The sequence below is a fragment of the Sprattus sprattus genome (assembly GCF_963457725.1).
Source record: "Sprattus sprattus genome assembly, chromosome: 5".
In the NCBI taxonomy this organism is placed as follows: domain Eukaryota; kingdom Metazoa; phylum Chordata; class Actinopteri; order Clupeiformes; family Clupeidae; genus Sprattus; species Sprattus sprattus.
In genome coordinates, this window is record NC_137924.1 from 23,493,502 (window position 1) to 23,565,590 (window position 72,089).

At 41.4% G+C, this 72,089-nt stretch overlaps 1 protein-coding gene across 1 annotated transcript; it reads left to right on the forward strand.

Annotated features, from left to right (window-relative positions):
- Positions 1-3,864: 3,864 nt before the first annotated feature.
- On the forward strand, positions 3,865-52,278 carry cntnap5a (contactin associated protein family member 5a; the record flags this gene model as incomplete). The annotated part of the gene is made up of 23 exons (XM_080839717.1): positions 3,865-3,916; positions 5,741-5,934; positions 17,220-17,367; positions 19,761-19,964; positions 24,720-24,904; positions 25,085-25,228; positions 27,929-28,196; positions 29,608-29,751; positions 30,669-30,840; positions 35,628-35,734; positions 36,396-36,515; positions 38,199-38,399; positions 40,178-40,334; positions 40,615-40,742; positions 41,172-41,342; positions 41,745-41,963; positions 42,656-42,895; positions 45,024-45,242; positions 47,015-47,148; positions 49,854-49,938; positions 50,898-51,098; positions 51,621-51,695; positions 52,073-52,278. Exons 2-23 carry the CDS (start codon positions 5,809-5,811, stop codon positions 52,276-52,278), a joined length of 3,654 nt encoding a protein of 1,217 aa, XP_080695843.1. The 5' UTR covers positions 3,865-3,916; positions 5,741-5,808.
- Between the last annotated feature and the right edge of the window lie 19,811 nt (positions 52,279-72,089).

Here is a 72,089-nt window from a genome sequence, read left to right on the forward strand (position 1 = left end):
ACCGAGAACAATTAAAACGAGAGAGCAGCTTAGAAGTTCGACCTCTTCTCAACGCCTCTCAGTTGTACTGTGTAACAGTGAAAGGCAGACCGTGTGTGCCTTTTCCAACACACAATATATCAATTCAAGCACTTTCAAATGACCCATGTCTATTTATATCTATTTTCTTTTCTAAAATCCACAAACTTTCAAGGATTTCAAGGACCCGTGGGAACCCTGTATAAACAGTACAGTCTGCACAGCTGTCAGGCTGTATTAATGTCCCCATTCGGAGTCACAATTGGTGCTTTTCTCCTCAGCTGCCTTTGCATCCATCCTGCAGAATCACTGTTAATGATAGCATCTCTTTGTGACTCGTTGGCCATTGCCTTATCACTAATCGCTTTTTTTGGGGGCAGATCAGCCAGGGAAGGGACTTACAAGGCATTAAAATGGAAATCAGTTTGATGGCACATATCACTGGGTGGCCAGGGCTGACTGCAGGTCCCCACATGGGAATATTGATATTCGATCACCCTGCTGTATACCCTCTCCGTGTTTCAAGGCTGTTGGCTCCTATATAATGTGATGCCATGTTAATTGTGGCTAATGGATTTAATAAAGCGGTTTCCAGCTAGCACATTGCTGAGAGGTCACATAAACCATATGCTAGCGTGTGTGTCTCAGGGGACCACCCCAGAAAGCGTTAAGCCTTGCGGCAGCACACTGCGATTGTCTACAGAACTTCCTAGGGATTTTGGCAGTTTTGCTGTTGTGTATTAGCCTTTGACATTTAAATTACCACAACTGTGTGTGTGTGTGTGTGTGTGTGTGTGTGTGTGTGTGTGTGTGTGTGTGTGTGTGTGTGTTTGACATTCTTTCACTGTTTTGGTGAGCACAAAGTAAAAACCTTGATTTTGCACAGAATAACTTGTTGACACACAAGGGTAACATACTTTTGAACTCTGTAAACATACTCACTGTCATCAGTCAATTCCTTTCAGATATGTATTAATGTTTATAGATTTAGTAACTGGAATAAGTCAAACCACCCACTGAGCGTTAACCCTGATTACCACACCATCCATTTCTGCTTTTCGTTTTGGGCTGTTTCCATGGAGATAACCTCAAACTCTGCCATTGTTGGCCTAGAAACCTGTTTTCTTTCTTCTTTATTTCTTATTTAAGATACAGTCAAGCTCTTTTAAGTATTTAGTGTTCATACAGCACCCTTGCTAGGCCTGAATAGAAACGTGCTAATTTTTGACTTTCTTCAAACTAAATCTCTGCATCCCAGTGCGGGATCTTTAGTGTGTCTAATGTGTAAGAGTACAGAGGGAGAATTCAGCTGTATGCAGGTATCATTGATATATTCAAATAGCATGAAGTACAGCATGTAGTATCAAGAAATTAGATGATGTGTACGCTCCATCCATGAGAATATTGTGGAAAAAGTTGGATAGAATAACATAACTACAGGATCTTCAAAACAGGTGTGTGGTCTGCAGCTTAGCCATTTTTTTCTTGATTCATAAATATACATATTATAATATAAATACACGTATATATACTAAATATACTGATGATATATACTGTATATACTGTATATATCTTTCAACCATTTCAAATGTTCCCTACAAATTCATATCCATGAAAAAGCCAGTTAGACCACAGTTAGACTCCCACTGATACGCCCATCACCAGTAACAACTTTATAACCTAGCAAATGCAAAAGAGGCCATGGCCTTGTACATCTGTACATCTGTACTACGGATATAGGGACCTTGACACTTTGGAGGAATTCAACTGCGGCTGGAGATGCTTGACTGTACACAGTTTGTTTGACATGTTTAAAGATGAAGCAGGCTTTGAAGACATTTTGCTTCTACAATTTCCCCCTTCTTTTACGTAGAAGACATTTGATTTTCCATTCCTCTGGATAACACTGGTATTATTAGCATGTAGATTATCTCCTTCTGCTCCTTCATTTCCATGTTGTCAGTGGCAGAAAGTGAAAACTACCAGCTTCATCGTCGCCGTAATGGCTTTGCTCTCACACTGAGCGAGGCAGTTGCTAGTTTTTCTTCCCTACTGTCTTTTGTCCTTGACTCACTCCCACTCATCCTCGTACCGAGACACAGGCTGTGGATTGTTTAATAAGACCATTATGCTGATGGTTTTGACACTAGATGTGTTCAGAGTAAGCTGTTGTTAAAAAAGGATAATTGCCTGCCCAATCAGCTTAATGTTAGCATTATAAAGCATCCGATTCTCCAAGGACCAAACTGCAGCTGTCTATGTTTTTGAGTTCACCTTTCTCCCACAGTCGTGTCCTAGCCTGTCCTGAATTTACAATGAATCGACAACTCAACGTATACACACATAATGTATATAGTGCAAATATTCACCGTCAGCTGTGGGTGAACTTCAGAAGAATGAGTGATAACATCCAGTGTTAAGGGTCAGGGTATGAGTAGGTTGTTTGATACTCAGGTGCTCACCTGAGGGGATCCCTGTGGATCCCTGTCTGGCCCTGAGAGAGAGTAGTGGGACGGGCTTGCAGGTGAGAGTTCACTAGCAGGTCAGGGACTACCCAGCAGGGGGAGGGGAGAGTGTCTGCAATGGAGTAGTGAGATCTGGACGTCTCCAGAGAGAGAGAGAGAGATAAAAAGGGGAGGGTATGATTTAATAAGCAGACACGGATGGTTGAGAGAGAAAGAGTGTGTGTGTGTGTGTGTGTGTGTGTGCGCGTGTGTGCGCGTGCGTGTATAAGAGAGAGAGAAAGAGTCTGAGGGAAGGGGCAAGTTAGCTGAAACGTCAAGATTCAAAGAGATGAATAAATGTATGCATAACATTATAAAATAATGTGGAGCTCTTGGGGGTAAAATTGCAAATAAGGAAAAAAGCAGATGAGGCAATGGCGTACGCATGAACTTTCAACTGAACAGTCTTCTATTGACAAGCAATGTCACAGACACAATTCTTTAGATTTGAGCAACATTCCCTTTTGTCCTCTCCTTTGTTGTTTTGTTTTTCTTCTGTTGTCTTTGTTACCCATGATAAAAGGAGATATTATCAATCTATAATTACCCTATTAAAAGAATAAACAATTGAAATGGCAACTAAGGATAGTAGAGAGGTTTACAGAGGCTAGCAACCATTTCTGGTCCTTGATTTAAACATGAAAGCTTTAATGTTCTTATGTTATTTTTGCCTGAACTTAAGATGACTTAGTCCCAACAAAGAGAGATTAAAGTGAATGTTTTATTCCCCTCGGACCCGCATGAATCCCTTAAAAGGCAACAGCGTTTGTTATCGGTCACCTGGAGGCTTTGCCATTGCTTTATCAACCCCCAAAATATGTGCTTGTGTGTGTTAACTTCACTCCCTATCTTGTCTTCTTTAATTGTGATTTGCATAACAGCTGGTTATTGGAAATGTATCACTATAAAACTCATGGTGTTACAGCAGGTGCTTCAAAACAACTCTGCATGTTTTTTACATGTTTTAAGTAGTATCACGTCAGTGTTCTGTTTCAGAGCTTGTCCTTATGTATAATCACCTGATCTCATCATGATCATTTATTAAAGCAGCTGCCACGATCCATTAAAAGCAGTTCAGTCATTAGTCTGAAAGTGCTATTCCATGCGACTATTTTGTATGACGTGTGTGACATGGTTTACAGACTAGCCAGATGTAATTCATAAAACTCAATCATAAATCTATATTAGCATTGGATGTCTATTACTGTTCAGATAGTTTTCTCTTGGAGGCATTTTCTCTTGGTGCTTATGCTTTCTAATGCAGTGTGTTTCTCCTTCTCTAGACAGTTGTGACGTCCCATTGTTGTCCGCACTGCCACTGGCCTCTTTCGAGGGCTCATCACATGCATTTGACAGTCAAGCTCCACACTTTGCCACACTCAAAAGAAAAGATGGTGAGTATGACTCTGCACCAGGAGAGCACACATGCTTTTAGAATCGCTGGTGCCTTCTGACATTTTTATGGTTCGTAATAAGGCTCAGCATCTTACGTGTCCCTAATTTGAGACTGTAGCCAGAGAACATGGATCATTTGCAGCACAATAGCTCTCCGAGGTACATAGATCCTGACGACATGTTCCCCATTCATGGGTCTCTCGGATATTCCTTTACCATAACATTCAAAGTATATGACACTCCAAATCATTTTGCAATAAAAGATGTCCTTCATTCAATTTGTAGTTTAGGATTGTAGTTAAGGTTACTGTCAGGTTGGTGTAATGGGAGTTAAAAGCCAGTGCCTGGGCTTTATGTTAAAGTGGTGCTATTGGTCTGGCTTTATTGGTTTCTTGATTTAGAATGCATAGAAACCACATGCAGTAGGATGTATTCAATATCTCCCAATATGCTCAAAGTGCTCAAAGTGCACATAGTCTATAGGCCTGTACTACTTTAAACAGGCTACGGTATACATTAGAAATATAATACCTAAGGGAATAAATCAGCCCTTTCTATGCGGATACACAGATATACATTATGTATCCCATAATTAAAGCATAAAGGATGAAAGCAGATAGGATGTTAGCTTCTGAAACCATACATGAGCAGTCATGGCACTGGATGGATTTATGTGGTGTAAACAATGTTCTACCGTACCAAAAATACCCATCCATACTGCATCTATTTACATACATGTATATGTATTAGCTGGAATGTGTAAGCCTACGGAAGCAACCTAAATCATGTCACGGACGCATATGTCTCTATTCGAATGGGTTGTTATTCAACTGGTAATCACTCAGGGCTGCACACAGCTCCATGGTCACATATTGGAAATTACAACCGTGTGCATCAACTCTAGTCAAGGAACGAGGCGATCAACAGACACGATGGGAAAACTCCCCTGACTGAGGGGCGTCTGTCTCCATTATGACCTCCACGGCTTAAATGTTCACGCCATCCTGGTGTGATTTCCAGCCACGACCAGCTCTCCGCTGCGCCGGGCGGTAATGAACGGAACAATCCTGTTCCCAGAGGACGCGGCTCCATAAACGGCACTTCCTCCCCTGGCCGTGGCTTGCTGCATTGATATTCCGCCATTGTCGCCTCCAACGGCGCTGTGTCCCAGCCCACAGTGGTTAAGTAATGAACCCTTCTGCCAGAGCCGATCTGTTTCCCTCAGCTCAGTGTGCGCGTAAACCATGGGGGCTGAAAAAAACACATCTTCATGGAGTGCACGTTGGCGCTCCCCGCGGTCTCCTGCTGCTGTCTATAACCCCCCCACCCCCCGTTCAAAAGGAATGGCCGACATGTTAAGTGAGGCCAAGGCGACTCGATTGCAGTGCTTGCCACGCCACAGCTATATACACACAGCAGTGTTTCTCAACGTGGTGTGATACATGGGTGTTTCTCTGCAATGATGCACCTTTGAAGTGTTTATATGTAAATACCTATGTACGTGTAAGGAATGGACCTAGTATGAGATAGGATTTGTATTATCACGGTGCCATAACATAATTTCAACGATTAACACACTTTGCAGAGAAATTTACTTCTATGTGGCCAAATTGCTTTAGCTGACAATGGCTAATTTTTCTCAATGAAAATGGAAAATTCCCTGGTCACATCCTCACATGGGTGTTTGTCTTCTTGGTAATCCTTTGGCCATTCAGACTGTGTTACTATGGTGTGAATGCATACACTCATCAAACACATTTCTCTCTCACATTGGAGAATTCCCTTCAGTGTCCTTCCTAATGCTCTCTCAATGGTGCTTGCAGGAGGAGGTGGCTGGAGCCCTAAGTTGACTGACAGGTACCCGTGGCTGCAGGTGGACCTGCGGGACAGGATGGAGGTGACAGCGGTGGCCACTCAGGGCCGACACGGCAGCTCCGACTGGGTCAGCGGCTACATGCTCCTATTCAGTGACACGGGCCGAGTCTGGAAGCAGTACCGGCAGGAGGACAATGTAGGGGTGAGTTCCTCTGCAGACAGTCCGTCTACCAGAAACATTTTGCTGTTGCACAGCACTATGTATGAGTTTGCCCACTATACATTTTTTCGTATATTGGTATTGTGTATACAATATAATGCATTTCAGCACACTTACATCAGTCGAAAAAGCAAATACTGTACCATATATCATGATTGATTCCAATGTCATTTTGATAATGATATTCAAGCAATATTCAGGTGTACTTGAGGGTGTACTGTGCCTGCTGGTTGAACAAGGTTTGATTCACCATGCCCCTCTCAGATGAGCAGTGACAGCGTGGCCTATTTGAGCAGCGACGTTCGTTTCATCTGGTTACACTGCCTGCGTAGCAGGACTCATGCTGATTATGATCGAAGAGAGTTTGTCTCGTGGCGCTCATTGCCTCATATTGCTGTTGGCAGTTGTTGTATTATTACCACGATGTAAATGTGGTGATAAGCTTTGCAGTTTGAAGTGTGCCCGCTGGGGCAGAGAAATCCCACATGATACTCACATCAGAGGTTATTTTAAGATCACACCCAAGGCCATCCTTGGCCTAAACATAGTATGTGAACAACTCCTTCTTGAATATGGCCAAAATCATTAACCAGGTCATCTAGCGAATAATGAATGCATTGAATTATTAAGGTTGTGATAATTATGACTGCAGTCATTTTTAACCAGTACGGTGTTTTCGCAAGCAGACTGCCATAAAATATGATTTACATACTATTACCACCCATCAGCAGATGTATTTGGAGTTGAAATGCATTCACTTTCCAAGGCCGTTTGGCCCATAGCTGCCGAGAGCAGCTCTAGGAGTACAATCTCACACTACCGACTACACTAGCATGGGCTCCAAAGGGAAGACAATGACATGTCTGAACAAGACATCTGAGTCCTCCATCAGACCAGCACATCTGTGTCTGGGCTCCGTCTCACCCCGGTGCTTGATAAGAGTTGGTTTTAAGCTCCACTTTCATGCTTCTTCTGAGCCACGAACCATGTGGGACCACAGATACTGGAGAACCAAAAGTGCCTTCTTCCTTTCTTTTCAATCTATCTCTTCTTTCTTTTCTTTTCTTTTTCCTCCTTCTCTTCTTCTTCTTGTTCTTCTTCTTCTTCTGGTTCTCCCACCACTCTTTAAATATTCATACTGATGGGTTCATTCTTACTGGCATTTGCCGACAGACATGCCCACACTCATATCCATTCACATTTTTCCCCTAAACCGACCCATACTGCAGGAAATACAAACACACATCGGGGGATAAAGTGGTTTTTCTGAGCCTCAGTATTATTATGGGCATCAGCAAGGGCTTGTGGGATACCTCGGCTGACTGTTACAGAAACCGACTTTCAACTGTGTTTGACCTTGTAATCATTCAGATTACAGACTTGGACAAATACCACCACCCTCCCATGGAAACTGCTGAGATCAGACAATCCAAGAAACACTGAGAGTCATCTCTTACCTTAACCCTCTCAAAATACAAGGATTTTCATCTGCAATTTCTGTCTTTATATTCACTGTTGTCATTGAGGATGCAGTGTCTATGTCTCATGCAGACGCTGTGTCACTGCCAAACCTGAAAACACAGGGTGAAAGTAAGAAGCTGATGTACTGTATGTATGATTTCCTTTACAGTCTTGTCTGAAAAAGACACTGTTTTAATAAATCTACCATTTTAGGAAGATCAACATTCAGGAAACAAAAACGTACAATTGGGTCTGTTGAAATTACTGTTGTTTCTAGGATACAGGTCCTCTACTAACTCTGCAATTAGATACATTTGTGCCATGGCTTGGAAATGCTGAGAGCTATTGCTTTAGTGATTCTGATTATTCTATTCATTAAAGGATGACATTTACCTCGTCATGACAGAACCACTCTATATGCAGCACCAAGGGATTTTGGATACACTGCAATGAGAGGAGTTGTTTTTATACTGTAATGCACCTCTATTTTCATATTTTCAGTAGAACCGTCCCTTTTCTCTGTGCTCAATGAAAAGTCCACAGCCCTGCAGGAGTTTAGGAAAGCTGAGAAAGAGTTGGAGAATTGGAGGGTGAGAGCCTGGCTCATTGAAATGCTCACAGTGATATTGTTTGGATCTCAGGCAACCATGAAAGCCTATGTGTTTCTTTAAGAGAAGGGTTGCATGAAAAATGAAAAAAAAAGAAACTTTGCAAGACTGTACACCCCCACCCCCTAGCACTTAATGTCTTACTTAGCGCCTTCTCGTCTTCTGGACCACCATTTTGTCCTGATGATTTGTTATAATGTGTGTGAAGTGTATTTTCTTGTTTTGCTTTGTAGACCACCATTTTGTGGTATTACCGATTAGTACAAAATGGACTCCGAGTGAAGAGTGTGTCTTAAGCCCTCTCACAGCACTTTTGTTTTTTGCGCCTGGGCCATCTATGGCTCCTTGTGGTGCTTCTGGCTCTCATTATCTTCCGATTGACCACAGAGCCTCTAAATCAGTTTGCGCGCTCCCTCATTTTGCCTGTCTTCCATTACACGGAGGCTTGAGCAGCCCACAGGTAATCGATAAGAAGGCCATTCTCTTTGTTAGATGGGGTTGGCTTAAAGCATGGTCTGTTGCTCCATTTGGATCCCACCCCTGTCTAATTGATGTTGAGTACGTGACTCATTTGACCATAACAGCTGGAACACGAGGAACTGTAATTGGCCGTGGTTATACAGCAGACACAATCCATTTCGTTCTGGCAGCAGAAAGTAGCGCCTCAATTGGAGGAGAGGGGGACTTGGACTGGAGGTGTGGAAATGATGTGAGGTTCCCTGTGGCTTCTCAAGTGGTTGAAAAGAGACGAAACAAAGGGTCCGTGGCGTTTTGTGGGAGGAAGGGTGGGTTTCATCGGAGAAGCTTCTGGTAAAGCAATGATGATTTCACTCCACTTCATTTCCAGAATCTGTGTGGTGTTTGATGTTTTTGTTTATCACACTATTTTAAAAATCATGTGTGTAATATATCCATGACAGGTGTATATATGGCCACATATTATGTATGCATTCTTAATTCATCTTGCAACACCCAGATTTTATATTCTGTTCAAAAGCAATTCTGCTTTTCTTTTACTAGGATGTAAAGGCACCCACTTTTGAAAATATCATGTGGTGTGTTTTGCAATACATCTAATATAACCTGCACACATATTACATGGATGGCCAACCTGCCTGTCTTGTGTAAGCAGCATTTTTATGACATACTGACATATTGGCATATTATAAGTAATGGCATAGTGTTAGTGAGATCAATATCCCCTTTGTATGTCAGGTTGGAGCCTTCATAAATAGTTTTTTTTAATTTCCATGCACTGACCCTAGGCAAAGGACATGACATGTTGGGTGACTGAAGGAATGGTGTGGTTATAAAATTGGGCCTAATTTAAATTTATATCCATAGCTCAGATCACACTAATCTCAGCGATGTATGTTAATAATGTTGATTTTTATTTTGTGTAGCTACATTAGAAGAGGACAACTTATTTATTTATCTATTTATGCGTTTATTTGAAAAGGGACAGTGTATATTGATAAACAATTCCCAGAAAATGTAAAAGCACCAGAATTAGCTTGGTTAGCTAGTTTTCATCCGTTGTCCCTTGGCATGGCATGACAGAGAGATATGGAAATAAAAGAAAGAAATAATAATACAAAATGATATAATTAAAAGAAATAATAAAAAAATTAAAAAAAGGTAAGCAACAGTTTTACAAAACAGTGCAGTTTAAGAAAACAAATTGTAAAAACCAGACAGAGATACAAGGTAAATTCAGAGAATGCAAACCTCCGCCTTGTGACCTTGACCTTTGACCTTGACATCTGAAAATCTAATCAATTATTGCCATTATATTACCCAATCTCCCCACAAAGTTTGATGGAAATCGGTCCATGCGTTTCTGCGTAATCCTGCTAACAAACAAACATACAGAGGCGAAAACATAACCTCCTGGTGGAGGTAACAACAGTGTGACAAAACAGTGCAGTTAAGATAACAAATTGTAAAAACCAGACAGACAAGGTGTTTGACATAAAAAATAAGGTACGGTGTAAGTATTGCAGTGGCCTAATTATGGTTGCAGGTTTGTTTATTTTTTAAGTTAGTTTTTGAACACTAAAATACTGGTGCACTCCCTCACATCAGGGTATTCCAGTAATTAGAGGCGCGTACGGAGAAGACTGTCTGTCCAAACGTACTTTGTCTATACTGTATAACACAGTCTCCCCTGGTGACTTAATGTAGTGTAGTGACTTAATGTAGAGTAAATACTAATATTACCCCATGTAAAATAAATTCTTAACAGAGGAGTTAGATACAAACATAATCACCATTTTAGAGCCTTGTGCTTTACAACGATTTCATTGAGGGGGCCACAGGCATAAAGTACCATTTTAGCCCGTTCAGCTATTTTAAGTGTACAGGTGTAATTTGAAATATTGTGAAGAAGAAGAATTCCCGAATGTCCCCACTGAGCAAGAAAAGAGGAGAGAGAGAGAGGGAGATGGAGTGAGAGCGTGTCACATATCCACATATTTCTGTTTTACAACAGTTGTGGCAAGCCTTGGAGGGATTCTGACTGGTGTAATGATGTGACTATTGAATTGGCTGGCAGTCTATGTTGTACTACATTTGTGTGGATAATGAAATTTACCACTAATGCTCAGTTAAGGGCCAAAGCTAGCATCCGCCATGTCTCTCTCTTTCTCTCTCTCTGTGTGTGTGTGTGTGTGTGTGTGTGTGTGTGTGTGTGTGTGTGTGTGTGTGTGTGTGTGTGTGTGTGTGTGTGTGTGTGTGTGTGTGTGTGTGTGTGTTGAGATCAGCTCTGCAGTCAGCAGTCTGATTGCACGGACTGACCTCAAGGAAGTCAAAGAAGATCCTGGTACTATTATTGTCCACAGTTAAGCTCACCATAAGCATTTTCTCGTGAACATAGAGGAATCACAGCCTTCCATTTTCTTTTTTTTTCTTTTTTGACAGACTGGCAAGAGACCCTATATCTCCAGTTGTAGGGAGCAATTTTGTAGCAGATTGTCAAAAGATACCTCATCACTGATGTGATTGCACATGGGATACTGCAAGTATAGAGCTCTCCCCTCAAGCCTTAGCAACCCATCTAGGTGCGATTGAGCTGCTCCACTTTGCCCCCTCAATCATCAGATAGCGTGCCTTCATATCAGTCAGGCCCTTCCAGCCAGTCAATGCAGCTGATAATGCTGTTTTTTTAGGAGCTCTCTAACACCCAATTCTATCATTCTGACACAGGAGTGATTAAATGTTTATTTTAAATCACTGAATGTGTACTGAGAGTTTTGACATTTGGCTTACGCCTGCAAGTCTTAACAGAGGTTTACGTGTGCTTGACACAAGCCCCAAAACGTGCCTATGCTTATATTTAAGAAGGGATTATGCAATGATATATGACGTGTGCATGGCGGATTGAGTCTTGTAAGGCCCAAAAGAGCATGTTTGTTTTGGGGGGGTTGTTTTGAAATGAAAAGGCATTGCATTCTGTTTTACACATCCACGCAAAAATCATAGCAGATTGAAAACATACAAACAGTCTTATAATATTTTGGATTGGTGATTGAATTTGTAAATAAATAAGACGGATAGCGAGATACTAATCTAAGTCATATTACTCAGTGTACTTCTGGGCTCTTTCCATATAGTTAGGTTATCGTGAAAGAACATGTAGCTCACACAGGTCTTTCATTTTTGCCTGAACATTTTTAAATGTCAAAGGCATAAACAAACTCCTATTCAGCAATGCGCTTTCAGAGCATTTAGATAGAGGGCTGAGATTCCTTCACCTCCTCTTATTTTCCCAAATTTACTTAATGGCCATTAAAGAGTGCCATTTGGTCTGTCTACTTCAAATTGTACAATTATATATACATATATTTTTATATGCCTCCTGCACCTACCCTATAGGCTTGTGCAGAGTGAAGAATATAGGTTGTTTTCATATATATTACCTCAGTAGTTGCAGTTCATATCATTCATCCTGTTACCAAATGATCAAGTGACAAAACCACTTACAGATCAAATATCCATTGTCCACACTTCTTCCCCCTCATGAATGTAAGATATTTACATGAAGTGTTCTGGCGCTATAAATCTCAGTGTATTAATTAAGGCACTGCCACACTTGTTTTCCCCCCATACAGGTAGATCTTTGCATTCATTGTGCTGATGCCAGCAGCCTCTGAAAATTAATTAAGGTGTTGCCAGGTGCCATGTTGGTTCCTCCTGCCAAAAGGTCCAGAGGTATAGCTAATTATTTTAGTTCACACCTTGTATCCCCCCTAAACGGACCCCGCTGGTGGACACCTATGGATAAACTTTTTTTTTTTTTTTCATTATTTCAATCAAGTGTTTTTATTCTGTAGCCCTATAGCTTGCTACAGTGTTCTGTTAGTAAGTGCTGTGTGTCCTGGAATCGTCATGCTGCTGAAACATCTGCTGAGCAGAATTTTGATGCTTTGCCCAAGCTGTCATTCGGAAGAAAAAAAAAACGTTCAGCTTCATATTGAGTTTCTTGACTGCTCCCTCACCACATCCACTCAAACTGAATCAAAGAAATACAGTGTTGGTGTTTCCGTCCGGAATGCACCAAAAAAAAAAAATCAATATATCAATATATAGTGTAAAACCACTAGTGCATTACCATACCATTAGCCTGCCACAAGCAGCACCTTTTCCTGTTTCTAGGAAGTCTTGTTTCTATTTGTCCTGATAACATTTTATCAGAAATCTTTTGTCATAAGACTGGTATAAACTGATGGCATATTTTGATGCCATGACAGTCCATATCCGGTTGTATACAATTTGACAGGTAATTGTCACGACGTCTTTACATAGGTTTCTGCATTTTGGCTCTGTCAAGTCATGAGATATTGACCGTCATGCTGAATTATGACAAGATGTGGCATCAGCCATGACACAGCTCTGACCAGGTTATTACAGTCTTATTTTGGAGGGTCTTTGTGTTCATCATCATAGTGTGCAATCCATTATTTGGGATCTTAGTAAAGGAGAACCTTGAACTTACTTAAGTAAGTGCCTTTATGCAAATATTCCATTCAGGCCTTCAGTATGCTGCAGGATTCCCTTCAACCCTCTGTGCTAATTTGCTGTGGTGAGTGTATGTAGCACAGGGACTGCCTCAATAAGAACATTTGTTTGTGTTAAAACACCTCAAGCCACACTTTCAACATTTGTCATGAAGAAATGGCAAGAGGAACTGATGACAGCATCACAGCGTGTTTGACGGTAGCAGTGCACTCTGTTTGTGTGCTCGTGTTGAAAAGCAGAAGTGAACATAAGGTTGGGCATAAGCTCCAGGCTCTCTTTTGTTGCTCCGCACACCCCCAGCCTCCAACAATAAAACGACAATGTTCCGTGATGAACTCATCACCTGTCACGTCTCCGTTCCCTTTCAGATGTGCGCGCCTGTTTTCTGCTTCATTGAACATTGGTAAATAATACATAGTCTCTGATGGTTGCCAGTGTGCGAGAACACGGCACATCTGAGGCACAAGGGAGGTAGGATGGCGGTGGGGGGGCAGGGGGGTCGGAGCGTTAGCAAAACCCCACGGGAGAGCTCCCCCACCAAGTGTCCCTGCGAACCCGGTCACCGTGGCACCGAGGTACGCTCTATTTTTGACACTCACTCAAGTCTCGCAGGCCCCCAGGAATAAGCACAATCCACATCTTTAAAGGGCGAGTGGAAACTCAGTATCCTCACTGGAACAAATTAAAACAGGGCGGGTTTAGCTACAACTCATCTGTAATATTAACTGCTTTCCATTATGTCAGACAAGAGATCATGGTTAAAGGTGTTGGCCCTATCGTGGGGGGTATGGCAATATCTACACTGAAAAGTAGGGGAAAAAAGGGATTGTCTAATTTACTAAACCACACTACAATTCAATTTCAAATCAGAAAGCACTCTTCAAGTTATCCAACTAAATCATGTAAGATGAGAAAAAAAAGTCAGTTCACAACCAGGAAGGCAAGTGGTCACATGGGGTCTCTGCAGAACCTTGCTGGCACCACTTCCTTGTTAAATATATTACCTTAAGCATTTGCAAGAGGGTTGAAATAATCAAGCTTTGTCATTGGTGTTTCTAAAAGTATTCATATGTATTTGTTAATGTTAGATGTTGTTAAAAACAAGACATGTTTTATGCTTTTGCCTTGAAATGTACCATGCTTAAATCCCACCATGAGAACATCAGATATTGATAAAGCTCAGGATTTAAGTGGTTTCTTTTGTTTCCTAATGTAATGAATGCTTCTGAATATGCTTCTCAGGCACGTCTTATTCAGGGACTTTTCATTATTTTCTATGCAAACCCTGGGCTCAGCATGTGCCTGCTTATCAAGATGCATAATGTTAAAGTTACATGATCTAAAAAAGAAATATTTAGTACCTCTTTCAACTTAATTAAAACAATTTCATCGGAAAAAATCTGTCTGTTTTACACACGGGCATAAATACATTTAGTAAACTGGAAGAGAAATTCTGTGTTGATTTAACACATTTCATTCGTGCGTTACCGATGTCCACATTACAATATCATCATTAACTCATCCACATTTTCTATCATAACATTGAGACAGGAACTCTCACTTTAAAAGGTAAGGAAAGTGCTTTAGGAATAGAAATGTGCCCTGAATGGTGGATTGTTTGTTTGCTTCGATTGGGTTCCTTTGTGACGTTTTCACCCCTGTCGGATCCTCCTTTCCCCCTTGTCCTTGTGCAGAGAGTCTGTGGGGCTTGGTATGCATGTGAGCTCACTCAGGGGTGGGCCGTGCATACGTTCACGCTGATGAAACAGCCCACGGGGAGCAAGGAAACACGTAGCAAAGAGAGGGGTAGGGAAGCACGGAGGAGGAGGGAGAAGGAGGGAGGCGGCCCTAATGAACACGACTGCCACCATTCATCAGTCGATACAGGAATAAAAATAATGAAGTCACAGAGGGGTAGCGGAGATGTTTATGTGGACAGTGTCTAACCTGGGCCCCTCAGATCCAGCGGGAGGTCTCCGGCCCCCTCAGGGCCCGCAGCCTTTCTTGTATTATGCAGCAAACTACGTAATTGGGAGGATGGAGCCCTACTGCCATTATTTTTGCCCCCTCCCCTTTCCGTCACAGAAAAAAAAACAAGTCATTGTGGGACAGGATGTTGTTTCTTCTGGGACTTTAAAATAGACCCTGTTGACGAAGGATGATGCTCTCACATGATGCAATGTGACGAGAGCTATTATCGATTGAGGCGGAAAAAGAAGAATAGAAATGGGTCCACTTTGGAGGCTTTGGGAGGGCCCATGTGAGCAACAGGGACATGGTCTCAGCGCGCAGAGATGCTCCTCTTAATCACACTCAACACATTCATGTCTTGCTCTGCATAAAAGACAATGATGCGGTGTCAGGGAAACAAGAAATTGCAGTTGTCATTAGCTTCCGTTACATTTGTGCAAATGCTTTTCAATATATGTGTGAAAATTTCTATATTTGAGCCTAACTTGATTATTGAAGTGTCCAGGGATTTTGAAATGTTTTCCTAGTTTCATATTATACCTCTTGTTAAGAATTCATATTGTTTTTGTTTCCCATGTTTAACTATTCTATACCATATGACCCACTTGGTAGAAGTATTATGTTAAAGATATCTTCTACAAAAAAGTATGTTAAAGATATCTTCTACAATATCGTAAATGTTGATAACAATACCATGGTTGCCATGCAATAAAACTAAACAAACCTTCCTAGCAAGAACCTTGTCCATATTTTGAGCGCACATAATGTTTTGAAAAAGTGCACTTCAACTATCAATAACAATTTAAACAGACTTACTGAATTCAAAATCACACATATTGCTTTAGCTTGAAGGTTACCACCACAGGCGTTTTGCTCTTCAGGCCCGAAAAGCATCCATGCTCTTGAGACTTGTGATTACTTTTTTGCTTGGTCTACATCAACATTGAGGATTATGTTCCAGGTAGTCACTGGAGATGGCCAACGCATTGTCTACAAGCTCAGCCCACTCAAACATGCCTGTTTTAGCCCCGCGCTTCAGTGTAATCAATAGAAGTCATTTCACAGGGCTTGCAAGCCTCTCTCCCACCATTTTCTCCAAAATATTACGCGCTGAAAATTGCAAATAGCAACATGGCACGTACGAATTATAAGATGGGTGTTCGCCAGTGGCTTGCTGGCTTACAAAGCCAAAACAATTACATTTTTTTGTTTACTTTGTTTAACGGGATCCCTGTGAAGAGATTTCTGTTAGATGTGTTTTTCTCTGAACTCCCCAACCACATCAATACCGTTTATTATTGTTATTATTTTTCTGTGTGTAATACAATAATGTTTCTTCAAGTGGTCAGCAGATAGGACGATACAAACATACCGACACTATGCCTATAAACCCCGTTTGTGAAGTGAAAAGAGTTAAAATTATCAGCCATATAGAGAGGGAGTGAATCAGCCTCGCCTTCTTTTCTCCCGGTTCTCAGTGGTGAGTAAACCAAGACAGACGGATGAGAGGGAGGGTGTGAAAGTTGCGTTGTTTTGTTTGAAAGTTGCATTGTTTTGTTTAAAAGTCGCCGATAACAACTGACAACAATACCACACACAGTGTCTTTTCTCGTTGTCTGCCGAGGACCGCTTTCGTTTGCGTGGAAACAAAGTAGCCATTCTCTCTCCAAACAGCTCCTCACGTCCTCAAGTCCGTCTGACTCACTCCTCGGGCCATGTGTTGTTATGCATTTGCTCTCAAATGCCACTCACATCTCTTCTGTTTACTGAGTCATTACCTAATTACGGTTACATTATTAGGAGAAACTCAGTGAGAGGCTCTGACATTTGAACCTGTTGTGCCCTCCCCCCCACTCCCCCACAACCCCGAACTCTAGCTTAGTGTTTTGTGAATGCATGCATAAAAAATCACCACACTCAATTCACTGTTCCTGTCAATCCCTATCAGTCCAACATATCTACATTGTGGTAAGGGATGTGTGTGTGTACATTTAACAGCATGTTGTCAGCAGCAGTGGAGTCTGTTTGCATTGTACACTGACATGCATGATCGCTGATCGGGACGGGATAGTATTAAATGGAAGCAAAATGCCTGAGGGACTAGAGCCGACCTCAAGGCTTGATGTCGCTCTTGCTGTTTCTTCAGGGTTCTTCTACTCTGACATGTGCTGTGTGTTTCTCCTCTTTTTTCTTCCTGTGTGTTCCCCCCAGAGGTTTGTGGGTAATGTGGATGCAGACGGCGTGGTCCACTACAAGCTCCCACACCCTATCAGGACCCGCTTCCTGCGCTTCATTCCACTGGAGTGGAACTCCAGCGGCTGGGTGGGGCTCCGAGCCGAGGTCTACGGCTGCACCTACAGTGAGTGCATGTGTTTGTGAGATTGGGTGGGGGGGTGGGGGGGCTGGAAGAAGAGGGAAGTACCTTCCAGAAAGGTCAGGCCTGACGGTGCAGGAGAGACTGTGTGATACGGAATATGCCACGTATGGGAGGTTTTTATTCTCCAGGATGAAATAGACACAGAAGGGCTGCCATTTGGGTGTCCTTGGGTTGCTTGCGTATAATCAGAAAGGATCTGTGCTTCTCCAAATGGAATTCTAATAACAGTGTAATGTTGTGAGATTGCATCAGAACACCCAGCAATGTGTTAATGCATAACAATGCAGAAGGAAAGGGCAAAGTAAATTGTTTCTGTCGGTCTTTTAATTCATAACTGCTTATGGTAGGTTTGCGCCCCCAAGAAAATATGACACTAATGATTTCCGCAGTGATACAGGCCAGGTGCTATGTCTAACCATTTATGATTAAAGCAACTGCTGACCGTATGCAATTCCTCTAATAGAGAGGAATGATGACATTACGGCTAGCGCAGGAGTCAGCCTTTTGTCAGGCTGATGCTAAATAAATAAACGTGAGTCACTAATGACGCCTTTGCGAGCACACCAAAGCACGACTAAATGGATCAGTCCAAGACATGCCGCACTGTAAAAGACATTATAATTATCCCTTAGTGAGCACTTTCATAATGCCCAACAGTTCCACAGCATGATCCGGTATTAATGTTGGATGAATGTGTGCTCTGCTAATAAATGCTGCATGAGGAGCGCCTCGGCTCTGTTCGGGGTGGGGAATTAGGAGTGAAATGTGCTCTGCTCCCTCGTATAGCAGCGAATAAAAGAAACCATTATGAATCTGTACTCTCAAGAAGATAGTAACAAGACAAGTGCCCAGATTTATAAATGCTAAGATACAGCTGGACAAGCTATCTACACGGTGTGGTCTTCCTAATAGTATAAACTTTACCCCATTCTACAAACTGGTCGCAGTTCAGTTCAGTGACTTTCGTGATCACAAGTAACAAACTAATCACATTTACGAAACCTGCTCTAATTTAAGTAGTGATTCACACAAGTACTCTCCAAAAGCTTAGGCCCTGCAGATTTACAGCAGGCTGACATTCTTAAATTCTGCTGAATTATTCCAAAAGGATTAAATGCTACATATTCAAATGTTGAAAATGATTCAAAAGGGGAAAGGGTGGGGAAACGTTGCCTTAAAATATTTTAAGGAATGTTTCAACAGAAAAAGAGAGGAAAGATTGAAAACTGGATGGTAAACAGTATTACAGTGGAAGTATATTACTGTAAGTAAGGATAAGTACATCTTGTCTAGAGACTGCGTCTGTGGTTGAATATTCATATTCAGCCTCCAAACTGTCACGTGATGTAGACTTGAACTATGCTTTTTAATGCGAGTTCTCTTTAAAGTGTTTTATTTTGAATTATTTAATTTCCTTTAATAATTTAACAATTGTTTTTCTGTTGTTTTTGTAATTGTATTTGTATTTTTATTGTAGTGAAGTGAACTTGGGTGTGTTATTACTGGTTGCTACACTGTATGTCATAACTTTGAAAACAATCATCCTTGGGCTGCTCATTTATGATGTGTTGGTTTTTTCTGTTTGCATTATGTGTGTGTGTGTGTGTGTGTGTGTGTGTGTGTGTGTGTGTGTGTGTGTGTGTGTGTGTGTGTGTGTGTGTGTGTGTGTGTGTGTGTGTGTTGTGTTTTATGTTTGTGTTCGTGTTTATGTTTGTGTGTATGTTTGTGTCATAGATGACAGGCCCTTAACACATTATATAAATATCCAAGAGAACTCTGGGCACAGTCATGCCTTTGATTTGTTGTAAATGTAAGCAGTGTTTGAACAACTTTCACAAACATGTCAGTTTTCTCCCTCTCCTCTCAAAGCTGAATTCGGCACGAGTTCCTGCAAATCCTCCTCTTGCCAAGTATTGGAATAGCAGGTGCATGTAGGAGATTGCATTATTCATGCAGACAGCCTTACCTTACACAGTACGAATCCCATCAAAATATTATATATTCAGCTTTAAAAAAAAAAAAAAAAAATGTCTCTTAACAGTTCAAGTTTGGGTTAGCCAAAAAACTGAAAGGAGACTCCCAAGTTGGGTAAGCCAAGCCAAGTTGGGTATGACAGTGATAAGAATGATCTTAGCATCACACAGCAGTGAGTTTACATAGGAACATCCAGGACAGACTCTTATTCATAGCAACATACCAGTTAAAGAGAATACAATGAGGGGATATGTGGAGAACCGCTGCACAGTTTACAGATTAGCATTGCATTGCATTGCTATGTACTGACAAGAGATTAACAGCGTCTAGAAGGGAAAAAGTATCTGGGGTGCTCAGTGGGTTCCTTCAGTCAGTGAACATCTTGTCGTTGACCTACACAGAGTCCTACGTGGCAGACTTTGACGGCAGAAGCTCCCTGCTCTACCGGTTCAACCAGAAGTCCATGAGCACGGCCAAAGATGTGATCTCGCTGCGCTTCAAGAGCCGGCAGGCGGAGGGGGTGCTGCTTCACGGGGAGGGCCAGAGGGGCGACTACATCACCCTGGAGCTGCACCGTGGGAAGCTGGCCCTGCACCTCAACCTGGGTGAGACACGTAACCAGTATTGGGAGGGTTACTTTCAAAATGTTATTCCACTACAATTTACAGAATGTTTGTCCTAAAATGGAATGCGTTACGTATTTACAAAAGGTGATTAAGGTGGGTAACATATTCTAAATATTTAGGATTACATCAGCATTGTCTTGCTTTGTAATAACTGTGGATGAAACATTGAGATTGTAAAGCCCACCACCACCACCACTACCACCAACCCCATAACCCCAACAATCCATGACCCCGAATGCAGTAATGTTTTATTATTATCATTATAATTATTATTATTATTATTTGCTATTTTAAACTGGCCTATGGGTAGCCTGACGATGTCATACTCATAATTTTAGTCAGAATATGAGTCTGATACTGACCCATTGGGCTGTGATTATGGGGTGTGTTTCAACGAACCAGGGGGAAAAAATGCATCTTCGCTCAATTGGATACCTAGAACCAATCAGAGCAACCTAGTATGACCATCTGATACATTAAAACTTTAACCTGATCCCGTAGGAAGGAAGGCAAAAACATAAATTTGATCGACAAATGCCTTGATCGCGTTTCTCTGTTCCTCTTTCAAAATGAATGCGCTGTCAATATCTGTTGAGATATGCCTGCTCACGTTACTTATTAGCAGCAAGGCTAGCTAGCTACTATGTGTTTCAATGGATTTTTGGTGTAAGCGTTAGCAATGACCTAACAATAATGGTCTAGAGCGCTTCTGTTAGGACATACAATCCTCGGCAACATTCGTGTCGCATATACACAACTAACCGAGTCAATGTAGACATAAAAAAGTCATGTAGATAGCATAATTCACATAAAATATGTCCCACTAACAGGCTCCCGATACGCCGCCATCTTGGGAGGATTTCGAATCTACCGCTTGATCATCTGTCCATCATCGTATAAAGCCCGCCCTGACAATTTGATTGGTACGGTATAATCTGACCGATGATACTCTCTCCCAACTAGCACAGAGCCAGACCGAACTTCCCAGACCAAACATTTTGTGGGCGGGGTTCGGGCTGGTATCCAGGCTAGCCTATGAGCCCATTAAATATTATTAACATAATTTGTAATAAAGAACCTACAACAGTGCTGTTTTCCCTGCACATCAATTCATTATACAGATAACAAAGCCCAAATAACCTACAGATTTTTTAATTATTGTAATTTTTACCACCTATCAGAAGGGGAAGATACATTTGCTGCATTTTTGTCCAAACACCTAGACCCATGACTGGACTGCAATGTGCTGGCTGGATATATTGGCCTACAACATGATTTTACAATCCCAACACAAAAAAAGATTTTTTTGGTCTATTATAACCTAGGAGAGACAGAGAGCCTGAGAGATGAACCTGAAAAGCTTTTTCACAGTGTAGATCAATCAGACTTTATTTAAAATTATTGGTCAGCAGGAAATGATGCAGTGAATGAAGAGGTCAAGGCACAATTTATATGGTTGCATGGCTTTGTTGCTCAGTATCGCTTGGCACGTGGCACACACTGACTTTGGAAGGAATCTGTCGCTGGAAATACAATTATATTTTAAACAAGACGGGTCATAATTATGAGTCAATGTTCTTTTCCCCTGGTTCTTTGTTTAAATGTGCATCATCAGTTGCTGGCTGTTTCCTTTTAAAGGCTTCCAGACTTGAACATCCAGACAAGTGACCATTGTCAGCACTCTCTAAGCCTTGGCTGGGGCCACCTCGTCTTCTCTCCTGTTGCGCTTGTTCTGAGACGTGTGTAAACCTCTGTGATGTTTTGTTTTTTTATTCTGGACACCTGCTGAATTGCCCTCTGTCTGTGCCATTGACAGAGAGAGTGGAACAAAAATGCTGAAAATTATGTTGGCTTGGCTGCCTCATAACAGAAGTGGGAATCGCTTGATGTCTAGAACCACACAGATGAAATGGACTTTCCATTAATGGAATCGTTGGTAAAAAAAAAAAAAAAAAAAATCTGGATGGCATTTAATGGCAATGGGCAATGGGCAAACAAATTAGTTTAGCTTTGCTTTGAACACCCCATGACTGAACAATAACTCAGGAGGCAGGTATAAAATGCTACAAAGCCAGAGGTTCAGTCTAGGGGGGCGGGGACCTGATGAGTGACAGGAGCACCAAGCATTGACTGTGGTGGTCGCAGGGCTCTGTGGACTGGCTGCTCCCTCATCACGGACCGGTGTGATATTGAGAAACGCTGTCCTATGGGAAATGCTGGAAATCACGAAACCACAAAAATCATTAAAAAGATGTATTTTAGAATGTCTCCTATTGTTTTGGCAAGTAACCGTATAATAAGCGGGATAATGTATAGTCCGGCGGTTATTATTGTAAAATAAATCCCTTCAGGCTGAAACAAGTCCTCTCCTGTTCATCCCGTCGGGACGTATTTTTCGATTATAAGATATAGGGCTGTCATAGGGCAAGTTATCAGGATCAAGCATTGACTTTTTAAGACATGGTTTGATGATAGATGTCTTGAATGATTGTGAAACATATCCTGACATCAGAGGGTTATTTATTATTCAAAGTAAATGGCCACCAATTAGAGGCAGTGTGTTCTTAAAAAAGCAGATTTGTAGGGACAGGGTGTAATAGGCATGTTGAGGATTTTGATGAGGATAACAGGGAGGTAAGTTCTGGAATGTCAACCATTTTCTTTCATGTCTTGGTCTGGTTTCTTTAAGTGCTCGAGCCTTTTCTGTTTTCTTATCACTAGGCCAATAGTATGGTTACCATGATGTGTGAGTGCATTCACATTTAGAGAAAAAAATTAATCAATCATGTTGATCATTTTCAATGATCATGTTGATCATTTTCAATCTCCATATTGATATTGGAATCTCCCTGTATAAGCACTTTATCAGTCTTAACTGCTGAGGTGGATAGGAAATCAGAGAACTCTGATGTCGGTGTAGGGGCCTGGGGTCATGTATAGTGGCACTGCCTGAGTACATTTCCAATCTGGATAAAGATTAAGAAGAACCTCAAAGGAATTAAACTTGAATTTGGGCCTAACAGAGATATATAGGTTAGAGTTGTAGATTGATGCTACTCCACCCCATCGGCCTGTATGGCATATGACAGTTAGAATGGCTTGGGGGAGTTGATTCATTCAAAGCTATATATTCTTCTGGTTTTAACAATGTTTCAGTCAAACACAGTATATCGTATATTTGATTATCAACTATAAATTCATCAATCTGTGGACTTGTTATTCATGTTAGCAATATTAAGGAGACACACTTGAATGTATACTAAATCCAAATGTATAGGTTTTTGTTTGATTGGTATCGTTTTTTATCTTTATCAGATTTTTTCTATGGTTTATTCCCCTGCTGGGGTGATTTGGAATTGATTGGTTAAGCATTCTGGGCTTGGACACCCTGTGTATGTGGCTTTGTGTGGGCAGCTGCGGGGCAAGATCTGTGTGGGATGGTATTTCTGTCTCCTAGACTTAACTCTGGCTCCTCAGAAAACCTGCTACGGTTAAGTGAAGTGTCAGTTTTCTTAAAAACGAGAGCAGCTCCTTTCCGTGAGGGATGACTGCCATCTCTCTCCAAAAGTCCAGGCCTCACCCAAAATGTTTTTCAATTGTCTTTGAAGCCTGTGTTTTTAAATGGACAGCCAACGGTTGAGTCACAATAATAATAATATTCTAAAATTTCGTCACCACAGCTATTGGATATGGGACCAGAACAACAGAGTCTGAGAGAGTGTTGTGTACCCGTAAGCCGAACACTGAGCCGTAACCGGACATCATAGGTGCCAGCGTGGAAAACAATCTTAGCAAGTATCTATGTTTAGCATTAGCCAGAACTTGAAGTTTTAATCAAAATAAAGTGTCTACAAAACGCACTATAAGGTGCTAACTATAGCACCCTTATGGAAAATCATTACCATTAACAGTGTAATACCTTGTGAGTGTGGGCATGTTGGTTTTGCATTACTGGCAGGTACTGGCAGAAGTGCATGTGGATGTTGTGAGAGTCCTACCTAAAACAAGCACCTCTTAAAACATGTGCATGTATAAACATTCATTAGTGTAGCAGCTGGACAAGTTTGAAAGGCTTCCATTTATCTACTCTTTTGTGCATTTCTGATGTGTATCTTCGTTGATGGGGAACCACACACTCGCTTAAGAGCACGTGTTTTAAATGTCGCACTATGACCTAGACTGTTAACTGCACTTGCACTGTTGTTGTGAAGTCACAGTGAAATGAAGAGAGTAAATGCAACATGTAATATTTCATCACAAGCCTGCAGACACTGACCCTTAAAATGAACCCATTCCCATGACAGGCTCCTAGCTAATGACCCTATGTTCAGGCACTCTTCAACCTTCACCCTAAAGAAATCTGGTTAAACTCTACTATCATTTTTTTTGTGTATGGTGTTATGAATGGAACTAGGAGGACACGCAGACCTCTGCTTAGGCCAATCACGCAACGTTAACATAAGTGTATCTACATCTGTGGATCCACCCAGTGATTCAGATCCACTAATGGGTCCCTCCTTGGCCCCATGCTACTCCAAATTTCATGAAAATTGTGTCTGTTGTTCTTGCGTAATCCTGTTTACAGATAAACAAACATATCCTCTGCAATTAGCATGCTTGAAAATCCCCATACAGAAATATGTGTTACTGTTGCAAGAGACTGGTTGTCTTCTCTGACTTGATATCTCTGTCTGTTTCTGCCCCTTTGGCCTTGTGGGCCTCTGGCTCCTCCAGATGACATCAGGGTCAGGACCAGTGGAGCCCGCGAGGCGGTCACTCTCGGCAGCCTGTTGGATGACCAGCACTGGCACTCGGTGCTCATCGAACGCTTCAACAAGCAAGTGAACTTCACACTGGACCGCCACACACAGCACTTCCGCACCAGAGGAGGCGGGGACACGCTAGAAGTGGATTACGAGGTAGATGTCACCTTCTCCCCACCCGTCAATATCTTAGGCTTTAATTTTAAGTCATTAAATAACCGTATTGCCCAACTGAATCTTAAGCCAATTTGAACAAATTAGTTTTAAATATATGTCTGTGTGTTTGCCTTGTTTACTATGCGGTAAGGCATTACCTCGGGTTTTATCTTTTTAAAGCTGAGCTTTGGAGGAATACCACTGCCTGGAAAACCCGGAACATTCCTGAGAAGAAACTTCCATGGCTGCATGGAAAATCTGTACTACAACGGAGTTAACATAATCGATCTGGCCAAGAGACGCAAGCCACAGATGTACAGTGTGGTAAGGTCTCTCCTCACTGCTTTGCTTGCATGCATGTGTGTATGTGTGCACTTGTGTCTGGAATGTTTTGGTATCCAAACACAGACATGTGGTTGTGCTTACTAACTTACCCACTTGCTGGGCAGGGTCAAAACATTAGCCTGGTACCATCCTCATCTCTGCCAAAAAACAAACAAAACAGCCATCACAGTTCAGATTTCCATATTTCATGTTGCTGTGAATATGTATGCTTCTGTATTTTAATGAGGAACACTGCCTCCCAGTCAAGGTCAGCACTGAGATATATTACAGTGGCTAGACCTCCCAGAGATGTCAATGGCATGTGTAATTCCAAATGAAGCCTCTTCATTGATGCGAACTCTGGTGAACATTGGAGTTCAATGCGCTTGAAGCCTGCAGCACCAGAGGCTCAATTGTAATGAACTGCGCTGTTCAGACAGACTCCGTGGTGACCTGACGCCAGTGACGCCAATACCATAATAGCATCCAGGCTGCGGTAGTTTCGGCGCCCGGAGTGGAATGTTAAACTGATAAATTGGCTTGCACCAAAGAGGTGGTCCCAAGGAGATCAACAGTTTTCTATTTCTTTTTTTTTTTTTTACGCTGCAAGTCACAATTACTCTTAATGGTGTTGACTGTCATTGAGAAGGATTTCTCCTGTATAAAAGGTAGGCTAATCTATGGCCTTCCAGGGAGCGTGAATTATTCACATATCCTCCAAGCATAATTGCGACACTGATGTAAGACTGTGCTCTCTCTGTGAGCTTATTTATCTCGGATCAAGGTTCAACGGACAAATTTAGTGGTGTCCTGGGCATTAGCTGTTATAAATTGTTTTCAGGGTTTTGCCTTATCTCTCATTGCGCCCTCTAAGAGATAGTTTACAAAGCAGCAGATGATATTCATTATTGTTATATAGTTCATATATAATTCTAAGTGACAGATTCTAGAAAAAATACTGAAATGACTACCCAGCCAAACACAAAAAAAAATCTATTTGGCAAGTTCATCTGCTGCAGCATGAAACACTGACCACCTCAAAATGGGGTAAATATTTTGGTCCTGATAGCTCAGATACTGAAATTGAACAACATCCCAGACTGTGCACATAAATACCGTCAATAAAGTACACTAAAACCACTTTATACTGCCTCTGGAAGTATGTGGGTTGAGCGTAGGTGAAAATGGAGTCAGCCCAAGTTAAATCACCTATCAATCACAAAGAAACTGCGTTTATCTTGTGTCTGGAAAACAAAGCTGCTAAGACAACTGTTTTCAATCTTTTGGAGAGTGTTTGTCTGTCTCGGTGGTGCTCATTTAAATGGTGCCACTGACTCCTGTTATGGTGTAAATTCTTTCGACTCAGGAGAACTGCACTTAAGCAGTAAGCTGATCTAAATGGTGCAACGTGTGTCCTTACATTATAAAGTCATATGCTAGACACAGGACTTAAAAGAAGTAAATCCTCAAGCCAATATACCAGCCAGTAGCTGTGAGAGCGGTCATTCTTTGTATTGTAAGTTCCCCCAAAGCTCGTCAAATGGCATTATTTTATCAGCACATTCTCAAAAAGACCAGGAGTTATGCATCCCAGTATTTTACCTAACAGCATCATAATAGCATTCTAGCATTTTACCCTATAGCCGCTGCTTTTATGATGAGGCCCTATTAAAAGGACTCATTCCAGATATCATATTTGCATCTCACTGCCTTCAGTGGAAGGACAAAATAAGCAATTTACTCTTCATTATGCCGTGCTACTCGAGTGGGTTCTTAGTCAGGCGGTGAGTCTACTGGGGATTGGTCTCACTGATCCTGTGTCAGTACAACCTTGTGGCCTGGGGATGAATGAGGGGTTGACCCCACGCTGAAGTGACCTTTTCCTCAGAGCGGAGCTCCGGTGCACAGGGGCTGTTGCTCCCCCCTGCTCCCGCTTGTCTCAGTGGAGCTGTGAGTCTGACATTTCCACCAGCCCCCTATGAATCTCAATGGAGATTTAGTCTCCATCCCACTCACTCAGGCCCCTCTCTCTCTCTCTCTCTCTCTCTCTCGCTCTCTCTTTTTCTCTCTCTCTCTTTTTCTCTCTCTCACTCCCTCTCTCTCTTTATCTCTCTCACACTCGATCTCTCTCACATGCACTCTCTCTCTCCCAGTCTCTCTGTCTTTGTATGCATAGCCTCTCTCTCCCCCTCCCTCACACATTTCCCTCAAAACCTCGAACATACACAACCACTTGTAACCTCTCCATCTTGAAACATGAAAAAAATCCTCACATTTTCTGACTCACATTCTCAATGGCTTTTTGGTTTGTCGCTCTCTCACTCTTTGGTCTTTCATTCTCTCACAGTCACAAACATACACTCACACACACATTCCCTCTCTCACTCTCTCTCTCCCCCCCTCTCTCCCTCTCTCCCTCCCTCTGTCTCCATCTGTATTCATAAATAAATGCATCTCTTTTAGTCTCTGATGAGCCTCTAAAAAAAGCTCAACCTTGCGTCCCTGAATCTCTCTCTCTCTCTTTATCTTTCTCTCTCTCTCTCTCTCTCTCTCTCTCTCTCTTTATCTCTCTATCTCTCTATCTCTCTCTATCTCTCTCTCGCTCTCTCTCTCTCTCTCTCTGTCTGTCTCTCGCTGACTCCACAGCTGGGAAACAATTGATTGTGGGCTGGGTGTCTGACTATGTGCTCCCCCCTCCAGGGCAACGTGACCTTCTCCTGCTCGGGGCCCCAGCTGGTGGCCGCCACCTTCCTGAGCTCCAGCAGCAGCTTCCTGTCCCTGCCGGCGCTGCCACCCACCCTGGAGGGCTTCTCCGTGCGCCTCCAGTTCCGTACCTGGAATGCCGACGGCCTGCTGCTGTCCGGCCGCCTAGCCCAGGAGCCCCAGCGCCTGGTGCTGCAGATCAGCAGCGGACAGCTGCACCTCACCCACCAGACCACCGCGCTCAAGACCTCGGAGGTCTCCACCGGTAAGAGAGGAAGTGAGGGACCCTGCAAAGCTCCTCTGAGTTACCAGGTTCTTCAGTATCACCAGGTTCTTCAGTATCACCAGGTTCTTTAATGTCACCAGGTTGTGTTATGTCACCAGGTTCCTTTATATCACCACGTTCTTTAATGTCACAATATCCTACAACGTCAGTGTTTTTGGGTGACTTATAGTGATACAGGGTTATGTGTTTATGGGTTAAAAGGTGAAATGAGACATATAATAAAAGGGTTGTATGGTGTTGGGTGTCGAGCCCGACCAGAGCTATAATTTACAGAGGCGAAACACATAATGTCATCTCCCTTGCCTTGTTTCTGTTTACATATGCTCTGCTGGGCACGGGGAAAACAAATACTCATTTGTATAGCTTACCGTTATCTCTGTTGCCATAAAGCGAGCAGTGGATTAGTTTTTGCCTGCCCGTGTACTAATCTGTTAGGGGGGAATACACCACAGTGGGAGCCTACCTTTAAAGGCTTAGTCTGACATCTGTGTGTCCTGACCCGGTGGCAGGACCTGATTTGTAATGTTGGACAACAAGGATGGTATGGAGGGCGACAAAAGAAGACTACTCTCCATCTGTTGGCTTTTTCTAGCGCTCTCCTCTCCTGATCAAGGTTTTTCATAGCGTACGTACATCAAAAGCAGACCACACTAGAGAATGTAATGTGAAATTATTGAATTGTCAATGGCCACGAGTCCCCCCGCCCCCTCCACTCCTCCTCTCTCCTCCACGGATGGAGGCGGACAGCAGATGGCTCACACAGAAGGGACCTCACACACGCAGCAGTGGCCTTCGCCCTGGGCGCCCTTCACTCCTATGGCCAGGATTAATTAAATCAAACCTGAAAGATGATTTTTTTTTTTAGACCGTTCACACCACAAGGTCTACTTGGTGAGGTGTTAATCATTTAGCAGGGTGAAGGAGTTTTGATTTATTTCAGCCGTTGCTTTAGCAACACATGGAGACTCCTGAACTTTTGGTAGATGAAAGCATTTCTGTCATTCCACAAGAGAATGGAGATTAGGGGATAGTATAACAGTTTGAAAGCACAGGTGCACAATTAGATAAAACACAGGTAACGTCTTTGATTTATTAAAGCACATTTGCATTCTTCAACAATGAAAAAAAAAATAATCCATCCTATATTTTGCCTCTTGAGAACCCTGGCATATTTTCATTCCGCACATCCAGGCATTAATTAGCCTCCGGTGATCATTTATGCTCTAATTATGTCTGGAGCTGATTGGAACCAAGGAGGGTTAATCTGACATCTGCTGGGAGAACCGGAGAAAACTGGGTTTGGGGTTTGGGGGGGGTACCACAGGGCTGGAAATGGTCTCCTGTGGCCTCAGCTCACTTGAATGATATCGCGGCCGCTGTGTCTCCGCAGGTCAGAGAGTGAATGACGGGCTCTGGCACTCTGTGAGCCTCAGCACCCGAGGCATGCAGATCACCATGACGCTGGACAATGAGCCCTCCTCCACCATCCAGCTCCAGGACCAGCTGGAGTCGGGCAGTGGTTTCTTCTTCGGAGGTGAGATTGCGTCACTAGTCGAACGGTACCAGTTAAACTGTGACTTCTTTGATGATGTCATATCTTTCATGCCATATGGCAGGAACCCAACCTTTAAATGGAGATGAATGTTTTTGGATTTCTGAAGAACACATTGGTAAAGTGGTGGGACTGGTCTTTTGCTATCAAAGTGTTACTTTTTATGAAGCTTTTTGAAGCGCTATTTACTATGCCTTTGAAAGCTTTGGGGAAAGTTAAATTTCCTCAATCATGTACAGAAAATACCTCAGATGTTATATTTTACAGAGCAATTGATCCTGCCTTTGTGAGAAATGTCTTTATGCAAATGTATTCATAGGTAGGCATAATTTACTACACTTGTATTCATAACATTGATTGTGCAGTTTTCAGAATCCACAATTTGCCAAGGATGTTTTCTTAATATTTTCCTCTCACATACACATTTACACATGCAATTAGACCAGGGAAATTAAAATGTGTTCCCCTCTATTCCCTCTAAATCTGTAGTATTGCATATACACTTAAATGCACTTTTAAAAAGGACCCATTAGAACTTCATAAGCCTCTTTTCCAAGAGTCCCTTCCATAGACTGGCAGCTGTGCTAGTCCATTAAGAGTTCTATCTGTGGTCTGTCATTATGTGACTGCTCATGAGCAACACAGATGTACAGTGCAAGAGTGCTAAAGTCAAGATTCATTTGGATCAAAATGACAGTCAAGATATGGATTAGTGGATACAGTGCAGCAGTCCACATTGGGAGCCATGACATGACCACTTTGTTTGAATAGACATGCTAGAAGCAAATCGCATTAGTCTAAGAGTCTAAATCAAAGTGAAATAGAGTCTACAGTACACTAGAGTAATAGACTAAATGTTTCATACAGTATTTTTATACAGTGTTTTTTGATGCTTTCAGGGTGTCCTCTATCTCAGGATGATGGAGACTGCACCAACCCCACAATGGCATTTCAGGGATGCATGCGTCTCATTCTCATCAATAACCAACCGATCGACTTTATCCTCGTGCAGAGAGGCAGACTGGGAACTTATCACCAGCTCCAGTTTGACATCTGTGGCATCCGTGACAGGTATGACCATTACAAATTCTGGATGTGAAGTCCGCAAAGGGAGTAGGGTTGTGAAAAAACATGAAGTATTGTCAAGCTGGAAATGCCCTCATGCTTAAAAAAATGTACAAAACTTCCCGGAGTACATTTTGATATTGAAGGTGGATGTTGTTGGCCCTCTCTCACAATGACCTCACCCCCCCCTGCATCTGCTCCGTGTTTGTCCCAGAGCTGTTGTGTATCGAGCCGAACTAGAAGGACGCCACAGACAAAGGAGCCTAATTAGAGAGAGCCGACATCTATCCATAAGACAGCTTAGCTTAAAGCTGCACTAACAAGCATCTATATATTTCACCCTCCTCCTGCTCTCTCATTACTGGTGACACAGATCATAAGACTGATGAGCTTGATTACCGGATGCCCACTGCGACTTCCCAGTTTCTCAGTTTCCAGAGGGCACTGACATCCGATGTAGGACAGAACAAACAAGTGTGTGTGTGGGGAGGCCTGTTGTTTTTCTGGGCGAATATCCCTCCATAAGCACTCGAGCTGAGTTAGGTGGGTAATCACACAGAGTCAAGAGAAAGGTCAGGCAATTAAGTACAGGGGGCTTGGCAGAGAGAAAATATTTGAAAAGTGCTGAATAAATGTCAACATTGTGGCTTGGTTGTATTGTTGGATACAAAGCCAAAAAAAAGGAATACATCCTGGACACTTGAGCACATGATCATTGGCGATATTGGCTAAGCAATTTTTTTTATTTTCTCACAACAATTGCGTTGTTATTCAACACCTCTCGGTCTCACTATTCTCTATTCTCTCACTTATCACTCAAGATTCATCCTACACATTTTTTCTGGCTGAAATATTCTCTGTATTTCTGTTCGATTTTGGAACGAAAATTAAGCGGAAAGCTTCAGCAGTGTTGTTAATCAGTTTTTACAGCGGAGTTTAAGCTTTCCCTTTTTGGGTCTGACCACAGATGATTTCTTGACATCAGCTTGCGAGACGCCCATCATCCCCATGTTGCAGGATTACCATAATTTCCTATGACAGTTCTCTAATCTCATTTCTTTTCAGACTCAAACGTTTGTCTTCGCATTTTTCTTCCTTCCTTCCTCTCCCTCCGCCTCCTCAGAGTCCGTCCCGCTGGCGTCCTCCGGGGATAGGGTTTTTTATTAATAGTTAACTTGTGTGAACACGACAGGACCCCTCCATCGCCACCACTTTTACATCATTCATGACCAGCTGTCATCGGCCGGGGTCCTGCCTCGCTCACCTCACCCCGCTTGCCCGCGCCGTGTTGTGCCGCACTGTGCCGCGGCAGCTTTCGCTCACCAGCTGGAGTGCCAGCCAGCGGGATCGGCGGGATGGCAGCAGAAGCCGCTCACTGCCCCCCTCTCACACCCCCCTCCCCCACCCCACCCCCGTGCAGGGGCACAGGCATGGCCTCACGCTGCCACATCTGCCGAAGGCTGGGGAGGACTGTGGAACAGGGCCAGGAGAAGCTCAGCACCCTCTCGCAGGTCACGCTGCCGTCTGACTGCCTGTCAGAGTCTCAAGATGGTCGTGTTGTTGTGGATGTTGATGCCTGTGAAGCTTTTCGCAGTACATCACGTCCTGTCTGAAAGCATCCACACAAGCCATGGGAGTGAAACCCTTTCAGCGTTAATCAAAATGTATGATGTGCCTTTTAAGAACAGACTCGGGCTGCTGCAATAAAAGGCTGTGCATAGGCATTTGTCATGCAAGACCTGTCACTGACATGTTAATGTTGAAACCGGGATGCTTATAGTGTGGTATTTATTTTATTTTTTACATTGTTTCAGTCATTTATTGATTTGACACTAATTGGCATATATGACACACATTGCACCATTGCAATTGAAGTATACTTATTGTAAAGGAACTGTTCTGTTACACCTTTCCTTGCCAGTCACAGAAGTTACTCAGTAACCACTAAAACCTCATCACCCAGTTTACAACCAGAGAACCATTTGTTCAGGTTAGATACTGTAATTTAATGGTCCACCAAAGCTGGTGTCTGTGAGCATGAACTAGAAATAGCGCAGTGATAATTAAACCATCACTCGACACATTAGCCATGCTACAGCCAGCCCCCCTCCACAGTGGTTTAATGGGAGCCGAAATAGCTGTGTTGTGCATACAGCCCTTCATAAAGCGCTTCTCCCAGGAGAGAGAGTACATAGGGAAAAAGCCTCCTGAAATAATATACGTAGCCCTAAAAGGCTGGTAATTGTGAAATTTAAGGAGCCATGATGAAGGCACTATTAATCAAATTGTCCATGTGGCCTTCTCTCTGAGGCGGTTTAAAGTGCTGGTTGTTTTCAACTCATTTATCCATGGCATTTGTTTGAAGAAAGAATTTATTTGTTTGTTCTGGAGGGAATTGGTCCCACAGTTTTAGAATCGAAAAGCTGTCATACTGGTGACTGAAGGATGCATCACTGCTTGCTTAAATTCATGAGGAACTAGATGTACTGCATAGCAGTGCATAATTCGACTGCTGCATAAAGTGAGAGAATAAGCCAGAATTAAAGAGAAACTTCTGGATTTTTCAACCTGGGCCCTATTTTCAGATCTTTTTGGGTCCAAACGATCGAAATTGGTCCAGCAACTGCAAAATGGCTATACAGTGTAAGAAACAGAAACTGAGACTTAGGCCCAATCCCATTTCTAATCTCTACCCCTACCCTTACCCCTACCCCTTCGCCTTCGCTTTTTCAAACGGAGGGGTAGCCGAAGGGGTTGAAACGCTAGCCCTTCGAATTGGGATAGCACTTCAACAATTACGTACGTCATCAGTACGAAGCGTCAGCTGTTACGTTACCGGAGAGCGACAGCTGTCACTCACCAGATATAAACAAACATGGCGCCTGCAGCTGTTATTTACACAATGCAACATTTCATCAAACAAGTTTTAAAATCATGAATTACAAAGAAAATACTTTCATTTGTGTGATGCTTTCCCTGCTGTTTCCGACATTTTTAAATGGACTCGCGCGATGTTTGTTCTTTAATGATCACGGGTTCGCAATGCATTGAGGGAAATCAGTCTACCCCTCCGTTTGAAGTGTGCCCTCGGAAAATCTCCGTTTGGAGGGGTAGAAAGCGCTTCCCCTTCCCCTACCCCTCTGTCTTAACGTGAATTGGGACAGCCCTACCCCTCCACATGAACGCGCAAAACGGAGGGGAAGGGGTAGGGGGAGAAATGGGATTCAGCCTTAAACTGTTCATTTTCTAGTTTCTTCATGTTGAAATGAGCTAGAGGCCAACTTGGCATAAATAAATGTGTCATTTTTGGTGAAACGGTTGTCAAGATATTGCCTTGAGCCTACCCGACTTCAAGGGGCGCTATCATGAAAGGAGTCCCCCACTTAGGAAGACAAACCTTATATTCCATATCAGCCACATGGGGCTAGAATCAAGCTGAGTTACATGTGGATTGGTGAAGTCTAAGTATATGACACGATATCATCGACCAGAAATTGGTTGGGGGGAAAAAATGAAGAAAAACTAAACTTTAACAAACACTATATGCCCTGCAGTGCAGCTGCGGTTACAATAACAAAACAAGTTACGGAGCTTCTGCTTCAATATGACTTGTTGACCCAAGAGGGTTATATAACATCACAGCCATCTTCAACTGCCACACTGGCTATTTGAACTATGGCCAGACAGAGCATGTCTTTGTCTTATGTAAGACTCTGTAAGAATCATCGCTCCAAATCCTGACCGTTGGCCACTAGTGGAAACATGTCTAAGACCAGACCATCAGAGATCATTTAGTTTGGATTTCTTGTTTTGTTTTTCACTCCTCAATTAAAATGTGGTGGTATCTTTTATTCTTGCTTATGTCACCCCTTTTACTATCCAGCTGTTAAATGTTTCCCTTTGAAACTTAAGTGTCATAAGTAATCCAGAATGTCTGTCTGACTTCAGAGGAGAGATTTGTGGAGTAAAACGATTGCTTCAAAAAAAATAAAAAGAAGTGCTGTCACAGAAATTTGAACAAATGTCAGTTGAGTCGACTCTCTGCAACTCTCTTGACATTACAAGGAAGTCGTTTTGAACCTTTATATGCAGATTTATTCACACTTCGTTTTAAAAGTTTATATACTGTCAGCAAATGTTTGAAGTTGCTTTTGTGGCCTTAACGGAGGTAAAAGAGAATGCTTGTGCACCGTGTCAGCCTCTGTGCATATGCTGACTGTGTGCACCACTGGGTGCAGCGGATTTGAGAGAAGATACGTTTGGTCTACCTCCCATGATGCCCCCGCTTCTCTATATTTATAGTCAGCAATTCCTCCTCCTTCTCCTCCTCCTCCTTATTCTATTCTGTTTCATTTAGCATTCTGGCATCTTGGCTCTTAGATACTTTGGAAGTGCTTCCAAGTTCACTACAAACAAAGAAGAAACTAAACTGAACCTTAAATGTCAAAATAAATATGGCACATCTAAAAGTGGTGTAATGTTCTCCAAAAAATATGCAGAGAATTGAATTGAGCTGTACGGAACTGAACTGCACTCAACATGATCACATTATACTGCATTAGTCAAAGTTTGATGTAGCAGCATTAATACTGTACATTCATCTAGGCATCTAGGGGTGCAATCAGTGGATGCTTTGCCGTTGGCGCCTGTCGGGTTCTTGCAGGGTGAAAAATGTATAGTGGGAATTATTTTAAAACTGAAAAGGTTCAGGTCATGCATAAATGACCATTCTGCTGAAGGCTGCAGCTCAATCAGTATCTCAATGATCTATCCTCACTGTCTCTCCACAACAGATGTCTTCCCAACTTCTGCGAGCACGGAGGTCGATGCTCCCAGTCGTGGAGCTCCTTCCAGTGTGACTGCACTGGGACAGGCTACAGTGGAGCCACCTGCCATAACTGTGAGTCCCCCGTGTCGGCCCAATCACTGTTAAGGGCCCAGTCACACAAGCCCCATGGCCCAATTAGCCTCACATTACATCTCTCCCAGTGAGAAGTTACTGCCACCAGAAAGGATGTTAAAGTTGATGGGCTAAAGGGAAAAAAACACATATAGTTGATTTATGGGAGTATTTATTTAATGTAAATGGGAAGGAATGTTCAAGTTCATAAAACTCTCAGTGTGGTTGTGACTATTTTATGATGAGTTCGTAAGAATCTAAGACTCATTTTGGAGCACCTCTTTAAAGTTAAAGAGCCCTTTAATTATTGTTTAAACTGATATTGAAATTCTCACCTATATTTGGGGTTTCATCAGCTATTCTATGTGTCAGTGCTAGCACCTTTACACTTCAACGCTAAAAAATCCATGCTAATTGACTTCAGCATTTCTATTAGCATTTGTCAGAACTTAATTATCAGGCAGCTGATGGGGTAGCCCATATGTCTGTCTGCGCTTAGAATCAGGCATTCTAGGCGACCTTGGGTCTCTTGAAAGGCGCCATATAAATAAAATGTATTATTATTATTATTATTATTCGCAACCTTTCTCTAAGGTGCTAAGATTATGTTCAGGGCTAAATTTAGTGTGTCTGCTTGCAATTTTCCCCTTATTTTTTTCAGCAATCTATGAGGCGTCATGTGAGGCATACAGACTAATAGGCGGCTCTTCAGGCTACTTCTCCATCGATCCAGATGGGAGTGGTCCTTTGGGGCCCATGCAGGTCTACTGTAATATGACAGGTGAGAGGTCTGTGATGTCAGAGAGCAAATATTCCAACTGTCATTTTATGTCAGCACACTGGGAACAGAGGATTAAGATCAACATAATCATAATCCATAAATTTGCAATCTATGATAATCCTTTGTCCATAATCTATGACATTGAGAGGCTTTCTGAGAGTAAAAGACTGTTAAACTAAAATCCATATCAAGGCTTAGAGTGACCATTAGAATGCCATGCCAAAAAATACACTGCATGGACACTGGCTATTCTCACTCATTTTTCTCTGTTGCGCTGTTGTGTCTTTTATGATAACTAATACATGATTGGAAAGGCTTCCTGCATACTTGAACTGAGAGTAGAAGAAACAACCAGAAGGTCATTGTTTAATATATCAAAAAGGCGCAAATAAATATATATATATATTTGAGAAAAGAAAATCATGGTTTAGAGTTTATTTGTGTTTGAGTGATATACTTGTTAGATATACTTGATCATAGTCTCTCCCTTCCCAGGAGAAATTCTTCAGAAAAGAAAAATGCTTCAAAACTTCAGCAGACTTCAAATACATCAACCAGATTGTCTTAGATTTTCCTTACTGAAAGCTTGGCACGTGAACTTGGGTCCTGTGTTCCTTGTCCATTTCCACTGAACTGGGCTTTGCCTATACAGACCTTATTGCCTAAGTTGCCTTAAGCCCTATACTAAGCCCTGTAAGATGTTCAGGGCCAGAACTGAAGCTAACATGTCAAGCCAATGCTTACATAAAAGTGCTATATGTTTCTATGGTTGACTGCTGCAACAAGGTCAACAATGGTAATAACCATAGGAACATGCGATGGCCAATGATATTCCATGTACAGAATAGGGAAATACTGTCTGTCCTTATCTGTCCTTCGATAGTCTTTTCTTATTGCATTCATTATTTAGATAGGGCTTATATAAGAACATATAGTTCTATAGAACATAAAGAGGATGTATTAATAAACTAATAAAAAGTACATTGTAAGTGAAGTGGCTACAACCCTAAAGAGACTGCTCCGTGCTAGTCCCAGCTGTTGAATACCTGAAAGTATTCACACCTGCACTCAGAGAGCAGAGAGCTCTTAGTAAGCCGTTTAGATTCAACTGGAGTCTCAGTGGAATTTGCTGTGAGAGGGAAGACGGCGTGTGCTACTGTGCAGTACAATTTATGCAGGGAGGTAACTGACACCACTCTACCCAGTACACAGGTTGCTTTTAAATCTTGTAGCAATACATGTCCTACTGCTAATACAACAAGAAAGGATTTGTCAGCGAGTACTTTCATTTCAAAGTGACACGTGAGACATTGATTGATAGTCACAGAGCTTCACATCACATCGCTAGACAACAACTACTCGTCAAGCTACTATGTAAATGATAATGATACATTACCTATTTGAAGCAGATTTTTTAACTGGCCATTGTAAAGCAAATTATCTCAATAACAAGGTTGCCTTTTAGGGCATTGCGTCTGCATTGTGTCTGCATTGTGTCTGCATTGTGTCTGCATTGCGTCTGCATTGTGTCTGCATTGTGTCTGCTTTGCATCTGCATTGTGTCTGCATTGTGTCTGCATTGTGTCTGCATTGTGTCTGCATTGCGTCTGCTTTGCATCTGCTTTGCGTCTGCATTGCGTCTGCATTGTAATTTCAGCAAGGGTTTGTGTCTTTGTCTTGCAGAGCAAAAGGTTTGGACAGTGGTTCTTCACAACACCACAAATGCCGTGCAGGTTCAGGGCTCCACCCTTGAGAGGCCCCATGTCATGCAGATCAACTACAGTGCCTCACCTGACCAGCTTCATGCTCTGGTGGCCAGCTCAGACCAGTGTCAACAGGAAGTGGTGTACCAGTGCAGGAAGTCCCGCCTTTTCAACACTTGGGGTAGAACACATAATTAATTTCAAGTCTCTCACGATGGTAGAAATGTGGTAATATCACCTCTCGTTGGCCTGATAGGATACCAGTGAGACTTCGAGCAAACAAATCCACTGTGTGGGTTTGGTGTACTCTTGGTCCTTCAAAACAAAGTTTGTGTGCCATCACCCAGGGAGTTGAGAAAGTCACACCAATCATTAGACTTCCTCTATTGTCTCAGCTCTTGTTCCGCTGTGGGATGGTCATGCAAAGGCTCCTAATTTATGAAAAATTGATGAAGCCCAGTCCCTCCGAGGCAAACAAACGTGCCACAGCAGACAATAAAGACGTTTATTATTCCCAAACCTCTGGGTCATTATGTATGGGAAGGTTTTTTTTTGTCCGTTTTTTTTTTCTTCAGAGCAGTGGATCTGAAAGAAAACATAATTGGTTTTATTCTTTACTGATATCTTCATGAATCTTTGTTGTGGAATTTTTAAAAAAGCTGTTAAAAATAACAGCTTTTTGGGGGGGGTTGGTGTAATGGTCATGTCTTGTGCTAACACTGCTGCTACCCTCTTATCCGTGAGTACTTAAATAAGAGTGGAAGGGCTAAGAGTAAAACAATATCTCTTTTTGCACTGAGTGTACAATTCACGTGAATTCAAATAATGAGTATCAATTGAACTGACGATGTGAAACTATGGTAACAAATGAAAGAAGTGCCTTCCAAACACCTCAAGGATGCTGCACATTTACAGACTGGATCTTTCTCGGAATGTTCACAGCCCTCCCTCTTGATCGTTTCCCTCTGGCTGAAGTCCCAGAGTCTCAAAGCCATATTTCCTACTCATAACTTTCCATGACATTAATGGGGAACAAATTGTTGATTTATTTGGACACGTCTTGATAACTTCATTTATTCTAAACTTTTTGATGCTGCTCCAAATGAGCTTGGTGATTAAATTCAGTTTGCTAGCCATTACCTCTTTTATCAGATTAATTACATGTTAATAATCTGACTTCCACAAAATGTAATACCTTTTGTTAGTCATTATATTGAGAGCAGTTATCACAAATCGAGAGAAAAATACAAATAAATCTGGAATCGTCTGTGTCATTTATTGGTGTAAGCAACCTTGGGACCTTGATCTTGCTCCTATATCAAAATGTATCCAAAATCGATTACCATAGCCATGGTCAGATTCACCTTAAATGAACCTAGACAGTTTTACCAGCAGGTTTATTGTGGTGCTTTAGAGCAAAATAAATAGGTTGACAGACAAAAAGTTAAAAATGACAAGATACCAATAAAAACAAGCAGATAAATCTGTACACGGAGTAACCTGCTCATTCTAAATAAATCAAGCTTCATACCAAGAAATCAAACAAATTTAGCATCAGGCTAAGACACTTTCTTAAACTCTTTCTACAGCGCTGGGTCTCATAGAAAAAAACAACATGAACTCAAAACGCATGCATAGGCACAGCACAGAGGCGCTGTCAACAAAAGCAAAACCAACAGAAAAACTCAACATAGCATCCAGTACATTTATGCTGAAGTGTGGAAATATGTGAATGCTCAAGCTTCAGCGCACCTACAGATGGGTCAGTGGATTTTTAAGGGCCTATTTTTAGGGACGCTACTGCAAGCTCAGCATCTCCTGCCCACATCTCTGCGGGACAATCCTTGATCAGCACATTGAATATCTATTGGAATTGTACAAAATGGCCACGATTATATTATCGTATGTATTCTGATGTATGTCTACACCTTTCTCTTCTGGGTCGGTGTGGGGGTGCAGATGGGACGCCTCTGTCCTGGTGGCTGGACCGTAGTGGGGAGAAGCGTACCTACTGGGGGGGCTACCTGCCGGGAGTGCAGCAGTGCTCCTGCAGTCTGGAGGAGAACTGCATAGACATGAACTACTTCTGCAACTGCGATGCAGACAAAGACACATGGTACCCTTGACAGGAACAGCACAGACAAACGAAAAGTGTTGTTAAATCCTTTACATGGTGAAGTTTACAAGTGCCTGGTGCCTGGTTTGTAACATGTGTTGTGCACTAGATGGAACAGTACTGAAGGAGTTTTTCATTCTTTTTTTTTAAGTCTACATAAGAGTTGAAGGGTGTAATGAGGTCTATAAACTTCAGAGCATGCTGTTATGTGCACCCATGTGGCTATACTGGAGGGCACACAGGAAGACTCTGAGTAATAGCTATTTACATTTTTGTGCAGGGTGAATGACACTGGCATCCTTTCATATAAAGAGCACTTACCCGTGAGAGAGATAACTATAGGAGACACACACAGGCCCGGGTCTGAGGCTGTCTACAACATCGGACCGCTGCGCTGTTATGGTGACAGTAGGTGATCATTTTTTTTTAAATGAATTATAGTTCAAAAATGAGAACAAAACATGTTGTCCTCTGTTCTCATGATCAAGTACTGAATACCTGCATTCTATATAGTTACTTCTGTTTATATAGTATAAACTGTATATAGCATAAACACTTCATAGAATGGTATTACACCATCATCTGTATTTCTCAGTAAAACTACTCACAACACAATGAGAACAGTTGTTGGTCAGTGAAATATCTGCAGTTCTTTTCTATAGAAGCCCATATGGATTATCATGTGCCATGTCCTCTGTGGAAAGCAATGGTTATTGTGTAAATGACACAAATATAAGACGTATACAATAGACAATATATTACAGAGAAATGGAAATTCATTAGCTATACCATAGTCAGAATGAAAATCTTAAAGTATTCTCCTCTTTTCTTATGTAGGATCGCTGTGGAATGCGGCGTCCTTCTACCAGGAGTCCTCTTACCTGCACTTCCCCACCCTGCAGTCCACACTGAGCGTTGACATCTCCTTCTACTTCAAGACTGGGGCTCCCTCGGGGGTCTTCCTGGAAAACCTGGGACTCAAGGACTACATACGGGTTGAGCTCAGCTGTGAGTTTCGTTTGTTCCCTTCCTTGTTGTTTGTTTGATTCTTTGTTTGTTTTTGGGTCAGTGTAAGCAATGACGTTGAGTTTGAAGTCCTTGTTCATGTGTGATTTAACCCTTTCCTGAAATTACTCATTCAAATGCCAGCCCCTCCTGGTACTATCCTCAGGTACTATATACTTTGTTCTCAGTGAACTGATGCAAGCGTGATGTACTCCTTGATCATGTCGTTACAAAATGCACATGGGGCTAGGGAAGGATTATCTTAGTTACGGTTTTTAACATATACCAATATGTCCTTGTATAAAGGCTATTGTATGTATGGATTTTGAATGTGTACAATGGGTCCAAAATAGAAATGGTCTGGTGTTGTCTGTGTGATTGTCACTGTACTGTGTGCACCTACAGCTCCCTCCACAGTGACCTTCTCCTTTGACGTGGGCGACGGGCCGGTGATCCTGGCCGTAAAGTCTCCGGTGTCCTTGAACGACCGGCAGTGGCACTGGGTCCAGGCGGAGCGCAGCGTGAAGGAGGCTTCTCTGCAGGTGGACCAGCTGCCCCTGCGCTTCCTGGAAACGCCTGCCGACGGACACCTCCACCTCAAGCTCAACAGCCAGCTGTTTGTGGGTAGGGCACGGCTCGCCCTCTTCCATCCATCATCATTCTAGGAGGACTCGCGTTTCTTTTCCGCCGCCCTTCGGTGACAGAAGATGATTTAGCAACCACTAGAAATGTTTAGGCAATGGAGCGGAGGGAGAGAGCTCTTTTCAGTTTGAGTCTTGGCAAGTTTTTAAATGGCTCGTTTGCCCTTCCCTACCTTGCCAAGAGCCAAGTTAACACAAACGTGATATCTCATCAGTCATTGCCAGTTATCGATGCACACGTGGCAACGCTACGGACAAACACAAATAGATACGTAAAGATGTTCAAACATACCTACAGTAGCTGCATACATGCACACATACACACATAGTCATATAGGTAGAGTTAAGGTTTTTCACAGATGCTTTTGTTCAAAGTATCTTACAAAACATTTCTTTAAAAAATAAGTAATCATCCATATCAACACACACCCACTCACATACACACGGACACACACACACACACACACACACACACACACACACACACACACACACACACACACACACACACACACACACACACACAAACACATACTGTACATACATATATGCATTTCTACATGAATACAAACCAATTAACCAACCAAACAACCATTAAATTAAGGAAGAAAAAAATGAAGAAAGAAATAACATAATACTTTAATATACTTACATACATGTACCTCTGTCTTTAAGGGGGGTCGCCATCCAGACAGCAGGGCTTCCTGGGTTGCGTGAGGGCTCTGCGAGTGAATGGCGCCCACCTGGACCTGGACGAGAGGGCCAAGTTGACCCCGGGCGTGAGCTCCGGCTGCCCCGGGCACTGCAGCAACTCAGCCAGCCTCTGCCACAACCGCGGCCGCTGCATCGAGCAGAGCAGCGGCTACGTGTGCGACTGCACCCACTCTGCCTACACCGGCCCCTCCTGCAAGGACGGTAAGCATTTTTGTGGCATTGTAGTCTTAGGAAGACATGCCAATCTTACTGTTCCACGGACAAAAAATAGATGTAGCTTTAGTCCCTTGTGTAAACAGAGTTAATTCTGCCTTGAATTTAGTAGGCTAAGCCCAGAGCTGAAGGCCAATGTGTGCCTGATGCTATTAAGTCTAGTGGATTAATACAATAAAGTATTTATGTCATTATTTTAACCAATGCATTTACACCAATAGATCAAAGTTCTTAATCCTTACTGTAAGAGAACAAATCCACAATAAAATGAATAAGACTAGTCTCCCTTCTAGTCCTGGCTTCCCAATAGACACATTACACCACATGTTCAGAAATGATGAAACCCGCCTGTAACATAACAGATTGATTCCCATTTTGAGGTGGAAATTAATTGTGTTTTTGCTGCATACAATTTCCTATATCATGTCAGCCTCCCAGAGACTCTTGAGTAAATGCCGCTACTGCTTGACTCATAGAATTCATAGGGCTGTGTGAATAGCTTTTGATGTTCCCAGTGTGCCGCTTGCAAAAGCCTCTGAGATGTCTCTGAGCTGTGTATCTTCAGCAGACTTCTTTTTCTTTTTTTTCCCTCTGCATATTTTCATTTAGCTGTTTCTCACAAAGGTTCTCTTTTCCTCATGCATATCTTCACGAAGCCTTTCATTTTCTTTGGAAGGGGGAAAAAAATACAGTATTTACTTACCTGACCTTGTTTCATCTGCGTCGATGACTTATTTATTTTTATATATTCTGCTCTTTACCGTGTGCACGCATGTGGGCGTAGGGCTCTCACTCGTTGTCCACCTCTCTGAAAGTCATGGCTTATTCTGAAACTTATCGACGCAAACATTTAACACTACCTCGTGTGGGTTGGAAAGTTGAGTAATTATATAATGCATCTCTTGCTTCTCCTCCCTTCAAAAAAATGGAAAGAGAATAAATCAAAAGAAAAGAGAGGTAGACTTTGTATGAGGGACCACAAACACGTGTGGATTTTTATTTCATTCTTTTTTTTTGTGGGAGCTCACTCACAGCTTTGGTTTTCGTTGGAAAAGTGTGAAAGCAAGATGATTGCTGGCATTCAAAGTGCAAATTGAACTCCATCTGAGGAGGTGATCAAAGTGTGGGAGGACAAGGCAAGAGGGCAAGAGCTGCGTTGCTCCCAGAGCTCTGTTTTCCACTCAGCTACTGCCAATCACTCCTTGGCACACGCTGCCATGCCAACAGACAAAAGGATGCTATTTTCAAGTCCCAATGTGTTACTGTTTTGACAAATGCTGTGGTGATGTAACGAAAAAGCTCTTCACACATGTAAGTGTGTGACTACAAAAGGGGCTTGTTTTTGACTGTATGCACGTACAGTACATGTCAATCCCTCCCCCTCAAGGCATCTTTGCACTGCAGACTCAGTGAAAGTCATGCAAGCCACTGGGAAAAGTCCTGGACATAAAACACTCCAGTGCATTTAAAAGCTTTGGCTCCACTTTATATTAAAGGTACAGTATGTAGGATTTAGTGGCATCTGGTGCTGAGGCTGCAGATTGTGACCAACTGAATACATCTCCCTTTCCAGGCATGTAGGAGAAGCTATGGTGGCCATCAGGCGCCATGCAAAATGTGAACCTCTCTAGTGCCACTGTTTTGGTTTGTAGCCCACTGTAGAAACATGGCAGACTTGGTGGAAGAACTCCCTATATGTAGACACAAAGGGCTCAGGGCTCAATTAAAACGCAGCGATTCATAGTTACATGTGGTTATACACAAATGAAAACTTAATTATGAATACTATTATGAATTTATTACATTTCTGCTAATAGTTTACCCTTAATCCTCCATACTGCACTTTTAGGTGTCCACAGATACTAATAAGCAAAATATACTTCAAGTGTTTTGCAGATGTAAGCTTCAATAGTCAAGCCAATTAAGGCCTGATAATGTGTAATAATATGTATTCACATGAAAATTACATTGTCTTATTGTATACTTCTACTTCACTGTTATGAGGACATTCAGTATAATGTGGGACCAAAGCTTCAGATGAAAATGAGTTGGAACTGAATACATTCATGCCATTAATGTGTGTCCTGAAGGCTAAACTCTGATACTTGTGTTGCAGAGGTGTCCGTTTCGTTCGAGAGAGGCTCCTCGGTCACCTACGCGTTTCGCGACTCTTTCCTGGTGATGCGCGACAGCAGCTCGCAGGCCTCCTCGTCCTCCTCCACAGAGTCCAGGGAGAGCGTGGCCTTCAGTTTGGTCACCACACAGAGTCCTGCCATGCTGCTCACCATCAGCACCTTCAGCCAGCAGTATGTGGCCATCATACTGGCTCGCAATGGTAAGAGGCACACCAATACCATTAAGTTATCTCAGGACTCCGGAGTTGTAGGTCAGTATATTTATTGCAATTGCAATCGGGCTCACTCACAGCACAGGGATGAAAGTGAAACAATTTCACTAACATCGCACAGGGTTAATATACTTAACAAGCACTGTTTGACCCTTCTTATCACCTCTGAGCTAACCCAAACATGGACAAAAGGTTCCTTCTCGCATATAGCTCTAACACATATGCAGACTAAGTGGTGTCAGCACCTAATAATCTAAGTTACACACACACAGAAAAGCCATGTTCCTGCTTACATAAGCACATGATTCATACAAGGTAATCATTAATACAAGGTACTTGATTAATACATTCTTAAGTCATGAACAGTGTTTCTTAATTAATTCTATCAAACAACACCAACACTACCGCCACTGTAGGGATAATAAGCATAGTGTTTACACCTTCATTTTTAGAAACAATGTCAACAAAACAGTAGAAGAATGATAAAAACATGACAGATACAGGTAGTGAGCATAGGAGAGCTTCATTTTTGATTGTGACCTATAACTTTGTTTCACAAACATGATAATAGGTAATTTAACTACACACTGTTTGTTTTAAAGTTATGGATAAACAGTTTATACTGTATCTCACACATCACAAACATGTCGGTTGTTATATATACAACCCGTGGTATGTTATATCTATAAAATATGGTCTCTCACAGACAGTCAAGGGACATGAGGGGGGTTGTGCCATATATAACTTAAAAGCGTACACTCATAATCCCTTTCCACTTACACTTGTGAGCCCACAATCCCTCTGCCATGAATAAAAAAAAAAGTCCTACGCACCAGACGAACGACACTCATTCCGTCTCTAAGTCTGTGTCTCTTAGTGTCAAACCCATTGGTGTGGCTCTGTCAATACTGAGAGGATCTGCCAGGGAACACGTTATCCGCCATAAGCCTCAGCACACACGCACAGTCACAAGGTCCCTCAAACACAGAACAGGGTTCTCTCAGGGATGACATTACTCTTTTTTTCATGTTCTTATTTAGTTATTTATTCACAAATTGACCTAATGCCACATGACAATGCAAATCTTTCTGATCTGTGTAAGTGTGTGGGAGAGGGATGATCAGGGTGAGAGCAAAGATCTTGAGGCTTACCACAGGATACAAGTTTATGAATCACTTTGGGATATGCTGGACTTGAGGAGGTTGTGGTTGAGGAGGTTATATCTACACATCCTCCATTAGCCTCAAGCCACTGACAGGTAACACTTTGTAAATGAAGCAGACTCTTTACTATGCAGTGTTAACATCTAATATGCACCCCGACATATTTAGGGCAAAATGTTACTGTTGTTCTTTAATAGAACAACTTGCATTGAATTTTAACTTTTATTTCATAAAACAGCTGCAATATGTGTAATGGACTTACACACTATACTGAGGTGGGACAATCACCGGATTTGTGTGTGAGCACCGTGTGTAATTGTGACACACAGGCATAACTTCTTGCAGGCTTTCAGGCGATTTATGATTTCAAATTGGAACATGTTCCCTTGGTTCCCTTTCGGCCGATGCATCACCCGATGCCTACAGTTGTCTGAGTCCATGTCTCACTCTCTGTGCACACTGTTTTTGCCACTCTCGTGTCCTCACCCACTGTGCTGACGCTTCCATCCTTTACAGACCCTTATCCCTCCATGACCTACAGTATTTCCAGCACCCTGGTCACAGTATATTTTTAATCCATACCATTGGTTCCCTCAGGGAGTTTACAGATTTGGTACCAGCTCCACGAGGAGGGGAAACCTGACGTGCTCACCCCCTACCCCTCTAACTTGGCGGACGGGCGGCTCCACCGGGTCCGAATCCACAGAGAGGCAAAGGATGTGTATGTGCAGGTCAGTGGTTGGGGGGGGGGGGGGGGGGGGGGGGCATGGATGGATGTGTGTCCTCGGGCACCCCACACACAGTGGTCATCCAAGGTACTGTGCATCATTTCATACTAAAAAGAAAAGGGTGATCGGTCTCTCCTTGTCTGTGTGTTATATGCACAAAACAGGAAATTACATTTAGAAAACCGTCTCAAATGAATAACAACATAGAATTATAAAAGCTTGTTCCTCACAGGTGCTTGTTACTAACCTAACAAGCTTGCAAGCAGGGGTTAAATTGGGATGGCACATATGCTCTTCAATTTCAACCGCTCAACCTCACCAGATTCATCTTCAACAGTGTAGATTTTTACACTTCCCTCGCATAACAATACAAAAATTTGTAATTTGAAATGACTAAAACACATTTTTCACTCTTTCCATTAGGCCTAATAACCTAAGATTATTTGCAGTAACTGTAAAGTTTCTATAGAGTAGGATACATAAGATTATTTGCAGTGACTGATATCTGTTAAGTAGGACATACGTATAACCTTATTTGCAGTGACTGATATCTGTTAAGTAGGATATACGTATAACCTTATTTGCAGTGACTGTTATGTGTCTGTCGAGTAGGATATATAAAATGTTGCCACTTGCAAACAACCGAGATTTCACAGGGTTTCCCTTTGTACTGTCGGTTCTTGCAGATCAATCCTCTCTTTTGTCATTCAAATGGTGCAGATTGCATAGAGATATATGGGTGGCAAGGTAGGGAGAGAAATAGGTCAGACACTGACACGGAGACTTAATTTTGTTTCATGACTGGATGTTAATGGTTCTGATACTCTACTTAAAGAACATAGTATTCGTGTCGATTTTAATAAATGCAGTTAAACGTAAATGCAAGCTGGTTAGCGATAGGTTGCCTCAAATGTTTGCATGCTAATGACATTAAGCTAAGTTAAGTTAAATGTCAAGCTAACGTGGGTTGAGCTCAACATAAGAGCGATACAAATTACATTGGTCCAATAATTTCCTAGCTATAGTTATTAAGTAATGTCTGTGTGTATGTTAATTCATTAATGTAAATTAATTAACTTTCAATGTAATTATTGTACTGATCCATTTCATATTATTTATTTCATAATAATATTATTGTATTGGTAGCCTAACACCACCACTACAGTTTACTTGATACTGATACACGGGAGAGTGCACTTACAGCTGCAGTTTTGCACACTGCCCCATTCAGAGCAGAGGGTTACCAGCACAGACCTTGTTATATTTCATGTACAGTCTGTGAAGTTATATCATTAACATTTAGTCATTAAGCAGATGCTTTTATCCAAAGCGACTTACATGTATGTATACACATTTTTTACATTAACACTGATGGCACACTGCACATCAGGAGCAATTAGGGGTTTAGTGTCTTGTTCAAGGACGCTTCGACAGGGAATCAAACTAGCAACCTTCTGATTACTAAACGACTTGTCTACCTCCTGTACCACTGTCGCCCCCTCAATATCCTATTATATCAATAATAGGGGCTACTTTTTAAGAAAATTGTATCTAGAACATTTTAAAATATATACTTTAAAGTAAGAATTTGTGTGATTTGTGTGTGTAAAAAGACCCTGTTGCTGATGCATGTGCACCACAGAGACACCTGCCCCACACACACACACACATTACAAACCCCAATTTCTCCCCTTCCTGCAAGAAGATAATGCGCATGTGTGAGGGCACTACACGAAATTCAAGCTTGATTATGTCATGAACTGCAGTGCCAATCAGTGTTAAAGTAGCATCTAATTTGCCAAGACAACTACTAATCATATAGTCAGTGAATTCATAGGCAATGATTAATAAGGACCGATGATTAATCATATTTCGGGCACTTAGCAAAGCTGGGCGGCACAGGGGAATGTTCCAGCATCTCTCTGCCAAACAAGCTCAGAGAGAATAAGGAGACAAGTTTATGATCTGAGATCTTGTCATTTAAGCGTGTAGTAGCACACCACACGGATGGTGCTAGCTGAAGAAAAGCACAGGCGGTTATTCCACTTATTCATGAAGACTCCTTGAGTGGTCTATTCACCAACATTTCTGTGCAAAAGTATTTCAAAGAGAAGGAAGGAATAAACCCTGGCATAGTTATTTCAAATAAAGATTTTTTAATGCAGAATATCTGTTTTTTTATGGCTAGGTTTGGGAAGTTCTACTTGAGTGAATTTTTTATATCATAGAAACTGTTTTCCATTTGAACTACCGCAGCACATTAAGTATTAATATTAGAATCTGTATTAAGGGTATTATGTCCATGGTATAAGTACACTGCTTCTGTTGTTTTCCAAGAATGCACCATGAATTCACTACTGCAGATTATGTCCACTTTTATGAGGCTGTGAAATTTCCCCGCAAAATCAGCTCTCACTAATTGGCAAACTTTGGAACACTGAGCGGAATATGAAATCAGCCATCATTTTAGTTCCCTTACTTTTGTGTGCAGCACTCACAGAAATGAATATGAATAGGGGAGAAAAGCCCAGATTATTTCTTTCTAGTGAGTCCATGCTTAAAAGCCTTTGTTTCATCCCTTCTGTTTAGGTAGTAGCATAGAAAGCCATTTGAAACTACAATAAGGATACGTTTTTTAGTGAATCATACAGACAAGAAATAAATATCAATGGTTTAATCAATGATGTTTTTTTTTGTCCTCTTGCCAGGTGGACCAGGAGAGTAAAAAATATACCCTGTCGTCTGACATGCAGCTGAACTCTGTGAGATCCCTGACGTTAGGCAAAGTCACTGGTGAGTCTCATCACATAATAATGACCCTATTTGGTATCGTGGCTCCACTTTAGAAGCAGAGCAAAGGGATGATTTCACCGACCACCGTGGGGAATAGGTCTGCCTCACGCATTCTCTTAAAGGTTACCATCTCTTCTCTCACCACCAATACCAAGGCCACTTGTCTTGTCTATCAGTGTCTCCTGCTGTCGAGTGGCTTCACAGAGAGTGACGTCTCCCCCCCACTTCACTTTGATTAGAGTGTGTGTGTGTGGGGGGGGTGGCAATCCATTTTGAGTATGCTCTTGTGTTGTTGCCATAGAGACTTTTATCTTTAATTTAGCAACTCGCTGTGGCTGAATCTAATTTAGGGACTGAGGAATTATTGATGTGACAAACAAGACATCTGATGCAATAGAGCTTGTTTGCGAGGCTCACTTCAGCTGAAGTTGGAATCATATGCTAATCATAATATTTTTTTCCCCTCTGTCTCTTGTTGTATTGCGTGTTAGAGAAAGAACCACCAGACTACTGCTATATGTTTAAGTGTTTCACTCATTTCTAAATAGTAATTAAGTACATTAGACACAGCATTCTTAACTGTGTCTAATAAAGTCGATGCTCTTCACAGATGAGTCCAGTTTTTAATACTTGACGGTCATAGTAAAGCTAGTAGACCAGAGTCTGTCAACGTATTTCCGGTACATAGGGTTCAGGTGGCAGCATTCAGACTGTTCAAACAGCATTTGCGCCACAGTTTATTTCAGTAAATCAAACAAGCTGCATGTTAGCAGGACAACAAAAGTCTTCAATTTTGGTAGTTAGCACTCTGGAATATTTGCCATAGGACATATCCTTTTTTTTAAACATGTTGTTAGATGTTGTCAGCTGTTTAAGAATCTCTGTCTGCGATACTCTGAGAACCCACCACTGCATTCATGCAGTTAGATTGACATGTCAAAAACAATCCCCCGCCATAGGAACCGACGCCCTGGACGAGAAGGTGGGAGCGGCTGGCTCCAGAGGCTTCGTAGGCTGCTTCTCGTCGGTGCAGTACAACCACGTGGCTCCGCTGAAGGTGGCGCTACTGAACCCCAGCAGCTCTCTGGTGACCGTCCGGGGGAACCTGGTGGAGTCCAACTGCGGGGCGCTGTCCGTGTCAACATCCAACTCGCTCTCAGGTGAGTTCCCCACTCATGGCACATTGAGGCTGTTGCACTGTGGGAACCGTAGGCGATTACAGTCCAAAATCTCAGCGAAAAGCTGCTCTGCTGGGTTTCTAAAGCACACCATCAATCATTTTGTCATGAAATCATTTCTCTAAATGAGACATGCCATAAGAAGAATTGATTGATTGATTGGTTAATTATTTGATTGACTGATTGGCTGAGAATAGTTGGTTGGTTAGTTCCTTGGTTGAAAGGGGAAAAAAGAAAAGAAAAGAAAAGAAAAGAAAAGAAAAGAAAAGAAGCACAAGGGAAAGTAAAAAAAAAAAAAAAAAGAAATCTGCCCAGGATACAACATTGAAGACCAAGGCATGTTGTCGGCCATTATAGTCTGCTTCACTAACACAGCCATCTAAGTGTCGCCAGCACCCAGGGTTAGAGAGACATCGACTGGCTTCTCACCTCATAAAGCCCAAAGATATAACAACTTATCTTCCTTTCTTTCTTTCTCTCTTTCTCTCCCTCCCTCCCTGCCAGACCATGTCGAGGAGCCGGACAGAGCTAATGAGCAGGACGGTGGCGTGACCCAACATGACTCAGCAGTAATCGGAGGTTGGTTTTTACTACCTGGCATCACCTCATTGCTCGCTTGCACTCACTGATCTGTGAAACGAGCCACGCTTGGCTTTTATTTCCTCATTTATTCCTCTCCTCCACTCAGAGGAGGATGCATTGATTTGATCGTTCGACTTGGTAGTTATGTCACCAGTTTCCATGCTGTTTGCCTTTTACACGTTCACATTTCCACTGTGTGCATATGAATACATTTAAAAGAAAAAGAAAAATAGGTCTATGAGAATAAATGAATAGATGGATGGATGAATGGATTACAAGTAGAAGTGCAGGTTGTGTAAGGCTGTTCTGCTGTCAGCATAGAGTCTCTCTGCTCTCACTGCATCTGCTCATAGTTTGTGGCCTTGTCCCCTCAGGCGTGGTGACGGCGGTGGTCTTCTGCAGCCTGTGCGTGCTGGCAGCGATAACCCGCTTCCTGTACCAGCACCGGCAGGCCCAGCGCACGGCCAGCCTCCAAGAGAAAGAGACCCAACGCAGGCTGGAAGCGGCCTACCACGCCGAGCTCCACATGCACAGCTCCACCCTCCACATGCGAGACAGCCTGAGGGAATACTACATCTGACAAGACTCCTCCACCGTCCCACAAGCTTCTAGCCATGGATCGCCCTGTCCCTGTAATAGCTGCCTGTCTACATGGATGGAGGTCTACAGCCTTCTGTTCCATGTTGGACTTCTGAAAATGGGGGGAGGGGGGAGATAAACAGCTTCCAGCGTAGGTAGTAGCTACTAGTTGCACAGTGACTCGGATGTGTTGTCCCGATAAGTGTGAGGGATGGAACAGAGGTGTTAGGAGTGAGGGGAAGTAGACGTAGCGTCTCGTGATAAATTGATTCTCACTGACGAGAGGGGACCCTGGTCGAGTCATGAATTAAGGCAGTATTAGGAAGGGAGCTCCAGCACCCCATGGAAACCGGCCTCCTTTTTTGTCATTGTAGGTCAGTAGGAAAGGGCGGGGGTAGGACAAAGACGTGTGCTCAAAAAGGCCAGAAAAAAACTAATTAAGATTTTGGAAGTGGAAAGAGTGACGCAGTATTCACTGAGGGTCACAATATATTATACAGTAGAGTGATGTACTTGATGGCAATTGGAGGGGAATTGATTGTGTCCAAACCTTTAAATATAGCTAATCTTGTCAAATTATGGCATCATGGCAGAGTGGTCATACTGGTAAATAAGGCCTTGCATGGTGTGCATGAGAGGATATTTATATCATGTTTTGTTTTGTTTTGTTTTACTCCCCTGCTAATTCATTTTTCTACCAGAAGGCTATTTCTGGGAGATAGCCCTGCTGTGGCTTTCACCTCTGCCACCTCCTCCACAGGCACGAGTTTGAACGGGCTCTGCACTATGGGAGCTTAGTATTCAGATACTAAAACTCCCCTCTTCGTGATGGTACTGAATGTGGTCAAATAATGGAGAAGCTCTGTGCCACTGTGGAGGTCACATCGAGGGAGAGAGAAAAATACATCTTATTTTACAATCTACTGTGACAGAAACTCTTCTGTCTCCTAGGTGATCTGGAGATTATTATGGTCTGCCTCTGTCACCTCAGTGTGAGGCTGCCGGGCTCAAGTGGACTATGTAATGTTAGGTAGCGCGTGGAGAAACCACCACTGTCAGTTTCCGATGTCTAAAATTATTCTCTTCACATTGATTCCATTTGGTACTGTTTTATGCTAAAATAAGTTGAATGGTAGATATTTATGGGCAAAAACGCCATTGTGAAGAAAGTCAATATCCGATAATGGCTTCATTCATTGAGGAATTGAAAAGGCTTACATTTCAGAATTCTTCTCCTTGTGCAAAATCATGACTTGAAGAAATGACTGCTGAACATCATTTGGCTCAGATGGTTCTTCAGTTTAATTGCTATTTTGATTGCTTTTTAATTTATACTATGTTGTTTCAAAGTCATCTGATTTAAGTAGTAGCAAACATGTCATATAGAAAGACAATTTACTTTGGGAAAACAATCAAAGCTGCTTTAAGAAACCATGTCTATATGTAACAAATTCTGGTTTTAGGTCAGTCAATACTCAGGGAGATATAGTCAATGAATCAGTGACTATTATCTTAAAATATCTGTCTAGAATTTGAGATAATGTGGACTGGTAAAGTAGTTATTGACAACAATGGATTCCTATATTATTTCCCGATTATGTTTCTCCCTGGCTTTTTATTTTTGTGTATTTCTATGCTATGGTGATCATGCTTTTATTAACCCAAATGTTGGCCTTTCAACGGATCTTTAGCTGACCTGAGATGCCAGTAGAATGAGAAGTACCCGCTGGACTCCACCCTCTCTCCTTTGCCAGTCTTTATTGCCACACGAGCAGCAGTCAGACCAATCAGAGACTGATTATGAAACATTAGCAACACTAGACCAACAAAGGAAATGCAATACATAAACAACCATACAAAGAAGTCTGGCTAAATTATTGATCATTTTCCTTTAAATTGAAGTGTCCTTTTAACTAAATATATTAATCTGAGACTATTTTCTACTTCTATTGATATTATGGTTATTTGGGGGGGGCTGTTTTGTATAAATATTATGTACAGGTATATGTATGTTTAATAAACTCACCTTTTTTATATATCTTCGGCATACTGTACCTTCATGGGAATAACTGAGAGAAAGAGAGAGAGTCCCTACTTAAACTCCTATATGGAAATGGTCTGTAAAAAAAAAAAAATGGGTAAAGAGCTTGCACATACATTTCATACTAAAATGGCATTTTCCATTCAACTTGTAAGGTAGGTTATATATAAAATATATTGTAATATCATGCTGTTATTGTATATACTATAATACTTACAATACTATTACCGGTACTAAAATTGACATATTACATTTTTTGCTGGACAACCTGATAGAGTATTTTATACAATACATACAAAGTGTAGGGTGTTTTATACAGATATTGAGTGTTTTGTTTGTTTGATAAATTAAGTATATTGCCCAGAGTTCTTCAAGATTTCCTCATGGAAGTCTGGTCCCTTTCCATGCTGTTTCAGTGCTTAATAAGGCCCACTGCCCATCAACCCAGTCCGAACTATTTTAAAAAGTAGTCCAGGAAGTCCTGCAAATACAGGAACAACTGCAGTGCTTTCCTTGATCTCTCCCTCACAGTCTAACATAAACATGGCACATGAACCAGTCATGTGCTTTTCATCATATTGACTACTCCAGCTCAGACACGGCTAATCATGTACATTCACACGATGATGGCTTGAAACTTGTACCTCCATCAGGCTTGCTCTGTCATGGTGAAGGAGGTTTGCCTAGCCGGCGTACAGACACATGAAAAGCATTCAGCATCGCAGCCCTCTCTTCTGTTGACACCAACTGCTGAAGCACTGTCGACTAACAGTCACACCAGCAATAGAGAAGCCTTTTGTCTTTCTCTGTTCATCTACGTCTATAGCTCACAGTAGTGCAGTATTTATATAAGAAGTTTAAGACAATTGGTGCAGACAATCATGATGTCCTGTTTTTATAAGTTAATTATAATAATATATACATACATTAATGCTGACGAATGTGTCCTCTCTGTCAAATGCCCTTGTCAGATTGATGAGCTGTTAAATGTACAACCTTTTTCAACCGCATCACTTGTTTTTCAGTCTTTCACAGGTTTTGACAGAATGCCTTCATGGTGATGTCTGAGTTATTTTCCTAATGCTGCCTCTGGCACCAGACATTATAAATGGCCATTGCCTTTGGGAGAGCCAGCCTAAGGACCTGTTGGCATCACTGTTTGTAATCAAAACAAAACTCAAAACATCTTAAATAATCTCTTTAATGCTACGCTTTTGTAATATCTTTAATTAGAAAAACACCGTAAAGGCTGGGTATTGACGTTCCCATGATAGGACAACCTTGCAGGAGTGGATCTGAGAGTGTTTTCCTTTGTTGTTTCTCAGGCCTTAACAGCAGGCTGAAGAGGTTATCTTAATGAGTGGCACAATTTCTCTCCAGAAACGGGTTGCTTTAAGTCAGCTACTTAAATTTGACACAGACATTTGTAGTCCATTATATGGCATTAAATCACAAAGCCCTCTAGCTACATGTAAGGGGAGCCCGTTCCCTAAATTACCTGCTTTCTCTGCCTCCATCAGCCAAATGAGTCTGCCTCTGTCCTTTCAGGAAGAAACATATGCCCAGAACATTCTGCGCTAATGTCAGCATTGTACACAAGTAGCAGACTATTGTCATGGTAATGGCTGTATAGACTGGCTTGTGTGTCACCCAATGTAAAAATGGCATTTTGAATTCATGAAGCTATGTCGCAGTCAGTAATCATCTCCATAGCAGCAATTTTTAAGTACATACACAAACACACACACACACACACACACACACATAATGAGCAGCTAATCATGTTGCAACGCATTATCTAGCTTTGGTTTATACTGACATAGAAGTTCTCACAATGTTGGATTTTATGGGTGAAATCCACATTTCTGTTGAATGTTGAAGGCACTTTGTATATGTTATACGTATTTAAGGCAATGTTCATACAATTAGTTATAAATGCTTCTAAATATAGGCCTACTGAAATCATTAACTGTGCACATGCTGATTAACTAGCCCAGATTCTGTGTTTGTGGTGGAGTTTGATGTGAGAATGTTTGATGTGAGTTTTCTTTCTTTCTCTTTTTCCATTTTGTTGTTACATGCAAAGGACAAACCCTTCAGAACTTTAAAGGGTGGTAAGATGCTTTTAAATCAAGCTAAAGGTGTAAAAGAGTGATTATCTGTCTGTTTGGCCCAGACAGTTCCATTAATCCAGCAATTAACCTGCTGAGCTGAAAAGCTTCGAAATGTGCGTTCTTTTCTGTTTTTCAAATAATGAAAGTTTAAAATTGTCTTAAAAATTGCATTCCTTATGGTCAGTTCAGATAGTGAAAATGCAAGATTCTTCAAACCTTGGGAGTGTGAGTTTAATTAAAGTAACAATTTATTTGGCACTTCAAACACTAGGAGAGACTCACATCAAGAATAATAGCCTACATTGACACTGAAACATTTATATGTTGTCATGCTCATTATTGGATTATTATAGTTATATGCAGTTTAAGCACTTAATAGGGTTACAGGACTTTTTAACACTGGATATATGACCAAAGAAAAGTTGAGTTTATTATGTGCAAAATATTTACAATGCAATGCACTTTTAAGCAGATGTTTATGTCAACACAAACATTATGTGTATGTATTGTCACCTGTATGTGATGTACTATTTTTACTCTTTTGATTTAGACAGCAACTTTCTCCGATATTAGCCCGAGAGATGTTTTAGATGTGTGGTTGTTTCTTTAAACATGGACTGAAACACTGTGGGTCGTTTGGATATGCAGGACCTTTGACAACTTTTCTTGAAGCAGAAGCAGCAGTCTCTAATTCAAAGCAAATGCAGCTATATTTAATGTTCCTTACACAGATGCAGGCATCTTTAATAATAATAATAATAATTCAGTTTTCTATAGCGCTTTTCTAAATACTCAAAGACGCTTCCAAAGGCCGTCACAACCACAGCAACAGAGTACATACTGGAACACGGCAACACTCATTCTATAAAACAGTCATTAAAACTTCAGTAGGATCAGTTCATTTAGAGGATTTGAGGGTTTCATATTTCTCATGCGGAGAGTGAGTAAGCTACTGCACACATCTGAAAATCCATGCATGTGTTGGGGAGCAGAGAGCACCTGGAAGAGGAATCAAAAGCCTACCAAATTTTAACGCATGGTGACTTACAAATCACTGTGCAAGCTAGTTTTGAAAACAAGCCCAAAGAATGCAAAGTGTGTGTTAGCTTTGAGGGTTTTAAACAAAAATTCCAGGATGCCTGTAGAGAAACACAAGGACTTACAGGAAAAATCTACATACAGTATATGTTTACATATCAACTTCAGGGTTGTAATGTAATATGATATATGTTACATAAATGTAATATATGAAACATAATATATGTTACATAAATGATGTCAGCATTGAGGAATTCAAAAAAGTTAAACCATAGCCTGTAAGCCTAGAGCTAAGGTTAGAGTTAGTGCCAGGTTGGATTAATGGTTAGTTTGTTCAAAATAGTTGTCAGTAGCTAAATAAAACTATTACCTTAAATTAGGCTTCACCATTTATCGTAACTTTATTTTACATGTTTACTTTACAGTTAAATTACCAAACAGACTACTAGTTAAAGTAATTTGCAATGACCCTTAAAGCATGTCAATAATATGTCTGTGGTTGTATAGATTCATAAAAGTGCACCACACTGGTTTGATTTTCCTATTCATTTTGCATGTGCTTTCCTGCCATGGTCCACTGCATTAAAATATAACTACCAAACGAGCACCTGGAACAACCGAGGATTCCATACTGATGCCTGTATACAATGAGTCAGGAAAAACCTTTGGCTTTGTGCCAGACAGCCCAACGGAGCAACTCTCAAAAACATGTATGGTGCACTTTGCAGTTCACTTTGCAGTTCAAGGTGACATTAGCTCTGTTAGATGTATTATCAGAAAATAGAACAGGTTTATTTATTATAGTTTCATGATGGCAGACACTAACGCTTCATTATATCAGAAAACATAAACGGAAGTTCAGACAATTTGACCTCAACGACACAATCTCTCACTTGAGCTCATGATGTTGCATTTGCTGCTTTCTTCCTGACCTGACGCTTGCTTCTCATTTGCATAAACATCAACAAAGACCTAAGGCCACTCAAGTCAACTTATAAATGACAACATGTTGTTGCGCACATGCTGGTGGAGTATAAACACAGTCCCATCTTTTCAGGGACAGAGAGGAACAAGCACTACCAACTAACACCTAGCAAATGCTTCTTCTCAAATATGATCATACCAGAAAAAATCGCCTATTATATTTTTATTGCAGTGCACACACTAGCTGGCATCTGTATGAACATGTTTTTTGCCTTCTGCATGCTCTCGGATAAACAGAGGAGCCTCAAGCCACCCCTGCCCATCCTCGTAGGCACAGCAGTGTTTCACAATATCGTTCTGCAAGGATCGCTATTCGGCTATACCTTCAATGACATACGGGACTTGTAGTGCACATGACGAGGACGAGTAGTGCACATGATTGTGGCAATCATCCTCTATTCTGGGCTCTCGACCATGTCCACGAATGTGTGGCTGAGCGCTTTCTATTCCACCAAGATCGTGTCCTCCCAAAACACAGTCTTGATTTGGTGGAAGAGAAACATCATAGCAGTGGTGTACAGCGGCCTGATTGTGGACAAGATCTACCTCGTGTTTTTCGTCTTCTTCTTCACAGCGCCGAGGATTCTGGCCATAAGTCCTGCCAACGCCTCATCTCATGCCAATGCCACAGTTGGTCTTGAGGATGAGGCTTTGTGGCGCTCTGTGCAAAAGGGCTTTGGAGGCGTTCAGGTGTGCTATGTGTTCGCATGTTTTACGTTAATGGCCTGGGCCTGGGGCTGCACCCTGGTGTACCTCTACAGGCACATGAGGAGAATGGAGGAGAGCGGCAGTCCTTTCTCCAGCCCCCACCTGAGGAGCCACGTCCGGGTGGCTATCCAGGGGATTGTGCAGACTGCCCTGTATTTTACCTGTGCTGTGGCGCAGATAGTCAATTTCTTTCCAGAAACTGTGAATTTGGACTGGCAGGTGCGTGAGTATTTGCACAACATTTCGATAGCACTGTACACATTCGGAACAATTATAAATCTGGGATTTGGCCAGCACCTGTTTAGAGAGAGAGCAGTCAATATTGCAGCCAGAGTTAAATCCAGGGACTGTTGGAAATGCAAGAAAATTGGTTAAGGTAGTGTGTGTGTGTTAAGAACCATTATGGATTCTATGTGAGCCGTCGGGGTAATTCATACTTCAGTTTCACTTAAACTTGTTAGAGGGTAGTTAAAAAAGAAGGCGAGGAACATTGTCAGTAAGTCTAATCGATCATTATTGACACCAGTGGTCACTATTGTTGTTATGATGAAACTCTGAGGTGGGCCTTGGGCCATGGCCCAAACAGCCTCAGTTCAGTCCTGGCGAGGAGCAGCAACTAAGGAATTAAAGAAAAAAAATATCCAAAAATAAATCAAAACTCGCACAACAATCAAGAACACTGTCTCTACCAATTTCCTGACATGCTTAAATATACATTTTAATCTCTGTAATGTGTACGGTGTAGCTTTTGCTAAAGGTTTCTAATGTTGATGTTCTCTGTTTTTGTGTATGTCCCTGATATTACAACTCTGTTCACCAGTGCTTAAGCCTGAGGAAAAGGAAAAAAGGGCTGGCCCTGGTCTTCCAAGGAAAAAGGCCATGAGAAGCCTCTGGTATGTGGACAGTCACGCCTACAGCACCAGTGGTGGAGCTGTTGTGTAAAGCACAGCTTAATACTATGTTAAAAATGAGTAGTATATTTGTTGGTGTATGGGATATTGACATCTACACACTCGACCCTTCGTTGTCAATTTTGATCATACATGCATAGAGTTTTATAAACTATAACTATAAAATAACATATTATTTTTGCATCCTTTGAAAGAGAATAGTTTAAGTTTCATGTATGTTTTAATCACCAGCTAGTGATTATGTTCAGCTGTCTGCTATGTAACCAGCTTGCTGATATTTTATTGAACCCCTAGTCATTAATTAAGCATTTCTGGAATTTTCCAAAATACGTGCAATTCACAATCTGTTATGATAACATTTTAAGCATAATTTCTCTCACACATCTTCACAATGAAATAAACTACCACCTGTAAAAAAAAAAAATGCACTGGCCTTTTTTCATGTTTAAGACATCAGATATGTTTTCATAATGCATAATGCGTCTGTCATGTGGTCCTTTGTTGTATCATTGATGGATGGCGACACACAAATCGCAAATAATTGATGCGCTGCATCAACGTGCCACATCTGAAAGCCGGTTATCCTCTGATAGCACAAAAGACAGAGAAATAGGACCATAAATTGTGTTCACATGTTCCTTGTAAAGGTTGGCGAGTTTTGTTTGACAGCTACACATCCCATGTGAATATGTTTGAGATACTGGAGCTGCAGGAACTCTGGTGTTACACATTGTTTGAAAGAACAAATTAGAATTTAAGAAAACACTAACAGAGAAGCTAAAGAAACCTTTTGCATCAGACAACCTGTTTCGCACACAGAAACTATAGTAGGAAGGAAAAAGGAATTTTAAAATCAAAGAAAATATCAATTGAATTTGGTGTGAGTGTTACCTGTTTCTCTGTCTGCATTTCAATGGACAATTATTTCATAAATAGTCTCAGAAAGTTAAGAACGTTAAGAGGCAAACAATGGACACTACCATGTCCATATTATATCACTGCAGGTTATATAAATATACTTGGCACAGAAAATAATCAGTATCATTGATTTTTTCAGATTTTTTTTTGTGTGTGGAAAATGCTTTGAAACTTTGTGTAGATGAAGAGAGTACCCGGAGAAGACAAACTCCCTGTGCAACAAAGGCCACCAGTACGCCATATAAACACACATAAATTAACTCTATCCGCAGGCACAGGACCCCATGCAGAGATGAAATAGTGGTGTGTATTATCCTGGCCCACAGGCTGTTCCAGTGGGAATGTTTGTTAAACTATTCTCCTCTAAAGAATGTCGCTCCTGCAGGCACTTTCACAGTGATTGATTCTTTCCCAGAGTAATTATGGGCTTTTATTTCCAACCTTAGTGCAAACAATACGCAATCGTTTTATTGGGTGAAAAAATGTGGAGTGCTATTCTTCTTTAAACTGTTTTGCCCTTCTGGCCAGTGGGCCTTATGTTGTATATTAAGGTTTTGAAAATCAAGCAGTCTTGATCATTACTGTAGTTTGAATTCTGAAATGGACATTCATTATTGACAAAAGATTCAACCAGTAAAATTACAAAACTATAGGATTCATGGCTGTCACAGAAACAAATTTCTTTGGGTGGCTAAGTAAATCTGGGCTGCACTGAAAGAACATGCACAGGAAATTTCCACTTCAGAGTCTATGAATCACATCATACTTTATTGTTATCTAACATTGCTTACTGTACAATATTATTAAGAATAATGTGTATTTGAAATGGGGAGTAACTTGCTTTTTGACAAGACACAGAAGTCATGACAAGTCAGCCATGTTTTTAGCAAATGAAAAGTCTGCAACACTTCAGGGACCCCTCATTATACTATATATCATAGTTTACACAATAACTGTCACATAGAGTCCAATAACACACTTACCTAGTAGACCTAAGGGTTTCTGCCACCACTGAATTGTTGGTATCAGTCAAACCTTTTATGACAGTTTGCCATGTCATAAGCATGTCACTGCAAATGCCACAGAGAGTTTTTAATTATCGGTCGTTGGTAAAAAGAATGAAAGCCCGAACATGACAATCACATCAAACCACTATGCCTAATTGTTATGACAACTACAATATTAAAGCCTATAGCAGTTTATGTCACAAGCAAATTAGCTGCCATAGCATCAGATATATGAGAGCTGTTATAACCATTACTGATTATATCTATGACACAATAAGGCATCTGCCATGATATATCAGGATAACTCCCAGACGTGTGTGTACATATCTCCCTTTTTCATGAGACATGACATGAAGAATAAGTAAAATTGGTATGCTAAGAGATTCGGTATGTTACTATTAGATCAATACTATCGGGCAATTAACTTACCTTGCTTGAGTTGCGAGGAGGCTGGTTAACATGTTCTGTCTTGCAGATAAACATTTGATGCAGAATTAATCTGTATATAACTGCATTTGTTACAGTAATGTGGGTCCTTGTGTTTGTTTGGAAATATGTTAAATGAATGAATGAATGGATGGATGGATGAATGAATGAATGGATGGATGAATGAATGAATGAATGAATGAATGGATGTAGCGATGGATGGATGGATGGATGGATGGATGGATGGATGAATGAATGAATGATGGATAGAGAGCAATGAGTTGCCATCCCCTAAGTGTCCTGAAGTCTAAGATCCTCAAAATACAGACAGAATTACTTGATTGATTAGAAGACCTAAAGTACCTAGTATAAATTCAGAAACAAATCAAAGACAGGGCTTGAGCAATTTTGCTCACACTCCTTAAAAGGTTTTATTCTCTCAAATGTTCATTAAACTAAGGCAACAATGGACAAATTGGTGTATATTGATCTGGAAAAGTAATTGTGAAATCGAGTTAATTGAGAGTTAAATTTGTGTTAGGGGTAATTAACAGATCAGGCATTGGACACTTGGCAGCAGTCATGGATCTTGTTCAGTAAGCATGTCTTCTAAGTATTGCCTGTGAAATGAAATCCAGTGATGAAACATAGAGTAGGCTATACCATCTGCAAGATATTGGACTAATTGATGAGAGTGCGTTGAGCAAAACCGTATAGATATCTGCCAACCAGATGGTGGTTTGAGACATGTTAACATCCATGACAAGTCAGGCCAAGTCAAGAAAGCTTTTATGGGCATGGGTGCTAGTTTGAAACAAAGAGCTGCTTCACAAAGAGAGGGAAAGTTGTGGTCAAAAGGCACTAAGTGGACAGAGCCTGAAACGTTTGCCTAAAGCCAACCAATTGCATGGAAGCAGGAATTAGACAAGATGACAATGTAAGAAGATTGAATCATCAGCGTGGGATCTGGACTGTGTTTGTCAGGAATAAACCATAGTGCTTCTTCTGTTTCTTTCTTCTTCAGTAAAATTCATTGACACATAATTGAAGCTTTAAAATGCCCAAACCATGGCCCTTTCAAACTGACTGTTACATTTTCAATCAGGGTGTGATTTTGAGACTGTAATAAAGTGTCATAGGTATGGAGGATTATCGGGGCCAAAACTAAATAAATAAATAAATGAATGGTTAAATACTTGGATAAATACATAATTAGATTTATGTATACCTACATTTATTTATTTATACTTACATATATTTATTTATACTTGCATATATTTATTTATACTTACATTTTGTCATACATTTTGTCATACATTTTGTCAAACATTTTGTCATACTTACATTTTGTCATACATTTTGTCATACATTTTGTCATACTTATTGTCATACTTATTAGTGTGCTTGCCCGAAGTCCGACTCGTCTACTACTAGTAGTATTTCTAGTAGTGTTATGAAATGTTGGGTTTAATGTGGCCTACTGGGTGCACTGGCCGTAGTAGTCGTAGCCAGGTCGTAGCGCTGTCGTTACCCCATCACGTCTATCTCTTCCATAGTTTGCATCAGGCTGCTATTAGAATGTTACGCTGTAGCATGGTTCTTATGTCCTCAGTTTTTGAATCACCAGTGATGAAGAAAGTGTTTTGTCCGTCTCTTCATAAACGGATGACTAAGAGTAAGACCACATTTACACATAGCCGGGTAATTACAGAATAGAGAATATTTCTGCCCTTCCGTTCAAAAATAACGTCGTACACACAAGGTCTTTTTCCAAAAAACTTTCTGTTTACATGAACCCGCATATACGCCCCCAAACGCCATCATAACTATGCTAAACCTGTAGGTTTGCATAAGTAGGCTGCTAATCCATTAAATTGGCTATGAGTCCTAGATATGTCCTTTACGTTTATTTGGCTACAACAGGTAGACAAGATGGAATGTAAAACTCGTAGTCCACTGGTGGAAGTGCAGGGGATACCATTGTTAAAGCCAATAGTCACACACTGGGGAAGGGTTGAGAGATTCAGTTATAGGGTTGAACGAATGCAATCCTGCGTTTGCATTAACGTATAAATGAGCACTACGTTAACAGCATCCATGATCAGTAAACAGTAAATATAGGACACTCACATCACGAATGCATTTTAGGCGCATATGTGACGCAAACTCCGTTTGACCCAGTGCACACGCAAAAACTGAGTTTTCCTGAAATCTCCACTTTGGCCGGAGTTTTTAGAAATGATCGTTTCCCGTGATAAAACCTCCGTTTTTTCTCGTAAATGAAAGGCCAAACCGCATGAAAATATATACGTTTTCCCACCGTATAAACGGGGTCTACGTTCAGTTGAGTTCTGGATTTTAATACGTTTATCAATCTGTAGATTGGGAGAGAAACCCAGACCTCTGACAATAAAAAACAACACAACACCAGGCTTAGGTCTCAATCATGTCTCTCTCCGCTCTGAAGGCCGGAGGACCATCTTTTATAGGGCACAATACTGTAAACATAGTGACAGTCAAGCAGTAATGACGTTACAACAGTCTCAGAGAAAGAGTCTCACAGCTCCCCAACAAATGACAACTCTCAGACTAGAGATTTAATAGTTGGAGCTCTCCTTTTAGTCATGACAAGGGACGTTTACCCATTACTTTCTCCAGATCCCGAACATCTATACCCCTGACACAGACACAGTCTACTCTTATTAATACCTGATACCACTCTGCTGCATTTGTCGCTTGATAGTGCGCTTGGACACTCGAAAAAGGTTCGCAATATCTTGTATTTTCAGGCCAGAGAGTGCGAAGTGTTCAATTGTGCCAGCCGAAGATCAAACAGAGTACGACCACCTCCAGGATGTATGACCATCACTCAGCCTCATCTGCTACCATCTCGCTGAGGATCGTGAACACATTTTCATCTATGTCTGTGTCAGTCAGGGCCGATACCGTTGATATAATCTCAGCGAAGCCCTCAATATGATTTTAAAAACAATGTGAATTGCAGTTGCCTCCATCTCCTCAGCTACAGCCAACATTTCGACTACTGTAGCATGCAATATTCCATTTATTTAATCCACACCGGGTGCTGCCATCTTGAATTAGTCAAAAGCAGTCAATTCAAGTTGAACCACCAATCAGAGGCTTTAACCCGCCCCCTGACTTGGTGACGGGGGATGACGGATTTATTTTGCTGCAAGCAAGTTACACCGTGGACAATAAGTATGACAATAAGTATGACAAAATGTATGACAAAATGTATGACAAAATGTAAGTATGACAAAATGTTTGACAAAATGTATGACAAAATGTATGACAAAATGTAAGTATAAATAAATATATGTAAGTATAAATAAATATATGTAAGTATAAATAAATAAATGTAGGTATAAATAAATCTAATTATGTATTTATCCAAGTATTTAACCATTCATTTATTTATTTATTTAGTTATTTATTTATTTAGTTTTGGCCCCGATAATCCTCCATACATAGGGCCCTATCTTGCACCCAGCGCAATTGACATTGTCACCGACGCATGTATCATTCCTATCTTGCACCCGGCGCACAGCGCGATTTTCCCTCCAGAGGCGCGCTTCGAAATTAACTTGCGTCGACATGGGCGGGGGCGGAACAGAGAAGGCGTTTCTCTGGCGCAAGTGGTATTTTGCAGTTTCAAAACAACGCCGTGCGCCGTGCGCCATTGACCAAAAAAAAGCTGGTCTAATGTGAGGCGCAATGTCTAAAGTCTGTAACGCGTATTCAGAACGCTTTTTTAAGGGCGCATGTGCTTGCCCGCACAGTATAGGACCTGTAGGCTACACTTTACTTCTGTCGTCTTCACGAGAGATTTACACCAATTGTTTGGCAAGCCATATATAATTACAAGGAAAATAAAGTATTTACCACATGAGGAAATCATTGTGATATCCGTATCCAAGACATTTAAAAACTAGGCATACATCTAGAGTACACAATTGACCCAAATGATTCAGGTTAATTGAAGCTGCGTGACATTTGATTTATTGTATGGCTTTGTTGCATTTATTTAATGCCAGTATTATTATAAATCTTGTAAACTCATCTCTGTGTATGTGGACTTTATTTATGTACCTTGGGTTTGGTCAGCTGGTGCACTGGCTTGGGTGCCGATTTCCATGCCCCCAAATCCCTGCACGCTCTCAGGCGTGAGGGTAGACGTGGCGATGTCCTCTGCTGCCGTCAGATCCTGGGTCGAGGCAGATCCACCTCCCGTGAAGGCACGAGAACGTGTGTTACCTTCCAGCTTGGCTGTCCCACGTCTCCGGACGTCATTATAGCGTTTTCGGCAACGTTTTCGGGTGCCCCGTTGCAGAAACAATCACGGCAATATCTTGACATGCTTGCTTGACTGCTTACTTTTGGAGGGTTTCTCGCATCCCCATATATATCTATCTCCCGGCTTTTTACAAAGCCATACAATAAATCAAATGTCACGCAGCTTCAATTAACCTGAATCATTTGGGTCAATGTGTAGGCTACATGTATGCTTATTTTTATATATATTGGATATGGATATCACAATGATTTTCTCAAGTGGTAAATACTTTATTTTCCTTGTAATTATATATGGCCAAAAAATTTGAGTAAATCTCACGTCGGTCTCCTCGGCTGTGAACTTCTCCGGTCTTCCACCAGGTAATTCCGCCATCAAAATAACAAGCCGCTATGGACTATGCGCTTCTCGCTCTTAAAGGGAATGTGAAATGACGCTCGGATTGGTTTATTGCATATTACGCCCAAACCACACCTATGGCTGAGTAACCTCCTTTGGACCAACCCTTTTGACACTTGCGCTGGACGCAAGTGTGTTTTTTCCGCCGTGTAGAACCTGATAATGTAATAATTTCCTGATAACGTAATAACCCTGATAATGTAATAAAAAATCCCTCATAAGTCCCTAAAAGATGTAATAAAACCTGATAATGTAATAATATCCCAATAATGTAATAAAGTGCATTTCCCAATAATGTAACAATCGCCATACCAATAATGTAATAAAATGTTACATTAATTGGAAGTTATTACATTATCAGGTTAGCCTCAATTTTGCAGAACCTGATAATGTAATCAATTCCTGATATTGTAAAAACTTTGGTCAGTGCTGAAATGTTGGGACACCAGTTATTCAGACCAAGTAGTGATGCTGTGTAGACAACCACCCACTATTGTTTTGCTCATATTTTGATCCCAATGGTATAGGCCAGGGGTCTTCAACGTTTTTCAGGCCAGGGACCCCCAAACTGATGGCGAGATGAGCAGGGACCCCCTACTATATAAATTGCATAAAATATTGTTTATAATATACTGGGCCTAGTGCCAAAAAAACATAGCTACCCTGTTATTGTGTCGATGGCACACATCCTCCCACATTAGTGAGATGTATCTTCTTTTCAATTACTCCTGACTGACACGATCCAACGGATGACGGAGGAGGAGTCTGGCGCATGGAGTTGTGTTGACAACATAGATGTTATAGTGAGATTGACAGGTCAACAAACCAATCACACCGCTAGCAAGTTGTTAAGATTGTAGGTAGTAGCATGCTAACATTAGCTAGGAGGCTCACACACCTCGCAAATCCTCACTTATTTTTCAGTTACAATTAACGTTTTTTGACCTTTTACAGTGTCTATTTCTCTTTATTATTATTTTTTTTAAATCTAAGCAAAAAAATGTCAAACTAACAATTTATAGGTACAAACAAGACCAGCTATGGAGTTTGGTCCGCCATCTTTTATTTTTGACCTTCGCGCTCTTTAGACTTGAGCAGAAACGCGATCTGATTGGCTAGTGCCTGTGCATGAAAGGTGCTGTGAGTGAACCGGTGCCCAGCTTGAAAGAGCTCCTGTGGGTAGCTGTGGGTGTCGATTGGACTGAAAGATAACGTCTTCTCGATCAATTTATACGTTCGCTACAATATGTTGGATTTATGTTAATGTAAATTTAAAGGGAATAAATACAATTCTGATTTGGAAGACATTTAAATTTGTGGAAAAAAAAATTGGTTGATTTTTTTATTTATTTATTTTTTTTAGAAATATAAAAAAAAATTATCTTATCAACCAAAGATTTCGCGACCCCCCTGCAGTACCTCCGCGGACCCCCTGTTGAAGACCCCTGGTATAGGCCTTTAGCCTCGCAAGCCAAACCTGTACAGCAAGAAGCTGTACAAGGGTCTGGCACAACACGATTTTCAGTGTGGGCGGGATTAACGGTTGTCTGTTAAGTTGCCTCTGCACGCAATGCCACGCAATAGGAATGGCACTGCAACCAATCCGAGCGACTGACGAATGACAAAAGACGATTTGATTGGCCTGGTACAGTTTGGATTTTCAGCCGCGCAAAACAACGACAGTTGACCAGCACCAACCAAAGTTATTACAATATCAGGTAATTATTACATTATCAGGTTCTGCAAAATTGAGGCTAACCTGCACTTTATTACATTATCGGGGTATTATTACATTATCAGGTTTTATTACATGTTTTAGGGACTTATGAAGGAATTTGTATAACATTATCGGGAGTTATTACATTATCGGGAAATTATTACATTATCAGGTTCTACACGCCGTTAAAATAGCAACTGCGCCATAGAGCCGCCCACACAGCTACTTGCGCTTGGCGCCGTCCTACTTGCGTTTCTGATCGGCAAGATAGGGCCCATAGTGTTGCTTTAGTTAAATTCCACACACGCACAAAAAAAAGAATAATTTGTTGAGATCAATATCCCAAAAATGCACCCAATTGTGAATTGAAAATGTATTTTGGCCTAGCACATACAATGTTTAACATTCTTAAAGTGATACACATTCAATTTGATCATGTATAATCATCTAATGGAAGACATTTGCAACTTCTGAGCTAGATATTGATACGAAAAAATGTATAGCTTAGATTTTAGCTTGTGGTAAAACTTGTTGGAGCTGGAGAGATCTGCACTATTTTCTATGAAAGAAAGGGTTTTGAGATGGAAAACCAAGCTTTTTAAATACTTAAACTATTTTCCTCAACAGGATATGTACACTGTTGTGATGTATACTATTTGCTATGGAAGAAAAGGTTTTGAGATGGAAAGTCAAGGTTTTTAAATACTTAAACTCTTTTCGTCAACAGGATACGTACACTGTGGGGATCTATAACTATTTGCTATGGAAGAAAAGGTTTTGAGATGGAAAGTCAAGGTTTTTAAATACTTTAACACTTTTTCTAAATAGAATATGTACCCTGTGGTGATGTGAAAGACAGGCAACAGAATATTAGGTTCATCTGCACACCTTCCAGCATCACACACACACACACACACACACACACACACACACACCTCTGCTTCCAGCATCTATGCCCATGGGTCGTATAACCCCGTGAAAGAAATTTAGATGACGACAGCACAATATAGAATGTAGAAAATAACATCTGCACAACAACAGCTATTTTCCCACAAAATTTTAATAAAAGACATATAAACACACACACACACACACACACACACACACACACATCCGCACAAACAGCTGCACAAATGTTCACATGTGTGCATGTATGCCTGGATGAAAGAGATTCAGCTGAGATACTGTGAATATCTCACAATGCAAAATTCCCTCACAACATATGAAACAATGGACTTTATGTGTGAGCCTTCTGGACTGAGTGCACTACACAACAAGTATTGTATCAAGCATCTTCGTTTAACTGTAAGTGACGATCTGACCTGCCTCAGAGCACCTGACTAGTGGCTCTTCTCCTATTTTTATTTATGTTTTTCATTTTCCCTTGAAGTCAATAATAGGATGTGCTCATGCAGATCCCCATATATCTGTCACTGATTACAATGATTAATCTTATCTCCGCTAAAGAACGTCTTAATCTAATTACACTTGTGTCGTAGGCCAGAAAGGAGAGAAAAACACAGCAGGTAATTAACTCGGGATGATGTGCAAAGGGGAGGATGCTTCACCAGTGATCTGGCTTTGATTAATCACCCAGCAGGTCTACTTTTTCCTAATGACCATAACAGGCTTTGGGTGCCATAGTTACAATTGCGGCGGTGCTGATAATCAAGATGTTGTTTAGAGGGGAGGTATGAAGGACACTTCCTATCGATGTTTCCCCCAGAGTGGTTCTGCCAGCGTCATGGCCTCAGTGTTAATGTCATACAGGATACAGGGGAAATGTTCACCTTAACAAAGCAAGGTAATGTTTTCTGGAGTTTTTTTTTGCTAGCGTACCACCGCTAATGATGTTAACATGCAGGTCAAGTAAAACATTAGGACATGAGAATGTCTATTTTTTTACACAAATCTTGACGAAATTACATTCCTGAAACATTATAGCGATACATTGTGTATGTTTATAACACAAAGTAAATAAAATGTGTTTATAATACATGTTTTAGCTCGCCATAAAATAATACTTTTGACACTAATAATGGTGACTTGATATACGTATATTGTATTGCTGCACATCTGTGGTTATTGAATGGTTAGTTGTACATTCACATTATGACTGAACTGAAACATTGGCCACATGGTGCACTAAGCAACTCTAGGAAGGTTTCTTAAACGTATAACCATATTTAAATCATAGATTCCCAACCAGATTTCTCTTTTAATTGGCCCAACACTGTCTTAATGGATCAGACGTTAGAGATGAAACATGCTGCAAGTTTCTTATGTTGGAAATACACTCAAAAGCATAGCTTCATGTGGATGCAGGATGAAGGATTAGGAAAGTCAACGTTGTCTAGCCTAGGCAGCATTACATAGACATGTTCTCTTCTGAAGCTGCTCAGAGATCCACTGCCTTCCACCAAAAGCTAAAAGAAGCTCAAAGAGAGCAGGCAATTATCTAAGATGTCCGTGGAGGAGATGGGTGGAGAGTAATAGGAAAAATGAGCAGAGAGGTTTGTTTTCAGATCCACGGCTAGAGTTTGTTTGATATGTGGGTCATGCCTATAGTATTTTCTCAGCATTTTGCTCAAACATCAGCAGTGCTGTTTTCCATGCATGGTGTCCAGGAGACACTGGCCCCTCCTACCAATTGAGGATTGGTTTTGCCAATGAACAAACAGCAAACAGGGCAAAACAAAAGGAGCAGACAGCATTGAATGGTATTTGTACGCAAATGAAACTATCCTCTAAATGTGCATGTCCATCGACCTAAAATCCTTAAGACTCAATGATGAATGATTCCATGGAAAGAGAGATCAATGGATGGGTGTTAGTGGCTAGATCGATAGAGTGAAGCCTTCTCCCTCATTTCAGTGTCGACACTCAGTGTGAAGAGATGTGAGATTGGTCCACCCCCCTTCCCTGATGTAGAAAATTGTCACTGCAAGGATGAGAGTCTGAAAGGTTCCTTGACACATCACTTAAAATATCAACAAAAAAGTATATTCTGTCCATAAGGTAAAAAAATTAGAGGAACATAAAAATACACACAATCTAAATTGGGGAAGAAAATGTGCGTTACAGTATAGCACAACATAAGGCAGAATGGTCTAAAAGGTGTGATTTCCACACTGTGATTTTCAAAAGTGTGAGGAGAAAAAGGTGTGATATTGCCAATGAGACAAAAATGTAGGGAAATATTCATAAAATCCTCAAATAATCATTAAATAAATATTT